Source organism: Schistocerca americana, chromosome 2, assembly GCF_021461395.2.
Source record: "Schistocerca americana isolate TAMUIC-IGC-003095 chromosome 2, iqSchAmer2.1, whole genome shotgun sequence".
In the NCBI taxonomy this organism is placed as follows: Eukaryota; Metazoa; Arthropoda; class Insecta; order Orthoptera; family Acrididae; genus Schistocerca; species Schistocerca americana.
The window spans coordinates 766,492,423-766,564,511 of record NC_060120.1 but is presented as its reverse complement, the minus strand read 5'-3'; positions in this window follow the sequence as shown (position 1 = coordinate 766,564,511).

The window sequence follows — 72,089 nt, the reverse complement described above, 5'->3', positions numbered from 1 at the left end:
TAAAATCTGAAAGCAGAAGCTTTTGCATGTTTGATGGTATTCCAAATTAGAAAGTAATGTCCTTAGTGATGTATGCAATGCATCATTGACACAGGGAATTTTTGCAGACAGGTTAAAACACGCAATTATTAAATGACTTCATAAGAAAATTATCAGGTTAGGCTTAAACAATTACTGTCCAGTTTCCCCAGTGACAGCTTTTTCTTAAATAGTCGAAAAAGTAATGTACTCAAGAGCGGTCGGACACTTAAGTGGAAAGGACTTACTTAGTTCATCGCAGTTTGTATTCCAGAATGGTTGCTCGACTGAGGAATTTATACAAACACTCTTGAAACAGTATGAGCCTTAGTTTATAATACAGGGTGTCCCAGTTGTCTTGTCCACCAAAAATATCCCTGGAACAATAACAGCTATTGGAATACGACTTTCACCGGTATCAATGTAGGGCTGGGGCACATGAATGTACATGTTTGGAAACATTCTAAAACGAAAGCATATGTGTTTTTTAACACAAACTTATGTTTTTTTAAATAGAACTCCTATATTTTTTCTTCAGCAGTCCATAGCATGACAAAGCACATACACAATGGCGTTGATTGCATCGCAATATTCCCATTACATCCCTATATATTAAGACGCGAATTTGACGTTTGAAACGCCCGACATGCGCTGCTAGCGCACGTCCTCAGGCTCAGGCGTGAACCCCATGCTGCCCGTAATCGCGATGTGATTGACATGCGTAATCACACTTCCATACTACATGGTGCCTATGGGCGCGAAGGATAGCGAAAATCCTTCCAATCAGAAGGCTGAACCTACCCATCGGGGTCTCCAAGCAATTCACGCTGTATGACTTTATTTTTATGATCCAGCTTTAAGTTCTTAGTTGATGGAATGGAACTTAAGCAGACGACAGTAAAGGTGAGCTGCCTATCAGGGTCAAATGGTTTGCAAAATTTCAATATCCATGGTGTAACACTTCCACGCCTGAACCGTGACAAAGGAAATCTCAGGAGAGAAATGAAAACTCGGATACGAGTATCAGCCGACGACGAACACCCCACCTGTCACTTATCTGGTTTTGACCAGTGTTCACCCCAGCTAATTGACTAACAGATCAACAGAGAGTTCGAAACTACCACAATAACGGATAACGCAAAGAAAGTAATAAGGCCCTGTGACTGCTGACTCAACTGTGGTGGCAGTGTTGACATTAATTGATTCAGATTTGATCCCTTTTAATTAAAAAGGGGTGCACATTGATTTTATATTCAGCTATTGAACACCAGATGCAAATGTTGAACATAAAATTAATTAAGAAAGTGACTTGGGATTTCAACTACTTGATTGAAAAGAGATGCAGTCGATTAGCACAAATTTATTTTAACTCACGACCTTCAATCATCACATTACATGATTCTCCTAACAGGCAGTGGGAATAAATTGCGTTCACATGGAGTAAAGCGTGATAAATCAAAAGTAATTCCTATCGACTGACACAGGCGTAATGCGAAGTGCGAGAAGAATTCTACAATACACGGCCCACGAAACTCTCGTGGAAACTTTGCCGGCGTGATCCAACAAATTAATCAGTGACCTAACTCAAGCCGGAGCGGGCGCAATATCACCGAATTCCGCGTGGCGGGGCGGCGTCGTTGTGCGGACGTGGGCCAGCCTCGTGGTGCTGCAAGGCTGCACTCGTCTATTCACTCCAAGCTATCTTGCTCAGTACAAAGCTGAATGAAAAGTTTCTATCGCCAAGCTCAAACGTTCCGTTTGCTAAGTCCTAAACCGCAGAGATGCGCACTCTCTCGCAGGCAAGCTGAGTAAAGAGCGCCATGTCCACACTCTAGGCAAGCTGGGAACAGAACACCTCTACGGAGACTTCTGCCAGTCTGCTCTTCGCCTCAGTTTCCCCTCAAGCAAAATCAGTTACGCCAATTGCAGCGCAAGCCACGTTAATTATGCGTTGCTTCCTAGCGCTGACCAATGCCTGCTCTGGGAAGTGAAAAAATTCCCACAAAATTTCCCTTCCCCTCAACTTCTGCTATTTTGCTCCTCCCAGGCTACCCATCAAGGTTAGCATCTGCATAAAACACAAATGTTTCCGAAATTCTGACTCCCAGGAGAGTACTTCAAATTCCTTGGTCCTGTGTTCCCATCAGAGGCCGGCGTATTTCATTCTGTCACTCTTCACCTGTTTACTTCAGACTCTGTGGACCGTGAATTCAGCATGAAGTTGCTACAGTCACGAACACGCATATTTCAGCCTCTGTTGACTGCTCCACCGTAGCTTTGCACGGCTTTCTCACTTGTTTCACCGAAAACAGAACGACAGACATTTATCAACAGGTGTACAAGTTCTCCGTATGTTTCCCGGTACACCAGCATGGAGTCGGGGTCAACCACCCACTCACTGTCACTCATCTTAAGGCTGCTGGAGGCCGCGCCCCGTTACCACTTTCTCAGAGTTTGAGCCACCCTAAGCTGCCTATTGTCGCTTCCCTTCGCCATTCCCCGGCTGCGTGCCGCCACCCAGCTGTGGTCAACTCTGAATATGTCCCTGGGATAAACTAGCCTCCAGTAAATCGATGCGTTTCCACAAAGTTTTCATGTCGCGTGAATTACCTTAAAACCATCATCCAACATTAATTATTCCAATACGTCCATACTATACGCTCTACAAGATGCATTGTGCCTTGTCAGTGGTTTTTGTTCAGCCCTACTGTTCGCTCAACGTGATCTTTAATGACTTCATGTAAGGGGCATAGTTCTTGCCATCTTACAATGGATGCGAAATGCTCTAAAACACTTGCGGATAAGGTTTTTGTCGATGCGGTGCTGATGTGGAACTAATTTACGTTACCTGCATAGACCTCTGTTTGCAGGACTACAGGCGTTCTGTACAACATGATACGTCACTCAGCTCGAGATTCGGACGTCCTAAACCTCAGCAACTGGTCGAGCTCGGCAGTGCCCCGTCAGACACGAAGCGGCGTGCTCTACACGTGTTTGGCGCGCGGAGCTGCCGGCGGCAGCCAAGCGTGCGACACCTCCGCGGCTGCGCTGCGGCGCGCACTGCGTGTGTGTTCCGCTCTCAGGCGGCCGCAGTGTAAATACGAGCCGTCGCTAAGCGTCTGGCCGGCGTTATTAACGAGCCGTGCGGGCCCCGCCGCGCCGCGCCGCGACACGTGAGGCGGCCGGCGGGCGCAGATGGCGTATGGCAGCGGCCAGAGCGCCGCAGGGCCGCGCCGAGAAAAGCGGAGCACGGCAGAGCCAGCCAGCCGTCTTGTTAGCAAGTCCGCGCCGCGCCGTGATGTATGGACCTGACGCCAACCTGAGAAATGGATCCTCCCGCCGCGACGTGTCTAGGGTCGCTCGCTCTCCTGTCTGTCAACTCGTGGGCCCTCGACGTAAAATAAATCGTACGGAATTTCTGCCACGAGAGTTCTTCTGCCGCCTAATTTAAAATATTTCTTCTTTCGACCGCAATTACACCTTTCATTTGGAACATATAAGCTGCTGGACTTAGGTGGCGTACAACAGCACTCTTGCACTGCTGGTCATTAAAACTGCAACAAACGTCAAATTGGCATGTTCAAAAATGGTTCAAATGCCTTTTTAGCACTATGGAACTTAACTTCTGAAGCCATTAGTCCCCTATAACTTAGAACTACTTAAACCTAACTAACCTAAGGACATCACACACATCCATGCCTGAGGCAGGATTCGAACCTGCGACCGTAGCGGTCGCGCGGTTCCAGACTGAAGCGCCTAGAACCGCTCGGCCACTCAGGCCGGCAAACTGGCATGTGGTGTGCTACTTGTTGGGATAAGAAAATGATAAAAACTTCAGCGCAATTTAAGATATTTACGCAGGGGTGACGGCATCTACATTCTCTATGCAAGGAAACTGAGCTGCAGTGCGTCATCTTTCGATTAAGCTTGTGAGAGCGAGATACTTGCTCGATACGTGAATCTTCGGTAGTTGTGTGTGTCTGTGTGTGTGTGTGTGTGTGTGTGTGTGTGAAATCTTATGGTACTTAACTGCTAAGGTCATCAGTCCCTAAGCTTACACACTACTTAACCTAAATTATCCTAGGGACAAACACGCACACACGTGCCCGAGGGAGGACTCGAACCTCCGTCGTTCGGTAGTTGTCTCCGGGGGACAGACGGAAGATGGGGAATGTAGAGGCGCGCATCCGTCCATAGCTCCTAAGGATAGTGCTCTTGGAGTTGTAAGAAGTAGCAGTGCTTTGGTCTGCAAGCTGAGTGAGTTCAGTGTTCACAGCAAGAATTCTATAGCTTGAGCCTTGTCCCACAGTTATGCAGGGTCAGCCATCGTTAATCGTATTTGGAATGTTAATCCTTAAGGGGTGGCCGGATGCCCTTCCTGCCGCAACCCCGTACCTCCTGGGACGGAATTAGTGTACCCCAACTGTCTGCGTCGAGTGTAATCCATGGAATAGTGCGAAAGTGTTCAGATGTCTGCCAGCCTTGTAACTGAGGCGGAACATGGGGACCAGCCTGGTATTCACCTAGCGGGATGTGGAAAACCACCTAAAAATCAGACCCAGGTTGGCCGGCACAGCGGCCCTCGTTGTTAATCCGCCTGGCGGATTCGATCTGGGGCCGGCGCGCCTACCCGAGTCCCAGGAAGCAGCGCGTTAGCGTTCTTCTTCTTTTTTTTATTCTTTGTTGATCTCATTTTTGCTCTGTTTTGTTCGTTGTATATGTTCGGTGCGGACGTCTCATGACATCCGAGCAAGTAGTTCGTTGAGCCGTTCACTCAGTTTTTTATTACAGATGGTAGCTAACCCTCTGACCCAACACGCTGAGTTACAGTGGCAGGTCTGCTCCACACAAGAATCCTCAGGTATATTTCCGATTTTGGTCTAATGCAGGAGAGGGCAGTTGATAGAGACTCAGTCCGCCATCAAGAAGTGTGAAATATCTCCGGGAAGGTTTGCCAGTCAGGGGCATAGCAGAGGGACTCACCTCTACAGCAGTGTATCTTGGAAGGAGCCATTGCGAGGGCAACACGACAGTTGGGCCGTATGTTTAAAGTTGCACTTGGAATCGCTATGGTTCCTACTATGATATTCGACCAACTTACTTAGAGCGTATTGCGTTAGTGTTCGAATGGTGAGCCTCCGCCTTACTACGTTCTTTCAGAAAGTTTTCGATTTGTTCTAGCCAACCTACCGGTCTGTATCATCCTGGTTTAGTATCTGATGTGTTGTGGTTTACGAAGAGCTCACAGAGGGTGCAGCACAATACAGGGTGAGTTAAAATGGCTTTACAACTTCAGAATGACATAGAAATGTGTTCAGAAAACTTACAGATCAGTAAATGTGCAGTTTTGTAACAGACAAACTCAAGTTTGTCACCAGGAGCGCAAGCGTACTGCACTGTTAAAATGGCTATTTTCACTGATGTGGAATGTGCTCACTTGAAAACTTTTTTGAATGCTCATATCGATGAAGCTTACCGAGATGAGATGGTTTACTAGCACGAACACGGTGCACCACCTTATTTCATCACAGGTCGGTGAACTGTCCATGAAAGGCCAATCGCCTGGCCACCTTTCTAATGTGCGCACTTCGTCTTGACCTTCCAGTCTTGTTGTTACCTCCTGACTGTTGTATATATTGTATATTACCCATCTTTCTCTGCGTCTTACCCCTATTTTTCTTATAACTTAGAAAATCTTACACCATTTGATATTGTCAAATGATTTTTCCATTAGATAAACGCTATGAATGTCTCTTGATTTTTCTTTAGTCTTACTTCCATTATCGACCGCAATGTCAGCATTACCTTTCTGAGCATTTATTCATGAACCCAAACTGATCGTCAACTAACAGATCCTCAATTTTCTTTTCCATTCTTCTGTATATTATTATTGTCAGCAACTTGGATTCATGAGCTGTTAAGATGACTGTGCGATAGTTTTCGCACTTTTCAGATCTTGCAATATTCTGAATTGTATTGATGAGGTTTTTCCGACGTATATGTATATCGTCAGCCTCATACATTCTACACACTAACGGGTATAGGCGTTTCGCTACCACTTCGTGGCCGAACGGTTCTAGACGCTACAGTCTGGAACCGCGCGACCGCTACGATCGCAGGTTCTAATCCTTCCTCGGGCATGGATGTGTGTGATGTCCTTAGGTTAGTTAGGTTTAAGTAGTTCTAAGTTCTAGGGGACTGATGACCACAGATGTTAAGTCCCATAGTGCTCAGAGCCATTTTTGTGCTACCACTTCCCCAATGATTTTAGATATTCTGATGGATGTTGTCTATCCCTTCTGCTTATTCGATCTTAAGTTTTCCAAAGCTCTTTTAAATTCTGATTCTAATGTTGGACACTCTATCACTTCCACATCGACTCCTGTTCCCTTTTCTATCATGTCATCAGACAAGTCGTCCCTCTCATAGAGGCCTTCAGTATACTCCTTCCACCCACACACACTCTTCATTTAACAGTTGATTTCCCATTGAGCTTTTAATGCTACCATCCTTACTCTTAATTTCACCGAAGTTTGATTTGGTTTTTTGTATGGTGAGTTCCTTCCAACAATAATTTCTCTTTCGATTTCTTAACATTTTTCATGCAGCCGTTTCACCTTAGTTTCCCTGCACTTTCTACAAATTTCAGTGCTAAATGACTTGTTGTATTTCATTATTCCTGAATCTCCGTGAACGTTTTTGTAATTCCTTCTTTCATCGATCTGCTGATGTATTTCTTCTGTTACACATCGATTCTTTGGAGTTACCTTCTCTGCATCTATATTTTTCTCTTATACCTCTGTTATTGCCCTTTTTAGGGATTTCCATTAGTTTTCAACTGAACTGCCTACTTCGTTATTCCTATCACAGTATCTACAGCCTCAGAGAAATTCAAGCGTATTTGTCCATTCCTTAGCACTTCTGTGTCCACTTCTTTGCACATCTAAGTGATATCATCCCACATCTTCCGGTCTTTTCCAAGTGTACCTCCTTCTCTTGCGATTCTTGAACAGTGTTGCTTTTACTAATGAAATTTATTGCAGAACTCAATCTTTCTCCTCTTTCATTCCTAGTACCAAGCCTATATTCTCCTATAAACCTTTCTTCTACTCCTTCCCGTACAATCGCAATCCAGTCTCGTTTTACGTACTGAATTACCTGTTCAGTATCTTCATATACTTACTCTGTGTCGTCACTGAACTGTACACAGTAACTCACCCTCTGTCCTATCTTCCTATTCCTAACGAAACCTACTCCCTATTTTCTGCTGCTATTAATATTACCCTCTACTCATCTGACCAGACATCCTTGTCTTCTTGCCAATTCGCTTCACTGACCTACTATATGTGGATCGAGCGTTAGCATTTCCCTTTTCAGATTTTCTAGCTTATCTACAACGTTCAAACATGTGACATTCCATGCTCTGACTCGTAGAACGTTATCCTTTCGTTAGTTGCTCAATCTTCTGCTCATGGTCACCTCCCCCTTGGCAATGTCCTCTCAGAAACCGGGATGTGGGACTGGTCCGGAATCTTCTTCCAAGGGCGAGATAATCATGACACATTTCGATCATGGAGCACTTGTACCGTGGATACACATTACTTGCCTTTAATGCAGTCGTTTCTATTGCCTTCTGAACCTTCCTTCCGTTGATCATTGCTGGTTCTTCCATCTATAGGGGCAGTTTCCCACACCAAGAGCAAGAGAGTGCCCAGAACCTGTGTCTGCTCCTCTGCTCTCTTTGACAAGGCCGTTGGATGAATGAGGGAGACTCATGCAGAAAGTCTTTGGCCGCTATCGCTGACGATGTTTATTAAAATTTTAAGCCCTGGTGTGATTCTAGCCCAGGACTGTGAATATTTTAATTACTAATGAAAGACGCTCCCCCCCCCCCCTCCGGGTTTTTTAGATCTCATTTTGATCTATATATTTCACTGAATTAGTTCGGGACGGATGTCCGATGACAACCGCTCAGGTTCTTTGTTGGATCGTTCACTCAGTATTTTATTACATAGGAAAGCTAACCATAAGTCCGAGCACGCTGAGCTACCGTGCCGGCTTTTTTTTTTTTTTTACGGCTTCACACCGGATCCGACGGGCAGTACCCCCAGACCAAACAGTTTAGCCGACCTGAAAGACTGAATTTACCCATACGTTGCACAAGCTACGCCTGATTGTCTGCAACGAGTGTAGGAAGAAATTGATTACCAGTGGGATGTTTGCTGCATCAACCAAAATGATAGTTCTCACTTTTATGTAAAACTTGAGGTTGTTTGCTATTAACGGACACATCTACCGATTCTGTAAGTAATCTCAATAAATTTTTATATTGTTCCAAAGTTGTAACGTGCTTTCCGACTCACCCTTTATAAGGCTCATGTAGAATATAGTATTATATCAAATAATATGTGTTCCATGGAGTTACACATAAGAAAGTGTGGTCATTTATCGAAAGTTACTGTTTAACTCTGATCCGAGTGCTGTCACTATTAGGCTACAGTAATGGTAAATCAGTACTTGTTTCCTGTGCCGTTGAAAAATTATTTCTAGTAAAGTTCTTTAATGTTGGTGGCTCATTCAGCTGCAGCTGCTGGGTAATAATTTAGAGATAGCCTTCAGGTTTAAAGTACTTTGTCTGTTGAATTTAGGAAGGGTTATCTTATTGTATGTGTGTGTTAACTGTATTTCTGCTTACATATATTTGGTGGGTTACAGATAGCTTTTTCGTTATAAATGTAATTTGTTGTGACGACATTGCCACTGGGTCTTTATTTTGTACATGAGAGCTAGCATGGCTGCAGTTTCTGGAAATGACTATTGTAAACCTGTAATTATTTTAAAAAAATAACATACCATCACTTACTGTAGAATTTATATAAATAGTTTAAGTAGTAAATAGTGAGTTTAGCTTTGGTTGTAGTTGTTTTAATTAAATTCATTTTATCAAGATTATTACTTTCTATTGTCCATCGTGGACGTGTCGTATAAAGTAACAGCTCAACTATGATTCCACGCTCTGAGTTTTTACATATTTTAGATAAATTTGTTTCAAGTATTACGGTTTTTATTAAAGTACAACATCTTACAGCTCCACCAACTATCTCCCTACCACTTCAGAAACATCACACAGCGGGTTTATCTTTCAGAAATTGCGTTTGAATGTTGGTTGTATGTAAGAAGATCATAATACGTCTCCTGGAAGAAAGATGAATCTCATCAGAACGTATTGATGATGGGTGGCTGAGACACTGTTATGCCCCAGTTCGCCAGTGACTATGATTCGTGTACTGTGGCATAGGGTTTTAATTGTATTATCTGTTATACAGTCCCTGTATGACGTGTTTGACACGCTGTTACCAGTATTTTTAAAAAAAATACTGCCAACAGCAACGCTTCCTTCCCTTGCATAAACAACTGTCAGCATCGCACCGCACCGAATCCTGAGTAATGTTGATAGACGTTTCATCTTACAAGAGGCATAAAATGATCTATTCTCAAACTCTCAGCACTAAAATGCGATTTCTGAAAGTGAAATATGCTGCACAGCATGTTTCAAATTCTTTACATTAAACGTCTATGAGTGATACAACATGTCATGGAGAACAACTTCCGATAGACAAAAAAATTTTCATGGGCACCTGTAACACTATATACATAGTAAAGACAGATTCCTGAAGGATTTCTATTCCAACTTTACGATTTAGAGTGGACATTGATCTTGCGACTTGATCCATTCATAATGTGTTTTAGTAAATTACATTTTTAGGCACTTCCTAACACCTGCATTCAAGAAATATAACTTAAGTGAAATAAGATTTTACAGATAATCGATGATTATCTTTAGTGTATACTTCAACCGAATTTGCAAATACACACTTATCCAGAAAACAGAAATTACGAAACAAGCAAACTATATATTACATGCATGGAAATTTCTGAGTGTTAACAACCCAGAAACAGTGATTATGCTTCCAATAACAAACTAAAAGAACAAAAAACAACTTGTATAATTATGAAAAATATACATTTTGCAACTTTATATCACTTCCAAATATTTAGGAGACAGAGGCACTTCACTTCCCAATTTTCGTAAAAAATATCTCAAACAGAAAATATTCAAATTTTAAATATGGAAACTGCCTCGTAATTTTGGATTCAGAAACACATTTAGTCCACGGAACTATTCACACCAGAATCCCTTTCATAATTTGTTAATCTTGATGTTGAATGTGAAATGGACGAAACTGCAAAACACTGGTTTGATGAACAGAATGAAGAGTACTCCCAAGTGAAATTAAGCAGACCATTATTACAAAAACCACAGAAATTCATATCCTCATAAATGAGCATAAATAACGACAGTAAACTTTATTCACTAAATATAAATTTTGTATTCTATTAATTTTTACAAAGTTATTAACTTGCCTCACAATTTTCATACAAAAAAACTAGTACGTTAACTCTACCCTAAACCTGGGGACTTTGCAAGGTCTTTGGCTGATCAGTGTCTTGTATGCTATGAAGTAGACGCATTTTAAGCCCACTTTGTGATCACATCATCACAATTGGATTTGAAAATGTATGTAAACTGTGAATACGAAATGGTATTGAAGTCAGAGATTAAATCATGTGTTAAAATGACATCATGGCCAAGACTATTTATTTAAAGATAAACATAAAATAGAAACCTGATACCAGAACACGATGTTACAAGCTTGCACAATAAAAACAAATCTGGGAGATTATCATCATGACTTCGATTTCATCAAGCTAAGTACAATTAAGTCAGCTTAACTCTAGTTTTGTCAAGTCCTAAAGTTTCACCACAACAGAATGAAGTGAGCTTAGACATTGTCCCATGACCAGGATTCAAATGTGCAGATATCAAGAAGTCCTGTTTCTGTTGCAGAAAATCTATTTAAAGTTTCTGTCTGCATATAATACAAAGAAAAAATGTTCAATATATATGCTTCCATGGACTGAAAAACAAGATGGATACCTGAGTCCCAAATCAACTGTTTTATAGTGACTAGGTTAAGTATACTTGTGACTTGTGTATCACAGTTTTTCTGCATTGTATTGTGACAGTGGAGACTATTATCCTTGAAAATATACTGTCATATAGGTATTTTACAAGACATAACTAGTAATTTTTTTCCAAAATGTCAAATGTGTCAGTATCTGTGGATGAAGTTGGTTCACATGACCAGAAATAATCGTAAAATAACGAAGTTAACGTGATTAATAACGAGTTCGGGTGAACATGTGACTGCCGTTAGCAGCAATGTGGAAAATCTAGCTGTGTATTTGGAAAGTATAGAAAAGAAGGTGAACAATTTACAAACCAGATTTGCGGGTGGAATAACTGACTTAGATGGAAAGATGAAAGCTGAAAGAGGTCCTGCAGAAACAAAATGTAATGTTAAACTTGGAACTGTTAGTCAGAAAACTGTGGGATATTTAATATAATTTTAATGATAAAATTTTTCAAGTACCTGAAGATTTTTCGGATCAAGTTCAGGCAATAGGGCAAGTAACAGACACAAATGTATCAAATTTGCATGAAAATGTCTTAATAAGTACAGCAATTACAAGAAGGGGCCTATTCCATAACATTCTTCAATACTAGGTATTCTAACTGGTTGATTAGGCCTGTGGAAAGCTTTCCTGGCGCTAAAGATTTTCAGTCTGTACATTTGATGCAGCATTGTAAAGACAACTTTATGTCTGGTATGAGTGATGTTCTCAAAATTATATTTGTGAAAAGATTCTTGGAAGGTGAGGATTTGTCTTGGGCAAACCAACTTGATTGCCATAGTTTAACTTTTGATATGTTTGAAATAAGTTTTGTGAAAAGGTTTACATCTGAAGCAGAGCAGGCTAGAATTAAGAGTCACTTTCTGCGTGTTCCTACATTCAGAGAAAGAAAAGAGTAGTATGAAGGAAATCAGTAGGACCAAAATGAAAAAGGTAGTGCATTTGAGTCGATCATTTTTTGAATTAACTGAGATAGATGCAATAAAGGAAAAGCTACCAAAAAGGATATTGTGGGATTTGGATTATGGACCTGATGATTCTATTGATAAATTCCTGATGTACGTGGACAAGTTGTACAGAGCATTCAAAAGAACAGATGGTTGTGAGAGACCTGACTAGGTAAATGGAAACTGTAATATTGCTAATAATAATAATAAGAAGAAGAAGAACCACGATACTATCTATCACAAAAGAGATGCAGATAATAATAATTACAGGAACTGTTATTCAGAAAGAGGACATGGAAAAGGTAAGCAAAACTATCATGATGACAGAAATAGAAATAGGGTGTTTAATGGCACAGGTAGCAGTTATCTAAGTGCAGTTAAATACAGCAACATGTCGGACATCAGGAGGAAAAACATGAATTTTTAAACTGAGAACCCCTCAGTTGGTGGCCTGCAGTGTAAGAGCAAGTAGAAAGCTTTCACAGGGGACCAATGTTACCGATGTGCACTTAGTTCAGAATTGTGATAGCAGTAAAAATGGAATAGTTAATAATATTTTTCAAATAAATAAAAGAAGTTTCTGCTGATTAATTTTGGAGTGGTTACTGGTAAGAACATTTGGAAAGCCAAAGTAATGATGAAACATTGTAAGTGACAAGCTTTGTTTAAAAAAAGCACATTTTTACGAGTTCTTTAATCAATATCTTGGGTGTGTCTTAGAAGGAAGTTATGGTGAGGATACTGAATCTGTAGATTTATTTGAGCACAGGGATAAGTGCATTAGAAAGTAAGGTAACTCATGTTATCCAAAGGGTAATATTTTAAGTGAAGAGTGAAGATGCTATGAAGTTAAGAGCTGATGTTGAAGATGATGAATATTTTAAGTATTTGATACATTTAAGGAGAAAAGGTGTGTTAAGAGAGATGGAAGATAAACTTTCAGACACTGCTGAGTTATCTGATGGACACAAAGATGTGCCTAATTCTGCTCAAGATTCTAGTAGTAATGGGGATCAGTGCTACACTGTTTAGAAAGGGGAAGACTGCAACAGAATTTTACAAAATCTTGGAACGACTCACAGCAGTAAATAAACAAAATAGTCTTGAGTGGCAGAGTATCTATAAGGCTGTATAATATAGATAATTTAAAGGAAAGTTTAAGCATGGAACCTCTGTTTGAAAATGATGGTCGTAAGTACACACAATTCTGAAGTAAGTATGAAACTACAGTAATTGATAAAGTGAGCAAGATTAATAATCATGATGATACTGAATGTGACTTGTTAGATGAACGTGTTGACCATAATACATCAAGTCCTTTCGTTAATATAGAACTTGGAGCATGGGAGGAAGGTGCCTAAGACACTCCAGAAGTCAAATTTTGAGTATATCAGAAACACTCAATGAAGAACATAGGAAAAACTTCAATTATCTTACATTTCCAGTGATTGTAGTAATGGTTTGAGGAGCATCACGGCAGTAAAAACCCATATTCAAAAGACTAGAATACATTTTTTAAATCTGCTATCATGTAAGTGTAAAAGGACAGCTTTTCAAAACGTATTTCCTCAGGAGGTAGTCATAACCATGATTACTTTGTGTCTTGTAAAAATAAAGACCCTCAAGTGTAATGTTTTCTTCCATATGTAAAGTCTTCAGCATTATACTGAAATTTTTCCCCTAAGTTTTTTCTGTGTCAGATAATTTTTATTGAAAATTTGTTTTGGAGCTTTGAGAGCACCTTTATATTTGAAGTCACTATTCTTTTAGTTATTTAAATACACTTTATAGCACTTTCATATGACAAAGTTCACTTAAATCATGTTTCTTATTAAAAGGGATTGTGACAACCAAAAACAATGTTTCAGAATTTAAGTTTTCCACTCAGCAAGTAATTTTGAATGTAGTTCTGTGGTTTTTCAGTCATTTTAAAAGCAGCTGATAATTTACTTACGTAGTTAGGGGAATGTGGATTTAGCAGTTGAAAAACACCCCAACTGTTCTAGAAAAAGAAAACCACAATTCCAGAAGAACCCAAAGAAAGAAGATACATCTGCAAATCCAGCAATGTCAACGAAGAATTAGATGCAAGAGGACGTCCAAGACTAACTACACTCAGGACCTCATGGGCCTGAACCAACTTACACCATCAACCTACACCATAACCGAAATCAACTAATACCACGAAACTTAGGTACTTAATACTGTATCAACACATCAAGAAAAATAGTAATATTTATTGTATATTAACACATATATCTTACATATGCGCCTAACCAAAACAGATTTTAAAACCATTTTCATCGAAGACTGAATACAGCCTTAGTTTTAGCAAATATGTGAAATTTTAAAGATACTACTGCACAAAATTGTTAGACTTCCATCCATAGTGGAATATGAATTGGGCTCTAAGGAGCTAGTGTAACACTATAGACATGTGAAGGTTATCCACTGCAGATGTTTAGAAAAAACTGTGACTGTTTATTGAAAATAAATACAGAAAATTGGAACGAGTCCCATTTTTGAAATATGCATTTACTCAGTAAACCACTTTTAGAAACTATTCTGCCTCATCTTCAAATAATGCGCAGAAGGTCGCATGACTATTCCAAGAGTGTAATGCTGGTTGCTGGCTCTGTGAAAAGAAGATGGAACTTTAATGCGTCGCCATGAGTATTGTTTATCTGGCCATTTCGATCCAGAAATGAGTTCTGAGCTTACTGCAGGCTGTATTTGTGGGTTTGTTGTTAATATCCATGGGTCAACTTCTATGGCGATGGACAGTTGATAATGTATCACTCACTTTTCACAGGATATGTATGTATATACACTGTAGTCAGGAAATTTTTCACCCTCCAGCAAGTGTTTTATAACCGTTGCTTGTCGCAAAGATCTTCATACAAAAATACAAGATAGTCCTTCTTTGCTCAAAGACATAATCTGGTTTTGTTTTCACATGATAAAGTCGATGTATGAGCAAACACATTATCAGAACTGGAGTATGTAAAGAAACGAAATAAGTAAATAAATGGCTACAGGAACAAACTTTAAATGATCTGGTGTTTTATTTGCATTGTTACAAGAACACATAATACAGTCATTTTTTAGGCAAATACTTGAATAAAAACTGGCATTGACATGAATGCCCAGAGGTAAAGTAATGTAAAGTTACAGTACTTCGAGAGAATGGGATCTGTTCATATGACCATTGGAAAAGAAGATGAAGAAAACTTCAAATGAACGGCTGACTTATCCCTTTTCTGACATTAACATGATCTGGAACATTAGTAAAGATAGCTTCTGCTTATTGCAGCTAAAGATAATGCATATATAAGTACTGATTTACTTTACAAGTCGATGGCTTCCACACTTAGACTTGTAATACATGATTTAGTTTGTGGTAGGATATTTAGCTTGGCGTCAATGGAGTTAGGTTGTAATGAGAGGGACAGAACGAGAGCGGGGTATCTTTGGGAGGGGCGGGGGGTTGGGGATTGGATGACTGTAAACCTGTCTTGAACTAGTAAGTCTTCGAAAAACTGAAGAAGAAATTTGTTTGTCAGTTCTGTCTGGACATTGAATAGGAAATCTGGTGTTTTAGTTGTGTTGATAAAGATTTCAGTATCATCAAGAAGGTCAAGTACCATGCCTTTTCAGCAAGATGAAGTATCTGGAGGTTCTGTTCTATGTTATTTTGGAAATGATTGTATTGGGTAAGATGTGTGGTAAAGCTGTATTTTTTAAGGTTCATGTGCTCTTCAAAACTTGTTGTAAAGCATGTGCCAGGAAGTAGTACACTTAATTCCGACTTGACAGTTGTTGCATTCTGGTTTCTTGGTGCTAAAATTTTAATGACCAGCAGTCCATACTGTTTTAAACACTGTTAATCTTGTAAGCTTTCCATAAAAATTTATCTAGAAATCAAAATACTCTTTTATCAAAAACTTTCTCTTTGTGAAGTATTGAATTTGGAATAATGAATTAAATCCAATTAATTGCCGAAAGTAGCTGACCATATACTCAATAAAAATTATTTAACTGAAACTAGATTCTGAAGTACATTATGAAAGTTGTGTGACATTAAGTGCAAGTTCTGATTTTAAATGTACACAAAAATCAAATATTACTCTACACAGACAAAATTACTGCTTGAGATTACCTACACTGTTCACTGTAAATTAATCTACTTATTACAACACTTGATAATTATGAGTATGAAGTGTTTCCTCATAAGAATGCAGAGAGAGATCTGCCCTAAAATGAAAACAACTTACCTCATACTGAGCATGTTGTTTTGTGTCTTGTGTGCTGACTTTCTCGAAAGCAAATAGAAAGCAGCAAATGCAGTAGCTAAAAACAAAAAAGAATTAAATTAAACGAACTACTCACTACATTTTTTTTCTCAGGAAAAATCTGTGGCTATGTGTGGCGTAAGATGTAAAGCACACAATACAAAATACTCAGAACATGATCTGGAAGATGGAAGAGGGTTTTACTTTACTGTACAACAGAAGAAGGTACTAACAATTACGAAACTCTCTCGAGATTACTGTCAAAAAGGACTGTACAACAGAAGAAGGTACTAACAATTACGAAACTCTCTCGATACAAAAGTTACAGACTTCCAACCATCTGCGTTATTTGTGATGTAATGAAAGCAAAGAGATTAAAGTAACACTAATCAAGAATGTTATTAGGTATCTGAGGAACAAAAATTTCCTTCAATTAACATTTCTGACAGATAAATCTTTCATTCTTGTGTATGAATCGGTTGACTTGAAAACTCCCTGTAAAAAATCCTCTCCATGAATAGAAACAACAACATATGTTTACAAACAAGACTTCATCTCCACAACTAAATTTTTCTAGATAATTTCTCTCAAAAAATACAAATGTCATATTTGTTTCTCTAAAACGTCAACTGCGAGCTACTACAGCTCTGCACAAGTGACTAGCGACCAAGCGCACCACATATAAAGTTCAACATGGAATCAAGGATCTTATTACTACTCACGCAACGCGCTTATTCCTCTTTGTCCCAGAAAGGTATAGGTGAATTATTTACAGTGACAGAAAACACGAAAATCTTACAGTCTCTGTTTAGCCTCGCTTCCTTCTCTTGCCAATGCCACAAGTTACTGGCTAGATCTAGCCGACACCGGTGGCACAGTCCGCGACTGGCGCGGGTGTAGCAGCTCTTAACACCCCCGGCGTAAACACGACTCGTTAGCTGGCCGCAGCGCCGCCGCCCCATAAATCGAGCCCGGCGTCGCCGTACAAATGGCGTGTATCATTTGACGTGACACCCAGCGAATTGCTTCATCAGTTACGCGCCGGTTATACGCGCCCGGGGGCGGACGCCTCGCCGCCCGCGCGGATGCTTTCCTAATAAACGGCTTTCCACATTGATGGGAAAGGCGGGCAGAAGCGAGCGGCGCCACCCCGCGCCGACAGATGGCGTCTCGCTCGCTGCCCGCCCGCTCTCGCAATAAAAGCGGCGCGCGCCGACCAGCGGCTCGCCGTAACAACGCCCATTGTCGCAGGCCACTCGCCTAACACTGGCTGGGCCGGCCTCGGCAGAGGGCGGTGTACCATTACCGTCCCCGACAACCCAGAGGCGCGCCTATCAATTCTAATATCGCTGACGCGCCCGCACTTGTCGCGTGCAGAATTTTTCTGCTGACTATTTCGTACATTTGGCCTCTGGGCCATTTACGAGAAGCGACGGTCGCCCGCGTTTCCCTCTATGTGTATGTGTGTGTGTTGGTGTGAAGCGTTTCCCTCCCGAGCCGGCAAAATTGAGTTGTTCCCTCTAGGCGGCGGGCCGCGCCGCTCTTCACACGGGTCGTGAGAGAGGGCTGTCGGGCAGTGCTGCTGCGCGCCATATGGCTGTGCAGTTCAGCGTTGGTGTCTCGCCAAATGCGTGCAACCTTCAAAACCCAAATCTCGCCGCTCCGCACAAAAAGCAAGCTCCCAACATACAGCATGCACCTTGAGGAATAAAAAATAATTTATCACAGACTGATTCGAATAAAACATTACATACGTTTCCAATTTGAGACGTGCGCATACCCGTTTTCTGGCGCACACATCGGCTACCGGGGTTAACTGAAGAAGTGGTACAGTCCTACGGCTTTGACCAATGACGTCATAGTTTACTCACAGATGTTACTCTCTTCATTTTCGAGCCACAGATAATAAATTAGTCATCTTCTGTGGCGAGGCGTCATCATTGTAAATTGATATAAATGAAACTGTTTTTAAAAGACAAGACTAGAAATTGTGTACGACTTTTGTCGCATGTATTAATTTAAATCGGATTTAATTGCGATTCATTCTGTACTTATTTTCATTCTTTGTGAGTTTGACATGTTTTGGAAGAATTGTTTTTCATTCTGGAAATGTTTACTTTTTTATTTTCGTTTGTAGGAATGGATTTATCTCTTCCAGTAAATGTGGAAGTCTTGAAGCAGGGTTCGCCAGTTGCAGTACCGAATACAAATTTTACAGTTATCGCTTTTTTTCTCCTTCGCTGGCACTAGTATTACTCCATATTTTTCAGCCGATACTAGTACTATCTAAGGCGAAAAGACCGACATAAGAAAAATTTGTATCCCGTACTGAAGAGTAGGATCCTGGTATTAGCAAAGACTAAAAAAGCGACATACGTAACGTTGGCATCCTGTACCTCAGGTGAACTACGAAGGTCAATTGTTCTTCAGTTGACTTTTATAGGCCAACTGAAGTACGGGATAGTACCGAGGGCGAAACGTAATTTCGTATCCCATACTTCAGTTGGCCTATATAGGTTAACTGAAGTATGTGGTACAAATGTTATGTATGTCGCTTTTTCTCGCGTTCGCGTAGTTCAGCAGAGGTACAAGATTCCAATGTTACGTACTTCGTTATTTTCATCTTCGCTACAATTAGTATCCTGTTCTTCAGCTGACGTATATAGATAGGCCAACAAAAATATGGGATACAAATTTTACGTATGTCGGTCTTTCCGCCTTCGCTAGTACTAGTATCAACTGAAGAACAGGATGCTATAGGATGCCTGTAGTAGCGGAGACGAAAAAAGCAACACCTGTAAAATTTGTATCCCGTCCTTCATTTGATCTACATAGGTCAACTGAAGAATAGGATAGCAGTAGTAGCGAAGCGAAAAACTCGACATACGTTACATTTTTATCCCATTCAGTAGTTAACCTATACAGATTAATACAACTCCTGTATGTCAGCTCAAGTATTCCACGCTAAAGTTATTTCTCTCATTGTTTCTTTTTCCTTTCTTTTTTGCTCTAGTATCCAATTCTTCAGTTGAGCTATGTAGGTTAACTGAAGAATAGAATCCTAGGACTCAAAGAAGCGATGTGCTTAACATTACATCGGCGCGGAGTGGCCGCGCGGTTAGAGGCGCTATGTCACGAATCACGTTGCCCCTCCCGCCGGAGGTTCGAGTCCTTCCTCGGGCATGGCTGTGTGTGTTGTCCTTCTCGTAAGTTAGTTTAAGTAGTGTGTAAGACCGATGACCTCAGCAGTTTGGTTCCAATGGCTCTGAGCACTATGGGACTTAACATCTATGGTCATCAGTCCACTAGAACTTAGAACTACTTAAACCTAACTAACCTAAGGACATCACACAACACCCAGTCATCACGAGGCAGAGAAAATCCTTGACCCCGCCGGGAATCGAACCCGGGAACCCGGGCGTGGGAAGCGAAAACGCTACCGCACGCAGTTTGGTCCCTTAGTAATTCACACACGCACGCACACACAAACACACAAATACTCACTTAACGCTATGTTCAAAATACGGATGTAAGTGCTCTATGTCTACCATCTGCTTTCTCTGTACTGCATTGCTTTGTTTATCGACATTCGGCCTTGCAGTTAAATCCGTGCAATACATCATTTCTGGTAACTTGTGACGGTACTGGCCAAAGCCGTTGGGTTGTATGCCATTCTTCAGTAATCTCGACTATCCATGGCTGCGACCCTGCTCTGCATGTCTTAGTAACGGGAGGTGGGGGGGGCCGTACGGGTCGTGCTTCGACGTAAGGTTCTGTGTGGCTGGTTTGGGGACGCAGTTGAGTTGACTGCCTGGAGGAATTCTGTGTTGTTACAGAGCCGCGCTGGCCGCGGTACTTCTTCCTGGCGGTGCACAGCCGAGTACGGAGAAAACAGCGGCCTGGCCTCGTTTTCGTTGCTATCAGTCAGTGATTAGATCAGCCTATTGTCGCAAGACATCCGCCTAACACTGGCTGGGCCGACCTCGGCGGCGGCCGGTGTACCATTACCGTCCCCGACAACCCAGAGGCACGCCTATCAATTCTAATATCGCTGACGCGCCTGCACTTGTCGCGTCCAGAATTTTTCTGCTGACTATTTCGTACATTCAGCCGCTGGGCCATTTACGAGAAGCGCTAACGACAGTATGGAATTATCGTATTATCTAAAAATGGTGCAGATGTTAATAGCAAGCGTTGGCTTTGGCATTATATGAAGGTTACTGCCTGTTCCTCAAAGTTTCTTGCTTTCCGGTTTCGTAATGTGCGTCTCGTACTATCTGACTGTGGCGTGTGGCCGCTTAAGGTATAAAATATTTGTCTACTGTACTTGTTGGAACCACGCACTGCGAATCGTCGTGCGGCTGTGCTAGAAATTCATCAGGTTTTTATGCTCATTTGTGTGATGTGTCCACCGGTACCAACTTGTACTCAATTACATTTAAATCTGCCCGCCCGGTTGGCCGTGCGGTCTAACGAACTGCTTTCCGGGCGGGAAGGAGCGCCGGTCCCCGGCACGAAACCGCCCGGCGAATTTGTGACGAGGTCCGTGAGCCGGCCAGTCTGTGGATGGTTTTTAGGCGGTTTTCCATGTGCCTCAGCGGATGCGGGCTGGTTCCCCCTATTCCGCCTCAGCTACACTATGTCGGCGATTGCTGCGCAAACAATTTCTCCACGTAGGGGTACATCACCATTACTCCACCATGCAAACATAGGGGTTACACTCGTCTGGTGTGAGACGTTCCCTGGGGGTTCCACCGAGGGCCCAACCGCACAATAGCTCTTGGTTCGGTGTGGGGTGGCGGAAGGGTGAAGTGGACGGCGGTAGTCGTCGTGGGGTTGCGGACCACTGCGGTTGCGGCGGCGACGGAGCCTCTCCGTCGTTTCTAGGTCCCCGGTTAACATAACATAAGATGTTTAAATCTTCTTTAAAGTGCACAATTACCGCGATCTTTATACCTTACTGTTGGTCTGTTGTTTGGTGTGCAGCATGTGTCCTTTTTCTTGGTGTGTTGTTCTGTTGTTTAATGTCCGTCAGTAGTACGTTAGTGGGGAGCTGTCATTTCTTGTTTCAGGCTGGTATTTGCGGCATTTGCGCGTAGGACGTGTTGATGTTGTAATGTCCGCTGGTAGTGCCGTACTGCGCAGCTGTTGTATCCTATTCTAGAGGCTCCGCTCCCTTGGTACTAGGACTGGTTGCGTGTGAGACGTGTTGTAATGTCCAATACTGCTGTCGGTACTCGCGCGTTTCCGCGTACGATGTAGATTTTTCCTTTTCTGTTTGATGCTTCTACAGAGCAGCTCTTACGATCTGTGTCAGGTATGTCGATCACTGGTACGTGTTTATCAAAATTTCACTCGTAAAATCTGCTTCATTTGGTTTTCTTATTTCTTACGGGCTATTATGTGACACACAAGCTTATATGGGTGGCAAGCGTATTAATGAAGCTTATTACGTTGCAGGTAATACATAGAAACATTATCATTAGTCGATTGTACATGGATTATATTGTATTCTTTCTATACCCAGTTAGTCCTATTCATGCTCACGAGACATTTTTATGTGGATGAAGGCACTGCATCGATAGTATATTTGTGCACTGATTTTTGCAGCTGAGTTAATTAATACGTCTTATTACAATTTCGTGAGTGCTCGTTTTACCTTTTCCATCTTGATTATGTTGGTACTTGTGCTGTTAATTGTTCATGTTTATCACTTCTGTTTGCTGTTGGTGTAACCTTTTAGCCGTTCTCATGTGTAACTTTGTATACTTGTTCGCCGTTAAAACTGTAGCAACAAAGTTTTACTTGTTGACTGACTAGAAGTTCTTGTAGGTGAAACCCATGTAATTCATCTATCAAATTATTACGAAATGTTTCGCTATATCATTTCTAATTCTGCTATCAGCGTTTTGCGAATTTTTATTATTTGTTAGTTGTTTGTAATTATACAACATTGCTTTTCGGATTTCGTTATCCTTAATTGTGATAGCTTTGACTGATTTTTCTAATGCTGATTGAAGTGCAAATTATACAAATCCGTAATCTGACTGACTATTGTTAACATATCCACCCAAATATCTACATTAGAAGGTATTCTTTTTAATCTCGCCTCACACTTTGCACAATGTTTAAAGCGTTACGGACATAGAGCAGTCAGAATGTCACTCAAACAAACACTCAGAAAAGATTTTAACCATTTAACTGCTAGCGACGTATATACCGGTGTATAGTCGTCGAGCACCAGAGCTAACGACCGAGGACGGAAAAAAATATAAACACCACTTGAAACGCATGCCCGAATACAAATGCAGACGCTAAGCCTGCAGGTTCCACTATCATAGCTGGTCACGAACGGCACATGTAGTGCCCTCAGTATGCTGCATCTGGCAGCTGTAGTCAGAACAGCGTTTTGTGTAGTTGTGAGTGTACTTCGTCGGAGCTAGGTGAAGTGGAACGTGGGGAAATTGTCGGTGCTCGTACGGTGTGTGCTTCCGTGACCAAGAAAGCCGAAGCATTTGGTGTTTCAGGAGCCACCGGTATCGAAAATTTACATCGCATGTAATGAAAGCGGAAAAAAATCACCCGATAAGTCACAACGGAGACGAAATTTTGCGTCGAGTGCTCGTGACAGATGGTCACGGAAGAGGAGTGTTCGAAAACTGAGAGACACTGCAGAACTGAATGTCATACTTGCGAACCATGTCAGCACCAAAACAAAACAAAGGGAGCTCCATAAGCCGTGAATTTCAGTGCGACCTGGAATTGGAAAACCATTCATTAGTGACGCAAATGCAACTAGCAGGAAAACGTGGTGGCGAAGCCATAAAACGTGGACTGTGGAGTGATTGAAGAACGTCATTTCGTCGAACGAGGCTTGTTTCACACAGTTTCCGACTTTTCTTCGAGTTTAAGTCGCAATAGTGAAATATCCACGAGGTTTGGTGATGATTTAGGGAGCTATTTCTTTGTATTCCATGGTCCCCATGGTTATTCTGCATGTTAGCATTATTGCCAAGAATTATGTGACTATTTTGCCTGATAAGGTCCGACCCATTGAACAGTGCTTGTTACCCAAGACGACAAGGTCCATATTCATACACCTCGCATCGTCCTGGACTGCTTGTGTGGACACGATGATGAATTGTCGCATCTCACTTGATTACCACGGTCACCAGATATCGGTATTATTGACCCTTTATGGTTTACTTTGGAGAGAAGGGAGAATGATCGCTATCCACCTCTATCATTGTTAGCTGAACTTGCCAATACTTCACATGAAGAATGGTACAATATTCCCTTGGAAACCCTATAAGATGTGCATTTCTCCATTCCGAGATGACTGGAAGCAGTTTTGAGCGGCCTTCGGTTTTCCTGTATCCTATTACGCATGGAAATGCATTGCCTTCGTGGTGTTTCCATTATATATATATATATATATATATATATATATATATATATATATATATATATATATATGATAGGAAATGACTTTGCCAGAACTGCTAGCGTCAGGTATCTACGTTTCGAGGTCTTCGAAGGAAAGGCACGCTATGAAACACATGCTTTATGTGAACAGTTGGTACACAACTCCATCTCTCTTCCACCATTTGTATGAAAGAACAAATGCAGTAAATACAGTTCGTGTGAACACGAAAGAGCGCCAACGCTCGAAGCCTAACTGCAAAGAAGAGAAATGGAGTTTAGGCCAACAGACACTATAATGGCTTTGAAGTGGCATGACAAAAGAGACGGTATGTCACGACATGCCATACAGTTGCAATGAAGTCATCTTTGAAAATGGGCCACCAAACTAGTACGAAAAATTCAATGCAAAATGTGTATTGGATAACAACAGGTCTGTGGGTGCAGTGGACAAATATGACATTCTACTTAGCTCAACCGAATGTGTGCACGCGGTGGAATGGTAAAAGAAAGAAAAGAAAAAGTGCTCAGTTTCCAGCATGTACCTGATTCAATCCTGGCTTTCAACAGAAACACATGGTGTTTCAAAATTAATATATGGGTTTTAAGGCTTTGTATCACACATTACATTCACCTTACAATTATAAATAGTACACGATATGAAAGAGAAACACAAACAGTTTTTCTTACAATTATTCAGTGTGAACGCTGATCACACACCGAGTCGTCACGCGAGTTGTACCGAAACCTTGAAGTCAGGAGTAACTGTTGCAATAGCATTGTTTCTGAAGTGTGACATATCAGCTGGTATCGGAGGCAGATACACATGATCGCTTCAGATCGTGTGTGAACGTGGAGATCATGCATAAAATGCTGTATCAACCGGCCCCTTGCAGCCAGTCCACCCACCGGTCAGATAAACGTCGTTTAACCAGTCACGTACTGAGTTATGACAGTGAGGCGCGCACCATCTAGCTCACAAATAAAGATATGCTGTTCGGCTTCTTCCCATCGAGGCACGGGCCATACCTGTAGCACATCAAGATAAGAAACATCAGTTACAGAAGAATTCACCGAAAAAGAAAGGCCCATAAATTTTTCCGCGGCGATATTTCTTGGGGCTAAGCGTGAAAGACACGCACTCTTTCAACACGTTCTTCAGTCATTCTTTGTCATCCCATATTCTTCCCGTGTCCGCAGCTCGTGGTCTCGCGGTAGCATTCTCGTTTCCCGATCTCGGGGTCCCGGTTTCGATTCCCGGCGGGGTCACTGATTTTCAACTGCACGAGATGACTGGGTGTTGTTGAGTCGTCTTCATCATCATTCATCCACATTACGGTCGGAGGAAGGCAATGGCAAATCACCTCCACTAGGACCTTTGTCTAGTACGACGGTGTGGGTCTCCCGCATCGTTCCGCTACGCTCTGTCAAGGAGTATGGAACTTCCTCATCATCATTCTTCCCGTTGCGCACATCTATACATACAAGACTGTTTAAGGTTCTTTTTCATTTGGTGTATTATTTACAATTGTAAGATGAACGTAATAAATGCTACAACGCCTTAAAACCGGTATGTTCGTTTTGAAACAACCCGTACTTTTATGGTGTGTGCGCCGTGCTGCTATCAGAGCTATGTGTATACTCACAGACAAGTTGCATAAAAGCACTACAAGGACTCGTAAACATACAGTGTTAGATAAAACACTACTAACTAGATTTGCGATCATTGATGTTAGATGGAAATGAGTGCATATACATGAATGTAGCGGTAATATGACGGCATGCTGGCAAGTAATGTTTCTAAATTTTTATTGTGAACACCCTTAAAGAGTTTCAAATAAAGCAAACGTTTTCAGCATTCTACGTCTTTATTCCTCATGTGTACCTATTTATTTCTCAACATAATCACCCTGGCGACGTACACATTTCTCCCACTGGCCGGCCGGAGTGCCCGAGCGGTTCTAGACGCTACAGTCTGGAGTCGAGCGACCGCTACGGTCGCAGGTTTGAATCCTGCATCGGGCATGGATGTGTGTGATGCCCTTAGGTTAGTTAGGTTTAAGTAGTTCTAAGTTCTAGGGGACTGATGACCATAGATGTTAAGTCCCATAGTGCTCAGAGCCATTTGAACCATTTTTTTTAATTTTGTCGTGGTACATGAAAATAAGTGACATCGATTAGCAACGTGAAATAGAAGCATTTTTTACAAGATCTTAAATATTTCAATTCTAACAAATACAGGAAAATTACAAAGGCGTTTCGAACAACAGCATGAAATATTTTTAATTTCGCTCCATGTCACTATTTGAACGCCAATATAAAATGACTTTTTTATATGAATATTTATATATGTGTTCGAGAGAGAGAGAGAGAGAGAGAGAGAGAGATTGATTTTTCATTGAGATTCTTACTTTAAGTCGTAACTTGTACCTGAATTTTGGTTGCTGCCTCCTTGAATGATCAGCTTCTGCACCAGTTAGTGACTTATTACAATTTGGAGGAGGTTGTTGTTCTTTTAGGTTTAAAATACGACTCTGTTAGTTACTCGGCCGTATTGCGGATAGCTTTGAGCCTAAGTTTTCGTAGCTTTTGATACCTAAGGGACCACTGTTGTAAGTAAATAACATCAAGCAGTAATCTGCTTTTCGTGAGAAAAGGAGATTTCTTAGCACACAAACTTCCTTCAAACTACACCTTCTGCTCCATCAAAATTGGTCAGTGGAGTTCACCACCATACTATTCTACAAGAACATAAACCAATTACTGTAATTAAGAAATTATGAGAGGTTGTTAATTATTGAATGAAAACTGTAGAGAATGCATTTCTTTTCCTGTATTGTACTGAACTTAGTAATTTTACAATTCTGTCGATCGATAGACGGCAACGACAATGAAGTTCACCTTGACTGTAGACTAAACTTAATTGGTAGGTTGTGCCACAAAACCGTCAACAAACATTCTCTCGTGGTGGGTGATCGGTAGACATAAGACCCTGCACACACTGAAGATCGTACGGTTACATTAGTTGCTTGTGAAGTATTCTCCACCCTGAACTTAGCTATGCAGCGCATACCAGGGCCACTTGTCTTGCGGTGATACCTGGCGCTCTTTCGACAACCTGTAGAACGTGCTCTTCCTAGCCAGGTATACGAGCAACACGCCGTCTTCCTCGATCTATAGTCTGTGGTGTTACGGATCCTGTCTCGGCATATCGACGATGCACGGAAAGAAAGTTTGGATGACTCGGCTGTATTTGGTCTGCAACAGCCGACTGATACAGCGGTGCAGCATTGTACCTATTACCATCTACGTGGTCGTACATAAAAGTCATGTCTGTCTACTGACGAAATGAATATCCGATTTTTGAATGGAGCACTGGCTGTAGTACATGTACACAATGGACTCGTTGAAGAGAGACAAAAGACGAATGATAATAAGTTTTTAAAAATGCGCATGCACAGTTACAGCCGAAAGAAACTTCTTTTTATGTAGGTTACCGGTTTCGCTCTGTTTTAGATGGTAGACGGTGGCGGTAAACGGAGCATGCACTACAACTCCATGAACTCTAACTGCAGTTAGCTAAGAATGGCTACCACAAATGTATCTCTAGAATGAATAAATATACCAAGGTGAGGTTTTTCCAAGTCACAGCGCAGAATATAGCGAATTTCCTGACATACCTGTCATTTTTATCACTTAAGTCGCTGAATTACGACACCGACTTTGTTTCGCTCTAACGGAAGTATATAGCTTTTTTGTGACGTTTGAAAGAATCTTCTCAGAAAACTTCAGTGACATAACACATATGCGCGGCTCTCTCCGTCAGAGGTTCGAATCCTGCCTCGGGGATGGGTGTGTGTGATGTCCTTAGGTTAGTTAGGTTTAAGTAGTTCTAAGTTCTAGGGGAGTGATGACCACAGATGTTAAGTCCCATAGTGCTCAGAGCCATTTGAATCATTTTTTTTTCTCCCACTGAGAGGACTGTTTGTTGATGTAGTCACTGCATGATGTTTGACTTCGACAGTATCCGAATCTCACCTCTGCTTTCACCGTTTCGTCACCATTAAAATGAAATCTTTGAAGGTGTTCTTTAAGTTTCGTAAACAGATAAAAATCCTGCCTCGGGGATGGGTGTGTGTGATGTCCTTAGGTTAGGTTTAAGTAGTTCGAAGTTCTAGGGGACTGATGACCTTAGAAGATAAGTCCCATAGTGCTCAGAGCCATTTCAACCATTTTTGTATCGAATGGGCACTAAAATTTCGTTTTTAAAACCATTTTGTTTGTAACGGGAAACAAACCGTTGCTTTCCACCGACACTGGGATTCGCATGAAAAATATGACGAGCAGTTTTTGTTTTCCCTGACACCAGCTACGTATTGCAGGAACGAAACCGCAAGCACATAGAGAACACACACGGCACATATATGTAAGTCCACGGTATTGGTGATAAGTTGAGAAAACCGTCCCGAAACACATGTGCTACAAAACGTCACTGTTCCCTGCGCATGTACCCCGACATCAATATGGGATATGATCACCATGCACAAGTACGCAGGCCGCACAACGGGTTGGCATACTATGGATCAGGTGGTCGAGCACCTGCTGAGGAATAGCTTCCCATTCTTGCACCAGTGCCTGCAGGAGCTCCTGAAGTGTAGTAGGGGTTTGAAGACGTGCAGCGATACGACCGAGAGCATCCCAGACTTGCTAGATAGGGTTTAGGTCTGGAGAACAGGCAGGCCACCCCATTCGCCTGATATCTTCTGTTTCAAGGTACTCCTCCACGATGACAGCTCGGTGGCGCCGTGCTGTATCATCCATCAGGAGGAAGGTGGGACCCACTGCACCCCTGAAAAGGCGGATATACTGGTGCAAAATGACGCTCCCGATACACTTGACCTGTTGCAGGAGTGTACGTGCACCAATCATAATCCCACCCCACATCATCAAACCACGACCTCCATACAGGTGCCTTTCAAGGACATTAAAGGTTTGGTATCTGGTTCCTGGTTCACGCCAGATTAAAACCCGGCGAGAATCACTGTTCAGACTATACCTGGACTCGTCCGTGAACATAGCCTGGGACCACTGTTCCAGTGACAATGTACTGTGTTCTTGCCACCAGGCTTTACGGGGTCTTTTGAGACCAGGGGTCAGTGGAATGCACCTTGCAGGTCTCCGCGCGAATAAACCATGTCTGTTCAGTCGTCTGAAGTCTGTGTGTCTGGAGACAACTGTTCCAGTGGCTGCGGTAAGGTCCCGAGCAAGGCTACCTACAGTACTGGATTGGATTAGATTGTTTCGGGGAAGAGACCAACCAGAGACCAAACAGCTAGGTCATCAGTCTCATCCGAGTGCGGAAGGAAGTCGGCCGTGCCCTTTCAGCGGAACGATCCCGGCATTAGCCTGGAGCGATTTAGGGAAATCACGGAAAACCTAAATCAGGATGGCCGGACGCGAGATTGAACTGTCGTTCTCCCGAATGCGAGTCCAGTGTGCCAACCACTGCGCCACCTCGCTCGGTGCTACAGTACTCCGTGGCCTCTGTGGGCACTGATGGTGAGATATCGGTCTTCTTGGGGTGTTGTACACTGTGGACGTCCCGTACTGTAGCGCCTGGACACGTTTCCAGTCTTTCGGAATCGTTTCCGTAATCTAGAGATCACACTTTGTGGCACACGGAGGGCCCGTGCTACGACCTGCTGTGTTTGACCAGCCTCCAGTCGTCCTAGTATTCTACCCCTCATAACGTCATCAATACGTGTTCTTCGAGCGATTTTAAACACACAGCGTATGTGGACTGCTCCCAGCGCCACCGTGAGACGACTGCAGGCCAAATGCACCGCATGGTCATACCCCGATGTGTTTTAACCCCGCAAACTGCCCACCAAAGGGTTGTTTCACCATGTATCGTCATTATCCCTAATTTATGAGCATATATATATATATATATATATATATCGTCATGCGGATGCGGTATAGAGGGGCATGGAGTCAGCACACCGTTCTCTCGGCCGTTGTCGACTTTGACCTTCGAACGGCTACCTCCTCTATGCACCGTATATATACGACAAAAAATTACTGTAAATTCATTTGCCAGTCGCCATTCTTCTACAAACTGTCAGAACTCATTGTTCAACAGGTTTCGTCATTAGCGTGAAACACTAAACCGCCACCGTTTCTTTAAAGACGTTCGTGGTTTTCATATACGTCTTGTACAGCTACAGTAATGTAATACAATGAAGTGAAGAAGATATGTAGTAATATTTAAGACTGTCTTTTTATCGTTGCTGTGAACACGGGTTCATAAAATTAGTCACAGGTTTTCAACTTGCGAAGCATAACTAACGAAGAGGACGCGTTATGGGAAGCAGATGTAGTGCGCACGCCGCAGCTGCCGGCCGTGCTCCGAAAAAACGACGAGCGGACTTATCGCGGGTACCACTCAGCGCCCGCCCGCCATGCTGCACGACGTGGCCGCCTATAAACCACTGCCGTACTTAAAAACGGGGCGAAGGAGTGGGACGTTTCTGCTGTCTGTACCAGATTTGATAACGGGCCCCCTACCGTATGTGCTATTCGACGCTCTTCGCGTTTGCCTTTATTTGAACCAGAAAGAAAAATGCTCCTATCACAGCACAAATGGCTCTGAGCACTATGGGACTTAACTGCTGTGGTCATCAGTTCCCTAGAACTTAGAACTACTTAAACCTAACTAACCTAAGGACATCACACACATCCATGCCCGAGGCAGGATTCAAATCTGCGACCGCAGCGGTCGCGCGGTTCCAGACTGTAGCGCCTAGAACCGCACGGCCACGCCGGCCGGCATCATAGCACAAAAACAGCGATTGTGTCCTAGGCGGTGTTACGGGTGTAAAAGGAGGGAAGAAGGATTTCGACTTATCTGGCTGCTTAAAAAATTTTAAACCTAAACAACTTGAAGTATTCACGCTTTTGTACTTGTTAGCATTAGTACCCATGTTATACTCGTGTCATATAATGCCCCGTTTTAAGTAAAGTAACATGATATATGATGTCGTCCCTCCTGGAATAAATCCAACGCCAGAAATTTAGTCACTTCCCCGACCCCCCCTCCCCACCACCGCCACCCTCCTCCCCAGGAAAACGCTATTACGTGTATGCTCTTCAGCTGTATAATATTGTATATTGTTTACTATGGCTGTTGAATCTTCTGAATTTTGGACACAGGACCAGGGAATTCGGCCTACAAATTTCAAGCAACATGTGTGCCAACACCTTGAAGCTAAGAGAGCTCACAGCGCTGGGGAACTAGGGTTAACCCGTAAGAAAGTGCGGATACGTCAAGATGTTACGATTTAAATGTGTTTTAAGTTGCCAGATAAGTCGAAAAGCTATTTTCCTTCTTTTACATCCATAACTCTGCCCCACGACAAAGTCACCTTTCTTGTGTTACGATGGGAGCATTTGTATATGGTTTCCAAGTTTTACTCTGTCCTAAGTTTAGTATCAGACCACCACAGCCTGGCAACAGATGTAGATTTTCGCTGAATCGGGCAACGACTGATGAGGTACATGTTTCTTTTTTCGAACCATTTTGCTTGAATCGTCGAATCGTATAAAGCTTTCACAAAACAATATGACGAAAATCAGTTACATATATTTGTCTAACGTCTCACAAAATTTGAACCGACTTCCACAAGCCCGAAACATATTAGTGGCGCGCGTAAGTAAACTCAAAAAAACTTGTTTTTGCACGTAAAATCCGAATGAAGCTAAACTTTTAAAAGCCAGTGCTTAATTTTATGGTAAGAATGCATTTTTTATATGAATCAATTTAAACAGTTTTCGCACATTCTGGTCACGTAAGAATGATTTTTTTCTTGATACATTTAGCTCCATCGTATCTCGACAACTGATAAAGATTACTGGATGAAACAAATTTCGTCTTGAGTTTATCCGTTTATCCACCTTAGTGCAAAATTTGAACCGATTCGTACAAGTTTAAAGTATAGAAGTGGCGTGCTTCGTAAACCTCGCACAAAAATTTGTATTTTGCACCTAGCTGCATATAAAATCCGAACTGTGCATGTGTAAGTGGTGCCATTATCTCTTCATTGATTTCATCCCAATTAACATCTTTTACAAAAGCAATTAACCGATTCGCACGATCTGCTTGGACTCCATCTGCGGTTCGTCGTTCAAACTCTGCTAAATATACAGTAACGAAGCAATGTGCGAATGGCTATATAAATGGCTGTTGGTCCACAGTATAACAAAAACGTTTTACTACATGTTTCTAGCTCAAATAAGAACCGGTCACCAAGACCCCGCCCCCCTCCTCCAAACCGGCATCCGGCCTGGGGCTTTTTGAAACATATTTGTTACTGGGTTTCCACTCTATGATCTCGATATATTCAGCTGACATATTCCAGTCTATTATTTTTAGACGACTAGCTCGGAGAGTGTTGTTATAAATTACACCTTTAATCGTCTTGTTGCAGCTCAGTGGTCTGATTATCTCTGTATGTATGCCAGTGGGTTGAAAATTCCATATGAGGTATATACTGGATGTGCATTTCTGTGCCCTTAGATCCAAGCCAGGAAATCCTTTGAACTGCGTAAATGTGCTTTTACTTTTAATGCGGAGACACTGGCACTTTTGGAAACATTCATTGTATCTTGAACTCCCTTCTGAAGGATTTAATTGTGTCTGAATACTAAAGCGTTCTTAAAGTACTGAACACGATAAAATAACAAACGCATATCTTGGATGCGATTTTTGGACTATGTTCGCGATAAGTGGAGGGGGCAGAGAGTCCTTTTACTATGGGTACGTCATACGCTATGATGAGGAGATCGACGTATTAGCGAAGCAAGGTACCTATTGATATAGATGCGAAATTGACGTACACATACCTGCGCGTGGTCAAGAGCCACGTAAGACGTCATTGGCAAGAGATGTGGAATGTGTTCCAACACGCAAAAGGTGGTTACTATGCGGTGTTGCAACCTAGAATTCCTACAAAATCGTGGTATACGAGGACACAGTCATATGGATCGATCAGCTGTTTTCACCATCACTGGGCTCCGCTTCGACCACGCCTTTTCTTCCCAATCTGCATCGAATCAACATTTACTGTTCTTCTGCCCATGAAAGTGATTGTGAGCCACAATCTGATTTCAAGGTCATATTGTTTTGGTGTGCCAAATGTGGCTGCAAATGTTCGGGTTTTCTTACGACATTGCTTACTATAGAATAACACCTATCTCATTCACCTTTTTCTCTTTTGTTTAGTAAAGAACTTCGCCTTTTAAAGTGAGTGTTCAGAGCATTGGGAAATACATTCAACTCCTAAAGGCACGAATGTTTCATTTTTATTGGGGAAATTTCGGAAACGACATGAATTTATGAATTAAAACCGTCAAATTTACATCTAAATCTGTTTGTTAACGATGTATAAAGGACAAAATTAAGACAGTTTGAGCTCGTATAAATATCGATACATGTATTCCGTTCATGTAGTTCAGCAGTTCAGTCTACTCTAGAGGCCAAAATAAATAAAAAAATGAAAGAAAAGGCGTAGGGAATCCATACACAGAGCCGGAGGCGGAAGTACGTAAACTACAGATTTTCGTACATATAAAGTTCCTGCAATAATGCCTGATGCTGCACCGCCTTTTTCTTTTCTTCCACATTTTGATACCGTGCTAAGTGTCCTTAAGACATGCAGTCATATTCAATATTTCGTTATAAAATCACCACGCTGCTAAAAGTTTCTGATTTATTATTCTGATTCAAGTTTCGAGCTAGTGGTCATCATCTAGCAGCGGTCGTCATCTAGCAGAACCTGGATACGGAACGTAAACAAGAGCTTAAGAATAATGCGAAAATACATAAGACAATTACCATTACCATTACGAACCATTGAAACCATTAAGCACTTACTTTTAAATTATTCATGGTAAATACTACAAGCTTACAGTTTTCAATAGTGATCCACGATACTTATCGCCGAGTTAATATGTGTACCGATAAGAATCATAAACAAATGAATATATGTTACATACGTACCTAAACAACTACATTTACACTGTCGTAAAATAAGTTGCATATGGTGTGACATCGTCAAGTTTGGAACTAAATAAGAGACCTACGTTCATTCTGTTTACAGTTCAGAGAGGGTATCTCGAACTTCCAATGTATGAGGTAAGTTGATATACAGTCTATACCATTCAGTACATTTACTCCATGTTATATTACAGTTTTCATGTACTTTCTCACAGTACAGAAAAAAATTATTATGATATTATCATACGAGGACCTAAACTGAAAGTGGTGTAAGTTGATTGCTTGGTGTTTGCGAATGATCTAACCATTTTTGCCAATAATATTAACTCATGTATTATAGAAATTGATCAGCTCACGGTAAACTCAGAAAGTAGTGTGACAGGTCGGCCGAAGTGGCCGTGCGGTTAAAGGCACTGCAGCCTGGAACCGCAAGACCGCTACGGTCGCAGGTTCGAATCCTGCCTCGGGCATGGATGTTTGTGATGTCCTTAGGTTAGTTAGGTTTAACTAGTTCTAAGTTCTACGGGACTTATGACCTCAGCAGTTGAGTTCCATAGTGCTCAGAGCCATTTTGTTACAGACGTCCTTTGAAGAAACAAAATATATGACAATTATTATCGGGGGACCAGAGTGGATGATTTTAAACTAAGGAATACATTTCATTTTGTATTACGATTTATTATTGCAGCTATGGCTGCAATTCATTTATTCTTCCTTCATCAAACAGGAAACTTCATCAGGCCAAAAGCAAAACGATTGGGATGGTTTTAAAAATGTGATAAAGATATGAAGTAGATCTGTAGCCCGGACAAGAAAATCATGGATACGAATGAATTTAGAAAAATGGTGAAAAAATTCTGGGTATTTAAGCTGGGAAAAGAGCTCAAAAGACGAAGGTTCCCTCTGTAAGAAGACCAGAATGAGTCACTGAGTGACAGGTTCAAGAGATGCTGATAGCACATCAACACCGGCAGCAAACAAGAATTAACATTGGAAAATGATAATGGTCGTTAACTCGTAGTCCACAATGGTTTAATTCGAATGTTAAGAAAATATCTTATAAAACTGTATGTCAAAAAATGTAAAAAAAAGAAAATTAGTTGTGAAAACTGTTAATGCGTCTAATAAAGAAACTGTGGAATGATTATATTGCATATCAGACTCTAGTGACTTGTGTTACAAATATTTGAATGAATTACATTCAAAGATGTAGTATCTACCTCATGGTCAATGCTTCAGTACATATGTGCTAATGAAACAGCTATGAGTTGCGAAATGCAGTAATTATACCAGGAATAAACCATTAGTTGATAGTATATCCATGCGTAATTTCAAATTATCTCAAAGAGAATAGGCAACACGATCCCGTTTACTAGCACGACGTGTGTAGGGAATGGTAAGAGAAAACTAATTAATGTTAACAAAAACTCGATGTTGTTTCACTAGGTTGTCTATTGAATTTTAGTAACTTGATGGTGCGAATGTCGTACGAGGCTGAAAAATTCTGTACAAATTAATGTGTTGTGCACCTGAACTTATTAACTAATTCGTGTAGATTTTCGGTAAAATGCAACTCAGTAGTTACCGTTACCAGGCTGTCTCACATTCGAACACAGTTTTGTCAGGTGGAATGGGTGGTAAACAGTTCTAAATGGCATCTGAGTCTATTCGCAGTTTTGAACATGTAACAAAATGCGACAGAATGTACTTCTGGGTGTGAATGCCACTGAGCCCTCGGTGATGTTCTTAACGACGGGAAAAACTCACAAATAGAACTGCTCTATGTAGTATCGTAGATGAGAACGACGATCAAAAAATTTCCGTCTGAGGCCGTTGCTGTAGAGTGTATGCAACCCAGCGCGACCCTGATGTGGGTATCTAAGCACCGACATGTACGCAAGGGATTAGTGTGGCATCTGTGTCCTTCTGACGTGCGTGTACTAAACATGGAAACGTGAAGTATGGTATGGCGACGTTATTACCAAATGCGTCCAAATAGCACAACGTGATGTTACTCTTTTCTTGGCTGCCGAAGGACAAACACAGGTAAACATTCATCGGTTATTGAAGCATGTGTATGGCGCAGCGTGTCATCGAAAACCACCGTTGCGGAATGGTGAGAGACAAGCGATATTGTTGCTTCATGACAACGCACTTCCCCGCGTCGGAAATGCCGTAGCGCAGAAGTTCGCCAACCCAAGTGGAAGACACTCCTGATCTTCCCACATGCGATTGTCACGCCTTCGGTCCCTTGAAAAGGCTCTTGAAGGGTCGGCTACTTCTGTCGGACGAAGATGATTAGCACGCAGTCACGGACTTCTTCACACATCCGGACACCTTTTTTTAATAAACGGATATCTTCAGACTGGAGTTTCGGTGGGGTGATATAATCAATGCTCACAGCGATTTTCCCCGATTGACATATCGATTCTGGATACTACGACCTTGCTAAGTCTAGACTTACGAAACAGGCAAACACGCATGTGGAATTTGTGATATACTTACGGATTCATCCCCTTCTATACGCACAGATAAAAGCATGTGAAAAGCACACACGTAATCCATTGCTTCTAACTGGAGAATTTAGATTTTATAGTCTCCATTTGCAGTATAACAAAAGCTGGTGATGATGTAGCCTTATATACAGTTCTAACAATAGCTTAGCATTGTCTGTAATTTTCTGATTGTTTTTCTGATGATAAAACATCTTAGATATGAATACGTCTTCTCGCCCAAATATATACATATAAATGCAGATTAAACTTTCTCGTTTCAAGCGTACAACAATGGATGAAAAGAATAACAGATCCTAAGCGAAGCCGTAGGATCAGTTGACAGTAATAAGGGTAGTGCAATGCTGCCTTGTTCCGGCCGGTATAGGTTTTTAAATGATCGTTTACATTATGAACTGAAGGCTTCAGTGACGTACGTTGAAATTTGGAAACGTGGCGCCTTTTGGTACGTCGGGTCACCAAGCCGATCACTTTCACCTAATTAACGAGCTGAAAATAAATAAGATATTGGATTAGTGTAGCATGGTGCTGATTACACTATTTCAAATAAAATATAAGACATTTTTAAGGATTTAACTATTATTTTATTAGTAATTAGGGTAGCAAAAAACACAGAACCATCTCATCTGTAAACCCTAACAAGGATAAAAAATGAGTTGGACACCGCTTTTTCGCATTTTAAAACAATGGAAGAACGAAAATTCCACAGATAACTGAATATGCTCAAGAGGTAAACTTTCTACAGGCCAATTAAGTCTTTGAAATATAGTTTTAGTAATTTCTTGTAGTAATAACAAAGTTTTAAAATCGTCGAGGATGTCGGTCCTTCTCTGCAAATCCATTCTTCAATGCAACACTTTTATCCCTACGAAGTACGATGTCGATCGGGACTCTGTCTGTAGGAGTCTGCGTTTTGGCTGTTCGGGAAATGTTCCATCGCGTCATTTTGAAAATGCCTTCCTCGCAATGGTCTCTTAATTCGGGGAAAGACGAAGTACTCACTGGCTAATATGTTACGATAATTCGGAGGGTGAGGTAAAGTTTAATAGGCCTAAGGGAGCATGAGTAGCTTTGACCTGTGTAGAATGAAATGTCTCTGAGCACTATGGGACTTAACTTCTGAGGTCATCAGTCCCCTAGAACTTAGAACTACTTAACACACATCCATGCCCGAGGCTCCAGTCTGTAGCGCCTAGAACCACTCGGCCACTCAGGCCGGCTGTGTAGAATGACCTGGTACTTGAGTATAGAGCAAAAACATGTTCTTGAACTCTTTTATGCAACGCTACATTCTGATAATGAACACCTAGCATCATCTTGACCATTGATGGTTGAATCCGTGCCTTTTTCCAAGTGTTAACGTGTTTCCATCACTTTCTTCGTTGTGGGAGACCCAGCACTCCTTCATCGTGACTGGGTGGCTAAACAGTGAAGTGGTCTTGACTGGCCTGACACACCTGCCTCAGGTACGTTGCCCGTTTGAATGGGTGTAAGCTGTCACGGATTCCAGTGGACGTTGACTTCTGTCTTGTTCAGAACGTAGCGCAAGATGCTGAAAACTTATCCATGAGTGATTTTTACTAGACTGTCATTCGCCGGTTTTTGAACATCAGTTAATCCACGTGTGTTGTGATTCCAGATGCTTCAGAGAGAAATTGACTTCCATTCCTCTCTACGTCACTCAAACCTTTACCACAATGGAAAGTTGTGTGCTGGCATACCAATGTATCACATTAAAATATACTATTATGAGAGTCGGGACCGCCGCAACCTTTAATAAAAATTCTACTAAAGGAACGCGACAAACATTTTTCATTGTTAAATGATTATATTCGTTAACAGTGTACATGCCTAGAGCGAGACTATTCTCCTGTCATTTCGCTAAGCATAAATGAATTAATATTAATTTATGTATGAGTTAGGGAACTAATCAATTTGCATATGAGTTTGTACTGAAATGCAGCAACATGAATCAAAATCAGCTCTCAGCGTCGATGTAATCGATGTTATCGTCGAAAGAAATCGTGGTATTTACACATACCGATCTCAGATTGATGCTCTCACCTAGTCGAAAAAACATGAAAACTAATAATAAAATAAGAGGCGACCAATAAGTTTTCATTCCAAGACCGTACAGTCCTGAATCGGTTTACCAATCAGCCAAACTCACTGTGAGCATCAAGCCAGTCATCCCACCGACACACCAGATTGAAAATTCGCGTTTGTTAAAACACCGTGTTCTGCTGCGTGAAGAAGACCGTAGCTGCTACTGAACGTCCTCGTCCTGTCGGAATCGTCAACCATCCAAGGGACTGAACACATGATAATTGCATGGCGAGAGATAAGTACTATACACAGTGTGTCCAGTTCCGTTAGGACTGTTGCTATGAAAAATAAAAGTCATGACTCACGTTCACAAAATCGGGTATTTATTCAAAATAGACGCCCCCATAATCACAACACAGCTGAAATCATTTTCAAAGTCCTTTAAAACAATCATCGTAGTGCTGTTTTTGGAGTTGCATTAAGTAATGCAGAACAATTTTCTTGACTGTCTTTAACTGCGTCGTAACAGTGTCCTCTCATTGCTGACTTCAGTTTGGTAAAGAACCATAAGTCGACTGGGGCCAAATTCGACGAACACGGTGGATGGTCCAGGACTTTGATCCATTTGCTGGCCAAAAACTTGTGCACAGTCTTCGCTTTGTGGGCTGGAATGTCGTCATGCTGGAGCAACCAAGAACCAGTCCTCTCGGTATTCGGGTCGAATTCGACGAATTCTCGCCCACAAACGCTGGAGGTCTCAAAAAACTTGATGTTGCCTCACTGCTCCACTGTCATTTTCCGTCGTGTGTCAGTAATGTTAACGTACTGCTACCTTCATCAATGCCGCAACTCGCCACGAGATAGCATTCCAGTTTGCAATTTCACACAATCAGTCCTAACGTATTTGGAACACACTGTGTAGGGCGGGTGCTCGAGCGTCTCCTAGGTGATTTGACGTAACTTCTGCGATACGAAATTTGCTATAAGGAGTCGAGCGTTATCATGAATCAGCAGCACCCTTCATAGTTTCCACAACGGTGGTTTGGTGGTTTTACACGGACATGCTGCCCCATACACATTCTTTATCCTCAAAAGGATGTTTACCGATGTTTGTCCTTCGGCAGCCAAGAAGGACTTTGGTACTGTTCCGACGCGTCTGGTAATAACGCCACCATAGTTTACGTCTCCGCATTTACGGCATGCATGTCGGAAAGATACAAACGGCACAGTAAACCGTTTCCTTCATGTCCGTAGATACATACCCACATTGGAATCGCACAACGTTGCGTATACGCTGCAGCAATGTCCCCCAAACTGAAACATTTTGATTACCCTTATAATGAAGTAGGATATTCAAAACATAATACGTTCTATCATCATGTATTACTTTCTGATCATGTGGGTGCATTATCGGTTATTCGCGAAAGTGAAGCAGTAAATGATGATGAGATCAATACACCACTCTGTCCACTGGGCGGATAAAATCTCCAAGCCGGCCAGGAACGGATCCCGGGCCCGTTGCATAAACATTATCACACAGTACCGTATCATATCATTTTCTGTGAGATATTCGACAAGGATACAGTCCACAATTTACGACGCACTAGATCATTTTTCCAGCCTACAAGTTGACTCACTTTATTAAAATACCACCAAGCTCCTTTCTTCCATGCCTGTCAGAACAATTCGCAGTCCTAATTTGGCCTCGATTATAAATTGACGCACAACTGGAATAAAGTTTCCGAAATTCACGCTGCCCGTTTTACTGTAGCGTTACACTCTCGCACGGCCATTTACATTCCCTTGTTTTTAACAAAGTAGTTTTTCTGCTTTAATAAATGTTTCACTGATATGATTAATATCCCTAATGGAGCCAGAGAATTACATTAAATACAAAGTTTTTGTATAGCATAATGCAGCCGCCGCCAGCTTGTCTCCATTCCTTAGTAGAGGTGTGAAGCAGCTGTTTCCCTGGAAGATGACGTATTCGCTCACTCTCATCATCAGAATGAAGAAGGCATCGGGATTCATTAGACCATGCAACGCTCTGCCACTGCGCCAACGTCCAGTGTCGATGGTCACGTGACCATTTCAATCGTAGCTGCCGATGTCGAGACGTTAACGTTGTCACACGCATGGCTCGTCGGCTGCGGAGGCCTATTGTTAGGAATTTCGATGCGATGTGTGTCCAGACACACTTGTACTCTGCCCAGCATTAAAGTCTGCTGTTAGTTCCGCCACAATTCGTCGCCTGTCCTGTTTTACCAGCCTGCCGAGCTTACAAAGTACGACATCTGTAATGAGGTGTGGCCGCCCAACCCCACGACGACTGGACGTGTCTTCATTTTGGTTTCGTCAAGTGTTGAAGATACCACATCACTCCTCGAACACCAGACAAGTCGGCTTCTGGGCCATCACAACCTGCCCTCGGTTAAACTCAGATGGATAGCGCGCCTTCCCCATTCTTCACACGGACAGCATGTTCAGTGATACTATATGGGCCGTGAGTACGTCTGACTGGCAGATATTCCTTGCCAGGTGACTCTGCTGTCGCCTTGGAGGGTTTATATATAGTAGGTCGGTGGTCATAACGTTCGGGCTGATCAGTGTATGTTATCGACCCTTCAAGAACAATATGTAATACCGTAACATTTGCACTCGTTAGCTCATTATACTATTGAAACATTATGCGAACTAAGCAGATTGATTCTTTTTAACGCATTTTCTATACTTTACACAGATAACGAACAATAAATAAGTTACATCTCGTTCGCAAAGGAAAATATGTGATAACATAGACATATCTGACGATGTCAGTGTGGTCGACAGTGAGCAGGTAAAAAAGCTTGTCGTTCAGAAATCAGCACAGATATTTCGAGGCATTTGCCATTAGTATATTTGTAATCAACACAACCAGTAAATAGATAAGGTCGATTCATTTACTAAGACAGTCTCGCCCGTTGAACTCACTCCTTTCCTGCAGCTTCATTAATTAGCTGTTATTTCAGTTTATGAAAGCTTGTTCCATTCCGATAAGAAGATTACATACCTTCCGTCGTTGTGCGAATTTGTAATTTAACTGACATTTCTTTTCATATCATTGTTTTGGAGCACATTTCATGATGCACTACGCCATAGCAGTCAATATAATTTTCAATCTCGCCATTTTCGTGACCATATCGTGTCATTATAACTGAGACTCTGCTCACACAGCTGTAGGATGTACACGTTTAACAGCAAGTACATGCTGTGTAGCCAGTAAGAATCTCATGTTTTCTTTTGTCTTCGCAAAGGCCTTTCAGGGTTTAAGCAGTGCTGTATAAAATAAAAACTCGAGATTAGTAAGACAAACCACCGTGTTTTCTTACAGCCGTCAGCATGAATTTAGTGAGGATTTACACAGAAGCGGCAAAGAAACTGGCATAGGCATGCGTATTCAAATACAGAGATATGTAAACAGGCAGACAAGGCGCAGCATTCGACAACGCGTATATAAGACAAAAAGCGTCTGGCGCAGTTGTTAGATCGGTTACTGCTGCTACAATGGCAGGTTATCAAGATTTAAGTGAGTCTGAACGTTGTATGATAATCCGCGCACGAGCGATGGGAAATAGCACCTCCGAGGTAGCGACACAGTGGGGATTTTCCCGTACGAACATTTCACGAGTGTACCGTGAATATCAGGAATCCGGTAAAACATCAAATTTCTGACATCGGTGCGGCCGATAAAAGATCCTACAAGAACGTGACCAACGACAACTGAAGAGAATCGTTCAACGTGACAGAAGTGCAACCCTTACGCAAATTGCTGCAGATGGCGATGCTGGGCCAAGAAGTGTCAGTGTGCGAACCATTCAACGAAACATCATCGATATTAGCTTTCGAACCCGAAGGCTCACTCGAGTGCCCTTGATCACTGCACGACACAAAGCTTTACGCCTATCCTGGTCCTGTCAACACCGACATTGAACTGTTGATGACTGGAAACATTTTGGAGGTCGGGCGAGTCTCGTTCCAAATTGTGCCGAGCGGATGGACTTGTACGGCTACGGAGACAACCTCATGGATCCGTGGACCCTGCATATCAGCATGGGACTGTTCAAGCTGGTGGAGGCTCTGTAATGGTGTGGAGCGTGTGTAGTTCGAGAGATATGGGACCCCTCCTGATACCTCTAGATACGACTATGACAGGTGAAATGTACGTAATCATACTGTCTAATCACCTGAATCGGTTCATGTCCATTATGCATTCCGACCGTCTTGGGAAATTCCAGCAGGAGAAAGTGACACCCCACACCATTACAGGGCCTCTACTAGCTTGAACAGTCCCCTGCTGACATGCAGGGTCCATGGATTCATGAGGTTGTCTCCACAGCCGTACACGTCCTTCCACTCTAATAGAAATTAGCGATTTTATGAGCAACTTGGCCGGCCGAAGTGGCCGTGCGGTTCTAGGCGCTGTAGTCTGGAACCGCGAGACTGCTACGGTCGCAGGTTCGAATCCTGCCTCGGGCATGGATGTGTGTGATGTCCTTAGGTTAGTTAGGTTTAACTAGTTCTACGTTCTAGGGGACTAATGACCTCAGAAGTTGAGTCCCATGGTGCTCAGAGCCATTTGAACCATTTTGAGCAACTTAATGGTGTAGCAATGGATAACCCATTAGATCCTGCGATTGCTAACAATCGGCTCTGGACAAAGCAAATAAGAAACTATCTCGTTGGTATCGGTTTGTAGATGAGACATTTGTGGTTTGGTCCTATGGCAGAAAGGCTTTGGACGAATTCTTTGATCATCTAAATAAAATTAACCCAATAATCCGGTTCGCTGTGCAAATGGAATATGATAACAGAACATCTTTCTTGGATGTTTTAGTTATGAGACGGTCCGATGAAAATTTGGAATATAAAGTTTTTTCGGAAAGTAACATACGGAAGGATATCTGCATAAAAGTTCCAGTCACCATCCACAGCAAAAGAGAGGTGTCATTAAAAGTCTTGTCGATAGAGCAGAATAGATGGGAACATGGGAACACCTGGACGCTGAAATAAAACATCTGAAGTAGGCCTTCGAGAAAAATGCTACTCAGGAAAAGAGATAAAGAGAATTTTGCGGCCAAGGAGCAGAAGACCGAAGGACAAGGACGAACCAGAACGACGGAAAAATGCGTTTTCTCTCCCTTTTACTAAAAAAATAATGGATCAGATCGGCAAGATATTACACAAACATGACATCAGATCGGTCTTTAGACCAACAAAGAAAATAAGTCAAATATTTCGACCTGTGAGGGATAAAAGCCCTCCTCTGTCGACATGTGGTGTATTCAAAATTCCGTGACCATGTGGTAAAGTTTATATTGGAACTACCAAGAGGAGCGTAAATACACGGCTAAAAGAGCACAAAAGTCTTTACCGACTAGGAAAAATAGAGAAATCAGCTGTAGCAGAGCAAGCTCTTCTGTCAGGGCGCCACGAAGTGAAATTTTCTGAAACAGAAATCTTATCTACAACCTCAAATTATTATCCATGATTATGTAGAGAAGCCCTCAGACTTAGGCATGGAGTATAAAAGAGGAACTATAGCTAGAAACAAGTGTAAGTCAACTAGGACCAGAGCTTGGCGTCGTGCGGTTGCCTGGAGGCAACAGATGGGACTGTACCAAATACGGACCTAGAAACAAGCAAACTGCCGTCCCTTCATTCGTGTCACACAATTCAGCAGAGATACTTCCATATCACAGACTAAATGACGATGCATGTGTGCAAAGTGCCATAGACTGTTACGTAGTGTGATGCCATGACTAATAACAAGATATAATTTTTTCCCTTTCTATCACTACCTTGTACTTTTCGACATAATTCTGATGACGTAGAATTTTTAATTTGGTTACGTAGTGTAGAACATGAAGTGTGACTATGTTTACTTTTCTGTTTTCCTTACGAATTCCTTATGTAAAGAATTTGATGTTTTTCTGATGATCTTTCAAATAGTTTTATTAAATGTATTGTGTGAAACGGAATGCAATAGGCAGAAGTATTGCTAAGAACTGTGGAGCGAAAGTGGTATCGATAGCTGTCAGGTCGAACAGTGTGTGGCAGGCAGTCGCGCATTGTATGTATTTGTGTTTTAATGGTGTTCGTTTTGCGCGATAATAATACCGGACTTTCGTTTGTTAGACACGGTTTGAAACTTGACTTTATGTCAGACATTCTAAACGGACGTTGCATCACGCTAACGCTGTTGGGTTTTGCAGAACTATACTTGTAGCAGTAACAACGCACTCGTGGGAAGACAATATTGTCGTTGGTTTAGAATTGAGCTGCATTATGTAAACTGTGAATTTAATATTGCTAATTTTTTTTGACAACGAAATATGACATATGCTGAAACACTAACCGTCAATGTGGAAATTGTGAACTGTGTTGCTACGTAAGTGACTGTTTTCGCGGGAACAGTGTTATCGGGAACTATGAATATTAACAGCAGATAGACTGTCTAAATTCGCAACCGGAAAATTATAGTAAATGGAATATTAATTTAAACATGATGTGTGGACTGTGCCAAACTATCATGTGTTGCACTAATACGATTTTCAAGTGTTGTATAAACAGTTACTTTGTTGCGGCCTACGAGACGTTGATGCAACGCAGCGTATACCACCGCCAGCCAAAACAGGATGTAAGGATAGAGGGTATATATTAATGCCAAGGACACGACTGGAGGAATTTTTTAGGATTCACATCAGCAGCCGGCCGCGGTGGTCTAGCGGTTCTAGGCGCGCAGCCCGGAACCGCGCGACTGCTACGGTCGCAGGTTCGAATCCTGCCTCGGGCATGGGTGTGTGTGATGTCCTTAGGTTAGTTAGGTTTAAGTAGTTCTAAGTTCTAGGGGACTGATGACCACAGTAGTTAAGTCCCATAGTGCTCAGAGCCATATCAGCAACTTCAAACTGCTTCTATCGCTGTCGCCACATCACGCCGACCCAGAACAGATAAGAATGAAAACAATTCCTTCCTTCCAGAAACTCACAATTGCAACCAATCTAACTTCTTTCTGCTTTGTAACAGACTATCTCTCTATGTTTCTCTTCGTAAATAAAAGTAGTGTATTGTAAAGACTGTTCACCTTGAGTGTTTGTTGATCCCACCACTAACAGTAGTTTCTGCCATCACTTATTTGTGTTTGCTTTTCAGTGTATTTGTACTAGTCGTTACATACGTTGTGTGTGGCTTTTGGAAGTGTGTGCTCCGACGTGTATATACAGTAGTTCAGGCAGGAGAATATATGTGTTGTACTGTGAAATGTGGTCAGACGTGTAAGTTGAGGCATCCGCCATTAAAGTTATTTACACCGACCAATTACAAACAAGTAGCTTGCTCGCCATTGGTTCAAACTGACGTATTAGAGGGAACTTTGAATCAAACAGCTGTCAAAGTATGCTACCTTTGTTTACAAGCCACTTAACGTCATCTTTCCATTCGTTCATGAAATTGAAAATTTGAAATCTGTGGTAAGGACTATGGGACCAAACTGCTGAAGTCATCGGTCCCTAGGCTTACGCTCTACTTAATCTAACGTAAACTAGCTAATGCTAAGGACAACACACACACCCATACCCGAGGTAGGACTCGAACCTCCGACGGGGGGAGGCGCGCGAACCGTGACAAGACGCCTTAGACATTAATTGATTTTCAGATGCAAGTTTATCTGGGTCTAAGTGTTACTGTAAGCAAAATTATAGTACACTGTGTCTTTATTTATGAAATTAGCTTCAGAGTGTTTTCTCTTTTCACTGTCAAAGGATTTTACTATCAGAATTTTAACAGGAGTGAGAAACTTCTCATGTAGAGGTTGGCTTTTGAAGATTCCGCAAGTAAAACTGGTTCTTGAGGTTTATACAGTATTAATTTACTTCATTCAGTTTTTCTTTAAACATTTTCTGATTACAAATTCACAGTCATAGTAAATCTCCAGGAACCGTTTCCTTCACAGTAGCCAGACAAATCAAGGACGACATGTATGAATGGGCCATCTTTCATACCAGAATCTTACTCAGAACGGAAGAGCTTGAAGCGGATATCTTCCGTCGAGATAGTGAAAATGTACAGATACTTGTAGACACACGGAATCATCAACTGAATTCAGCACCAAAACACCGAAATTAATGAAATAGCCATACACCTGGACACACATTCACTCCACTCTCACACTAACACATCTCAAAATAGTAATAAAACACATAGATATAACACACCCACAGCAGAGACACCGAAATTAAAGCCCCAACATGACAACAACAAAATATCGACCTTACATAAAGACCCTTCAATCTCAGGGGATCCGTCATGGACAGTCGACATCAGCTGAAATTCTCCAGTAGCTGTGTAACTAAAATGTTACTTTTTTTATTTTGACGACAATCACTTTCGGCATTCCACTACAGCATCTTCAGGCCCCGTGCGAATCTCTCAAAATAACCGATAATACACCGTTTCACAAGCCACGTTGCTACCAACTCTTCGATGATGCAAAGATACACTACTGGCCATTAAGATTGCTGCACCACGAAGATGACGTGCTACAGACGCAAAATTTAACCGACGGTAAGAAGATTCTGTGATATGCAAATGATCAGCTTTTCAGAGCATTCGCACAAGGTTGGCGCCGGTGGCGACACCTACAACGTGCTGACATGAAGAAAGTTTCCAACCGATTTCTCATATACAAAGAGCAGTTGACCGGCGTTTCCTGGTGAAATGTTGTGATGCCACGTGTAAGGAGGAGAAATGCGTGCCATCACATTTCCGACTTTGATAAAGGTCGGATTGTAGCCTATCGCGATTGCGGTTTATCATATCGCGACATAGCTGCTCGCGTTGGTCGAGATCCAATGACTGTTAGCAGAATATGGAATCGGTGGGTTCAGGAGGGTAATACGGAACGCCGTGCTGGATCCCAACGGCCTCGTGTCACTAGCAGTCGAGATGACAGGCGTCTTATCCGCATGGCTGTAACGGATTGTGCAGCCACGTCTCGATCCCTGAGTCCTCAGATGGGGACGTTTGCAAGACAATAACCATCTGCACGAACAGTTCGACGACGTTTGCAAACAGCATGGACTATCAGCTCGGAGACCATAGCTGCGGTTACCCTTGACGCTGCATCACAGACAGGAGCGCCTGCGATGATGTACTCAACAACTAACCTGGGTGCACGAATGGTAAAACGTCATTTTTTCGGATGAATCCAGGTTCTGTTTACCGCATCATGATGGTCACATCCGTGTTTGGCGACATCGCGGTGAACGTACATTGAAAGCGTGTATTCGTCATCGCCATACTGGCGTTATCACCCGGAGTGACGGTATGGGGTGCCATTGGTTACACGTCTCGGTCACCTCTTGTTCGCATTAACGGCACTTTGAACAGTGGACGTTACATTTCAGATGTGTTACGACCCGTGGCTCTACCCTTCATTCGATCCCTGCGAAACCCTCCATTTCAGCACGATAACGCACGACTGCATGTTGTAGGTCCTGTACGGGCCGTTTTGGATACAGAAAATGTCCGACTGCTGCCCTGCCCAGCACATTCTCCAGATCTCTCACCAATTGAAAACGTGTGGTCAATGCTAGCAAAGCAACTGGCTCGTCAGAATACGCAAGTCACTACTTTTGATGAACTGTGGTATCGTGTTGAAGCTGCATGTGCAGCTGTACGCCATCAAAGCTCTGTTTGACTCAATGCCCAGGCGTATCAAGGCCGTTATTACGGCCAGAGGTGGTTGTTCTGGACTGATTTTTCAGGATCTATGCACCCAAATTGCGTGAAAATGTAATCACATGTCAGTTCTAGTATAAAATATTTGGCCACTGAATACCCGTTTATCATCTGCATTTCTTCTTGGTGTAGCAATTTTAATGGTCAGTAGTGTAATATTTTGGGCCAGTGCTTTTGATGAACTGTGGTATCGTGTTGAAGCTGCATGTGCAGCTGTACCTGTACACGCCATCAAAGCTCTGTTTGACTCAATGCCCAGGCGTATCAAGGCCGTTATTGCGGCCAGAGGTGGTTGTTCTGGACTGATTTATCAGGATCTATGCACCCAAATTGCGTGAAAATGTAATCACATGTCAGTTCTAGTATAAAATATTTGGCCACTGAATACCCGTTTATCATCTTCATTTCTTCTTGGTGTAGCAATTTTAATGGTCAGTAGTGTAATATTTTGGGCCAGTGCTGTAGAGCCACTCGTAATGAAAGGGAAAACGAGGTGGTCACCTATTCATGTGACTTATTAGCTGTTGTATCAGTAAACGCACGAGTACACCTAGAAAACAAAACTACACAACCTCTCATATCTACAAGTAATTGGTGTAGCCAAAACAACTCAAAAGAGCTGTAAATAATATAGTATATGTATTACTCGTGGGGGTACTGAAACTGAACCCAGTTATTAAACTAGCTAAAATTAATATAAAGAGGAAACAAATAACACGATATTTAGGAACAGGTATTGACGAAAGACTTACTTTCAATGTGCATACAATACTGGCAACTGACAAGGCGACGAAACTGATACACAAACTTGATAGGCTAAATACCAGACATTACAGACTACCTTTGAAACCGCTACGAACGTATCTCACAGCTCTCTTGGAAGCCTTAGTATGCGTTACAGCAAGTGCGTGGGCGCACCTCATGTGTGTAGCGACCTATAGAAACACATTGAGCTGAGGTCGGAGGGGCTTACTACTCAGAATGTTGGGTGCTTTTGGCACCACATCAGCAGACTTGTGTGTGGTTCTGGGGACTTGCCCTGATGACGTCACTATCCCATACAGCGCAGTGACATACTGACTAAAGAGAGGCAGAGAAGGCAAGGTCAGAGAAATCACAGGAAAAAACGTCAATTAAACAGCTGGCGCCTTGATATATGACGACGGCAGTGGGACACTACCGACAAAGGCCGCCACGTTTTCTCCTTCTTCCCCAACACATGGAAATGACCCTTCTTCCCCAACATATGGAAACGACTGAAGCTGAAGTATGCGCATCTAAGCCGTGGCATGGTTCACATTCAGACTTGCCACGGCGTGTACCCAGCATATTTGAACTGCGTGGGCCTTAAACAAAGCGCTAGCTGCAGATGTGGGGCATATGGATCTTCTGAATAAATGACACCTGTAACAGAATATAATTAAGTAATAGAAACGTTACGGGACCCAGACAAATGGCGTGCTCTAGGTAAAATCGCTGATAAGATTTCAGGAACACTGCATGATATCTACAGACAAGAATATCCATACGGCAAATCTCGAACAGACGTACAATAAATACGACAACAGGGTCCTTACGAGGACACAGACTCATACACAATTACAGACACTGAAGTAGATGCAGACACGGAAAATGACACAAACACAACGACAACAACAGCAGACACAGACTCATCACATAAGGTGTGTAACACCTAAATTAGATTAATAAGATAATTATAATAAAACCGGACATATCTCTCGGTTTATTCATGTATCTAAACTGCACTTTTAATATGATAAAGTAAAGTAAAATGTTAGTATAATCAACGAGGCAATCACTACATTTAAGGAATGAGCCATACAGGGAGGCGAAGCTCGAAGTTTAAATTCCGAGGCTTCATGTAACACAAACATACAACATAGCAACACACATACAACATGTACGAGTAGATATAGTAACACAAATAGTGCAGTGAGTGTGTCCTACATAGGCACTTAAAAGATATATCAAGTAGTACCAATTCTTAGCAGAGAAACGCTGAGTCACTCCTGATGAATTTCATTTAGTAACGTAAGAAGACATAATTCTGTACGCCACTCACGTGGGAGAGGCTTTATGTTTCTGCCCAGGTCCTCCCACCTGAAATAGAAACAACACGAACCATAATTTATATGTTCTATTTGTTTTAATAGCAAAAAGAAAAGTTGCAGATCGCTCCTTTCGTATATTAATTAATGATATTTATTATTTAACCCTTCGTTTCCTACAACTAATTTAATTTTATTTGTAACTCATTGTTTTTACTCTTGTTTTGTTGCGCAAAACAAATTTCACCAGTAACGAGGAATAATGTAATATTACATGTAAAGATGTATAATGTACGGCCTGCTTTTTAAAATATCAGGCAGCAGGTTTTTAAATATATAATAAATGAAATGAAGTGTTATAATTATAACGAATATTTTCGTGTAGAATTATGCACGTGATTCATGTTTTAGCGTGCATAGTTCCTTCTTCTGCTATTTTTCCTGTTTCTAGAAGGGATCGGCATTGGTATTTTTTAAACGAAATTTATTGGCTGGTAGCCAAACCATACTTACATAAAACAGACAGGTACTGATAGAAAAATAGCGTTGGATTGTTTGCTTGCACGCATGCACACACTGTAGACAGAATATACATACTTTCAGATAGACCAATAAGGAATAATCCGTGCAAAATCAGATGTTATGAGCCACTTTTGTGCAGTTCATTGTCAGTGATATGCTGGACTTAGATTCAGATACCTGCTGCAACAGTGAATCTGTATATTGCGTGTAAAAATTTATGATCCTGCGTTGTCAACAAAGCCATCGCACAGGTCGGCAGTGACCAATGATCAACTTTACAAGTTCTTGTAAACTCATTGTAGTACTTCCATGTAGTCTGTGGTACCCAAAGAAAATTTATCTGCGTCCTCGTCTCGTGGTTAAATAAGGTGTGACTATTAGAGGGGTGAGGTGCCTAGGCTCGGAATTTGCATGAGATTTCATGGAATTGGGGGCAAACAGTTGAATTGCCGAGTATATCTTGCCTTTGTGCCGCGACGTTACTGTGAAATACCTCTATGCAATATTACTTCATTTTCCCGCCGTATTTCATGGTTACTTTAGTGAGATCATCATTTCATCATCATGGACACACAGGTAGTCCAATGTGGTGTCACCTGAAAAGATTGGCAGCGCGGCGGCCGAACTTCCCCAGTTGGGGACTCCATTTCCCCAGTTGGGGACTCCCGGCCATCAATAGTATATGACAATTTCATTTTTTTCACTAGAGCTGTATGCTTGGTAAGGCAGCCTTATGCCCTCCTCCATGCAGGGATGGTGTGTTGCTGGAAACATCTCCTGGCGTCTTATGTTGGGAGAATCCCATTAGATCCTTCCTTTAGGCATGTGGAAAGTTTTCATGGAAGTCAGGTAGCGACGCGCTCCGTGCCTTTTGAAAACCTGGCTAGTGCCTGCAGCACATGTGGTCATTGAATGCCACGGCTACCCTACAGTCCCCAGAGAGTAATTGACATTTTTGCCTTTTTGTATGAACACTGAAACGTCCCCTTAGAAAAATTATAAATGACTGTGCTTAAACTGACACACAATATTTTTTAGCGCTACGAAATCTGACTTTCAAAAATCCCTACAAAAGACTGGCCCTGACTGACAATAACCTATACCTTTCACGAATCACTTACCGCACAAAAATCTTCGTTACTCAAACTACTGATACAGCGTGCACCAATACTGCCAGCTGAATAAAAGATTCTAACTACTGAAAGCACTAACTATTGATAGGCATAGTTAGCAAATGAAAGATTTTGATAGAGAACAAACAATGTATTTACCTTAATAGTGTTGAAAAGTCATTATATATACACTCCTGGAAATTGAAATAAGAACACCGTGAATTCATTGTCCCAGGAAGGGGAAACTTTATTGACACATTCCTGGGGTCAGATACATCACATGATCACACTGACAGAACCACAGGCACATAAACACAGGCAACAGAGCATGCACAATGTCGGCACTAGTACAGTGTATATCCACCTTTCGCAGCAATGCAGGCTGCTATTCTCCCATGGAGACGATCGTAGAGATGCTGGATGCAGTCCTGTGGAACGGCTTGCCATGCCATTTCCACCTGGCGCCTCAGTTGGACCAGCGATCGTGCTGGACGTGCAGACCGCGTGAGAAGACGCTTCATCCAGCCCCAAACATGCTCAATAGGGGACAGATCCGGAGATCTTGCTGGCCAGGGTAGTTGACTTACACCTTCTAGAGCACGTTGGGTGGCACGGGATACATGCGGACGTGCATTGTCCTGTTGGAACAGCAAGTTCCCTTGCCGGTCTAGGAATGGTAGAACGATGGGTTCGATGACGGTTTGGATGTACCGTGCACTATTCAGTGTCCCCTCGACGATCACCAGTGGTGTACGGCCATGTAGGAGATCGCTCCCCACACCATGATGCCGGGTGTTGGCCCTGTGTGCCTCGGTCGTATGCAGTCCTGATTGTGGCGCTCACCTGCACGGCGCCAAACACGCATACGACCATCATTGGCACCAAGGCAGAAGCGACTCTCATCGCTGAAGACGACACGTCTCCATTCGTCCCTCCATTCACGCCTGTCGCGACACCACTGGAGGCGGGCTGCACGATGTTGGGGTGTGAGCGGAAGACGGCCTAACGGTGTGCGGGACCGTAGCCCAGCTTCATGGAGACGGTTGCGAATGGTTCTCGCCGATACCCCAGGAGCAACAGTGTCCCTAATTTGCTGGGAAGTGGCGGTGCGGTCCCCTACGGCACTGCGTAGGATCCGACGGTCTTGGCGTGCATCCGTGCGTCGCTGCGGTCCGGTCCCAGGTCGACGGGCACGTGCACCTTCCGCCGACCACTGGCGACAACATCGATGTACTGTGGAGACCTCACGCCCCACGTGTTGAGCAATTCGGCGGTACGTCCACCCGGCCTCCCGCATGCCCACTATACGCCCTCGCTCAAAGTCCGTCAACTGCACATACGGTTCACGTCCACGCTGTCGCGGCATGCTACCAGTGTTAAAGACTGCGATGGAGCTCCGTATGCCACGGCAAACTGGCTGACACTGACGGCGGCGGTGCACAAATGCTGCGCAGCTAGCGCCATTCGACGGCCAACACCGCGGTTCCTGGTGTGTCCGCTGTGCCGTGCGTGTGATCATTGCTTGTACAGCCCTCTCGCAGTGTCCGGAGCAAGTATGGTGGGTCTGACACACCGGTGTCAATGTGTTCTTTTTTCCATTTCCAGGAATATATATATATATATATATATATATATATATATATATATATATATATATATATATATATCAGTTCATGACATCCAGTCTTACAAATTTTCTGTCTCTGATGGACACACGTCCAGATCATCCGCTCTCAAAACTCCGCCATCTCTCTCCCCACAACCACCACTGCTGGCGGCTCACCTCCAATTGCGCAACGCTACGCGCTGTTAACAGCCAACTGCCCAACACTACAATAGCAAATTCCAACAATGCAAACCAGCCACAGACTGCCCACAGCACAGTCAGTGATTTTCATATAGAGCGCTACATGGCGTTACCAACGTAAAAACCTAAACAGCTTACTTACAACACGAAAGACCAAAACACATAGCAGCATCTAACCAATGTGAGAGAGTCATTTGTAATCGCTCTGAAGAATTTGGTTCAGCCAATACAACTCAGTCGTTCTAGACAGTGTTCATGGTGTGTAAGGCTTGTCAGTCATGAAGACTTTGCTTCGGCCCAGTCTCGACTTAATGTCTAGAAATGTGCGTCTTGTATGTAAGAGAACGAAGTTGAACAACATGTTGAATAATAAACTGGTTGACTTCACTGTGTAGCCGTTGTTTCTGTGCACATTGGCCACCTTCACTCATAATTTACTTATTATTTTGTGAAAGCAACAAGCAGTGCACTAGCTTGTCTGGCTAGTTTTATTTGTTGCATGACAGCAACCAGCAGTGCACTCGCCCTTCTTTTAATACTACGATTTATTATATTAACTAGGGAGATTTGAATTCATTTATCCTAGAATTATAATTTGGTCGTGGGCTGGCGTTAGTCTAATTCACAATATTACCACCGGACTGGATATTTTCAGTGTGTTCTTTCCTCCCATTCGCTTTGCCAGTCATCTATCATACGTCCGTGTAGGACGTATCAGTAACCAGTACTTGGAATTGCAGTGCATTTGGTATGCCCTGTGCTAGCAACTTCTTTGCCTATGCGGTCGACAGCTTCACTCCCAGTGATTCCACAGTGTGATTTCTCCAACGCGAAATTAACAGAATGGATTGCTTCCGACATTTGATTCAAATACTTTGATAATCCTGCCTACGATGGCGTTTTCATTTAAACTGATGCTAAAAGTTTTAAGTCCTGTTAAAGAAGACATACAGTAGGAAACACAGGGATGCTGTCATCAACGAGCAAAAACCAAGTACTTGTGTCGCAGCAAGCTCCGTGGTCATGATGCTTGCCTCTGATGGTAATCTGAACAGCTCAGACTTCCGTACACGTGGTTTACGAAAAAAAGAGCAGGACTCGAAGCGCTCTACCAAATACTGAACTTGAACCCCTTTTTTTAGCTTATTCGCTTTTTCAATTTGTTTCTCTTTTTGTTAATTTTTCTGGTTATTTCCTTTCTTTTTATTTTCTTTTTCTTTAGTTCTTCTTATGGGAACATGAGCTGGAAATATAATATTTATTTGCAGAAAAAATAGTCGCGAAATGAGCAGATAACGTCAGAAAATGCAAAAGGGGAAAACTGACCGTTCCTTTTAGGCAGACTGAGGGCTGGGCACCTCTGCCTTGATGGCAGGATGGGAGGCGAAGTGGGCAGAGGTCGATCACATAAGCCCTGGTCATGGCATCCCCAACACCAAAAAGCAACCGGAAGTCGACAAGAAAGGACGGTCAAGGAAGGAGATACTTAACTTTAATAATAAAAATTCATCGTGTGGCACTGCAGTGGTAGGAAGGGGAGAGGGGAAACGCAAAACAAAGACAGTGCGGTAGCAGGTGATGCCTGCGGCTTGAAGTAACGTCGTGGGGCAGTTCGACAGCAGGCAAAACCACCCAGGCATATTCGAGTTGAATGGGGGATCGTGCGGATGTCCACGTAGTTAATTGACGAAATCAGAGCTTTCTCTAGGAGGATCCAAAGACCAAGCCTCGTTTTGATCCTGCCTCCATGAAGGTAGACGACCGTCCACCCTTTGAACCCGATTAGCGCGTGAGTCTTGGTTGCAGGGATATACACGTCCTCCAAAATAACGAAAGCGTAATGTTCGATCAGGAATTGAGGGATGGAGAAGAAACAGGCGATCACTTGCTACCCCGGTGTCCAGCCTTCACGAACAGTGACACTGATCAGGCTGTGGGTATCATCGTCGACTGAGAGACAGGTGGAGCATAAACGAGTGTCCATCAGAACAATCGTAGGCAAACGTTGGTTCGCAGGCGACATGATACCATGTCACGCATACTGATGTCGGGAGGTACAGCTGATGAAAGTTGCACCACACTGCAAAAAAAAAAAAAAAAAGGCTCTGAGCACTATGGGACTTAACATCTATGGTCATCAGTCCCCTAGAACTTAGAACTACTTAAACCTAACCAATCTAAGGATATCACACAACACCCAGTCATCACGAGGTAGAGAAAATCCCTGACCCCGCCGGGAATCGAACCCGGGAACGCGGGCGCGGGAAGCGAGAACGCTACCGCACGACAACGAGCTGCGGACGCAGCACACTGCAGTCTACCTCATTAACGGATACTTGATCTCAACGTTGAAAGGCACACTGCACAGTAACTGTACGTAGAAATCCTTCCGGCATGACGGATGTGTCCATGGGCGGTAGTATTTACATAGCTAATGTAGTCGAAGGAGACAGGCAGATAACGCAAACAGAGGTGTAATGGCTCCTACCGACAAAGGCGGGGAGATGGTGGCTGGCGTGTGAATGTCCACGAGTTATCGCGTGAGTGAGTTGCCTGTTACCAACCATTGTGTCCATGGTGTTCAGATTATAACGCCGCCACGTGACACCAACCTTGCCTACTAGGAGAGAATGAATGTATCATATTTGGCTTTAAAATGTTAACAGACGTCAGAAAATAGCCCAGCGCGGCCTGAAGGCTGCGACCAACCACCAGCAATATTGGAAGGACCTGTGCTATATGCAGCAGCCTGGAAACTACATGAACATTGAGATATTCCAACATAGCAATGAATCGAGTCAATTGCCGAACTGTTACGTTCCTGACTTGCAGGCCATGCTGGACGTTGACCATTGCAGTGCGAAAAGTGGCGGACGTAAAGTCGATTCGAGGTAGCGAAACCTCTGAATGCAAGGTGGAGGTGTCAATTCTCCTCACGTGAGTCAATAGGGCAAATGGCATCGCCTTATGTTTGGCAGCGCTCAAAGAACTGGCAATCAGCTCCTTGTGCTTGGAGATCAGACCAAGTATGCACACCGTCTCCTCCTATAATCGTACCAGCAGCAACAGGTCACTGCATAGGCACAACAGTGGAATGTTTATTGCTGCAGGGTGAATCCTGACAAGTGCATTGTAAGACTGAATAAGCAGCTCTAGGCCGAGAGTGTAGAGGAGCATCGTTAGCAGGCATTCCTGACGTAAGAAACCGGTACCGGTCTGGTGAAATGAACGTTAGCCTGGACAAGGACATAGAGACAGCACAGGATACTGTGCCATGACAGTGAATAGGTAACCAATTCAGCAGGCAGATAGCACTTAGCCACTGGAGTAATCACATCTTAATATTCGCCAGTGGCCATCCCTGCCCTGGTGAGTCCACCCAGCGTCATTTGTTCAGTGGATATTATACTCGAAAGGAACCGACTGCTATGTATCGGCAAAATACGTATAAATATCATGTAGTCAGCACTGAGTAAGGTATGGGGGCGGTAAAGGATAAGCATCTGGCCCTGTGATGGCTTGTGAAGAGGGATGATAATGTCTTCAATGAATGCTGGTGGGGCCACGGTGACCATCGTCAACAGTTCTTGGAACATCACAGTCAACCTTGGCGCCACCAAATCCTGCAAATCCGAGTAAAATTCCACAGGGAGACTACCTACACCAGGAGACTTGTTTGGAGCGCCCTTCGCTCTCGCATCCTGGACGTCATCACAATTGAAGTTCTCTGACAGGGTTTCCACGTCGACACCTGAGATTGTATGAGTGATGTGGAACAAAACTGGCTCCAAATTTGAACTTAACGTTCACCATACTGATAAATCAGGTGGAAGTGTACCACAAAGACAGCCACAACGTCCGTCTGATTGGTGGCCCGATGTCCCTCGCGAGTGACTAGTTTCAAGATCAGCTGTGGCTGCTAGTGCTTCCTGGCAGTTGGAAGGTGCTGCATTGAAAGGTCTTCCTGCCATGCCGTACCTTGACGGTGAGTCCTAATGACCACTCCTTGCAACCTGGCAGGTTGTGAGCCTTGATCCTGTTGCAGTCCATCTGAAATGCTCGTTGCAGATACAGGTCATGGAGTACAGCGAAGTAGTCTGTTGTATGGTGGTTCCATGCAGATATGTCCCTGCAAAATTTGATCGATACTCGCCATATTGTGGGCTTGGTGCACTCCAGCCACCAAGCCAGTCTAATGTATATGCTGAATGCCGGCGTTCACACAGCATTCAAAAACTTCACACAAGAAACCAGCAGTCGGGGTTGGTAAGGCATGTGATGTTTAATTCCATTGTACGTGACTGCCCCACACCACTTGTCGTAGAAGCAGGATGGTGCTGACGTAAGCCGGCCGTGGTGGCCAAGCGGTTAAAGGCGCTACGGTCTGGAACCGCGCGGCCGCTACGGTTGCGGGTTCGAATCCTGCCTCGGGCATGGATGTGTGTGATGTCCTTAGGTTGGTTAGGTTTAACTAGTTCTAAGTTCTAGGGGACTGATGACCTTAGAAGTTAAGTCCCATAGTGCTCAGAGCCATTTGAACCATTTTGCTGACGTAAGCAAAGTGGTCTGAGAATGCCAAGGGCGTTCTGCATCTTGGATAGTACCGACGTGCCCCTGGGAGACATAAACCCTAGCCAGGCGACTTGCAGAGTGGCCCGTCTGACAGCCATGTCGAATTCCCCAAGTGTCACAAAGGGAAAACTCGCAGACAACGAAACACAGTTCCTGGTTATAGCGCTTGGCATCGAGTCTTGAGACCATTGTAAACATGAATGGCTTCAATAGAGCGAAACACCAGTCCAAGTTGCAAATATTTTATTTTTCATTCGATGACTAGCTTCAGGTCGATACCCATTTCCAACTCAACAAAGTCGAAAATGGCATTTCTGAAGATGTCAACAAAATGTATAATGTACATACACAGTAAATACAGACAACAACTGTACTTAGTTACCTGTATGCACTGCGAATGTACATTACAAATTTTGTTGACATCTTCGGAAATGCCATTTTCGACTTTGTTATGTTGTATGAAAATGGATCTCGGCCCAAAACTAGTCATCGAATGAAAAATAAAATATTTGGAACTTAGACTGGTTTTCCATTCTATCAATTGCCAACCCAAGTTAATCCAGCATGCTCGAAGATCGTATGAATGGCTTCGTTCATATGTTCATACCACCTGAAAAAAGGGAAAAATGAAAAATTCCTTTCACAATCACTAAATTAGCATCTAGTTTAAATTAGATCTTGATTGAATTATCGTTGTGATTTATAACAATTAGGCTAGCCACGCGGAGTGGCCGCACGGTTTAAGGCGCCATGTCACGGATTAAGCGGCGCCTCCCGCCGGAGGTTTGAGTCCCCCCTCGGGCATGGGTGTGCGTGCTGTTTTTAGCATAAGTTAGTTTAAGTAGTGTGTAAGTCTAGGTACCGAAGACCTCAGCTGTTTGGTCCCGTAGTAATTCACACACATTCACACACACACACACACACACACACACACACACACACACACACAATAGGCTACATGAATACTTCAATAAAGAGAAAATAACACATGTTATTTTCCGATTCACAAAGCCCCACGAAGACTGGTTCACATAGCCCCAATGCCTTATCATTTTTAAAATGTAATCATTTGTTGAAATTTGCAACAGATATCGCTAGTTGTTCCGTTGACCGACTTGATAGATCCTACACAAGCGGTAGCGGAAATATTTATAAGTAGCACTCATGTGTTCCAACACTGGATCTTATTTCAAACTGACTTAATGTTGCATGGAAGATTTATGTAAACAGTACTGCCTTACCTCTTCTATTTCCTTCCGGATGATTACTGTCTGAGTTAAATATATTTGGTAAACGCTACTTGCAGCTTGTGCACGACTTGTCTAGCAAAGATTCTCTAACATAATAGCGTCCTAGCTGCGCTCACAAAGTATGCAGTAGAATATTTTCCTACTTCTAACCGTATAGCTCCACGTTACCCTACACGCTGCGGAACTCGCTCAAAAGGAAAATTTTCAATCGCTCCTTGTATAATATTAAAACTGCCTCTTAACTTTTAATCGTTAGTAGTTATTCCTGCAGATGCATGCAGATATACTAAGCGGATTAAGTTTTTGTCAGCAAAGTAACTATTACTGGAGATTTCGGCGGATATATTGGCGCAGAACTCTACCAGTAAGCGTCGTAAATCTGTGTACGCCCAGGGAGCGGCCACGGGCAGCCGAGCCCTAGAGCAGCGCGAGTTTCGTCGCCTCCGCCGGTAGCCGTGCCGGAGGCCCAGAGGAGCTTCCGGCCGGCAGCGGGCGCCCTCCACGCCGGTAAATGAGTTTGGATTTATTGCGGGGGCGCAGCTAATTTGGAGGGCGACGCGGTCCGGCGGCAGCAGCGCCGGTGGTCCGCATCTGCAGGCTGGCGGCGCAGCGACACCAGCCGATGCTGTAAACGGCCGTAATAAGGACCACGTGTGGGAGCCGCGAGCCGCCAGGGCTGCACACGCCGCGCCGCCGCGCCTGGCGGCACTGTCGTCACCCGGGTCGCCGCAGTGCCCTTTTACTCGCCCCTTCGACGTATAGAGCCGCTAATTAAAAATGGTCTGAATGGCGATACTCTCCTCAGTGTAGTCTCTTGAAGGTCGTTTTCCCTTTCATTTTTCATGTTTTCTCTGTACACTACTTGAACTGTATTTTCTTTTCTAAAAAATGACTTTTGCGTTATGTTGTAACTTTCATACACTGGTTCCCGTTTGTTACCTCTAATATTTAAAAGTGTCTTTGCAATGCTTCATTTGCTCTTGTCTGTAATTCGATTACTTCTTGCTAGAGGGCCGGGTCTGTTTTGGTGTCCACCTCGTGGCTGCCTTGGCCTCTTAGCCGTTTGGTCTCACGGCAGCGGCTGTATTGATGCAGTTCTTGGCCCTCGCGGCTGCCACTGATTTCTATGGAATATTTTATTTGGCTGACAAACATATTACCTTTTCACATTTTTAGTTATTATTCTTGTGACATTTTTTATTTGACGAGAGCAATTTTGCTCAGACGGTTTTCACCCGTGGCGTGATTATATGTACACACTGTTTGTACAATTTATGGAAGTAATCCTAATAAGTATTTTGTGTTTCAAGCCATGTTATTATATTTTCTAGGTAATCCTATGTAATTTATTTTATTCTGATGAAGATTGTCTCATTGCAATCGAAACCATGGTCAATTTGACAATAATGTGGTGCAACCGAGGTGGCTATACATACATCCTGTAAGTAAATAACATACGGTTGCTGGATCTCAGCCAATAAAAATGTTTAAAAATTTAATATTTAAATTTTATCTTTTAGACTACGAAACCACTTGTTTCTGAATTGCCTAGGTTATGTAATTTCTTATTCAGACTATATTGAGCTTAATGGCATTCAGTTAGGTATAGTGACCAGTCACCTGACAAGGCAAAGTGAGCAAGTGGAGACATTATCCAAAAGTAGGTCTGCTGTGTTATTTCGAGGACGGAGTAAATTATTTCCAGAATTCAGATGACATCATCAGTCATGCATTGTTATCCGATTACCCTCCCTCCCCTTCCCCAGCCCCTTTGGTGTAGGGCAACTTCCCTGTATAAAAAAGGGGGAAAGTAAAAAGCTGGTGAGAAATAAAAAATTCTCTGAGAAATTAAAAAATAGCCCAGTTATGGTCGTGGGTTTAGCTCCACTCCTATGACGTCACTGTGGAAGTAGGGTTCCTGTCCAAAGAAAAAAATTGGTAGACAATCCATGATGGTGCAGTATCATGTTGGTGGAAGTAGGTCACTCGTGCTAGGTATAAAATCCAAGATAGCTGCTGGGGTTTCTCTTGACGTCCCTCACCTGAGAAGAAGGATGTTGGTTTGCCCTGGCTATGGTCACGTCAAAGCACGAAAGCTATGAGGGGTCTTCAAAAGAAAAAGTACAAGTATTTTTTCAAAGTAAACACCAGTGGCCTGAGCACAATTGCCCCACTTTTTCACGAGCCAGAATTCCTATGGTTGTGACAGGAGCCAGTCCTCTACTGTATCCTTCAACTCGACGTCCAAGTTGAAGCACTCCACTGTGAGATGTTTTTTAGCGGACCAAACGCATGGAAGTCGCAGGACGATGTGTCTGGGGTGTAGGTCTGGTGCTCAAGTAGCTCCCACTTGAACTTGGCCTTTACTCTTTGTGTGACCTTTGCGACGCGTGGACATGCGTTATCGTGAAGAAGAGTCACGCCCTCCGTCACCAGTCCATGCCGTTTGCTACTCATGGACTTGCATAGGCTACGGAGTGCCTCACAGTACACGTCACTGTTACGGTTTTCTCCCTTACTCACAGACTTCAACGAGTATCGGACCTCGGACGTTGAAGAGCACGATGAGCATCACCTTGCCTCTTGAAGACACAGCTTGGAATTTTTAGGGGGAGATGGCGACACTGCATTAGCGTCGCTAGATGTCTCACTACGTTACCCCAAAGCGACATATGCAAATTTCAACCGATTTGTTTGTTACGACATTTCGGACCTTTCCATTTGAACGCCCCTTTTCATGTGAACACTCCTTATAAACGGGCTGACACATCTTCATCGCATCGCTGCCATGACTTACGTCAGCTGTGGAGGACCACAGTGCTCTAGAGTCACCTCTTTTAAGGGTAGCTAATATTTTGTCTGTTGAGATTATATAACGGGACGACCAAAAAGTTTTCGTTCGAAGGCCGTACAGTCCAGAAATGACATGCCGATCATTCAAAAACGTCGTGAGCGTTAAAACAATCATCAACCGACGAACCGTGCTGAAGATACCCTTTTGGTAAAACAGTGTGTCCGGCTTCGTGAATAGTTCCGTAACCCTGCTGCACATCCCCGTCCGACAGATATGGTCGACTATCTGTGGCCATTATGGTCGTTTTTATGGGGCCGAAGGAGTGATAATCGCATGGGAACTGACCAGGACTGTAGGGTGGGTGTCAGAGGTGGCGTAACTTTTGCTCTATGAAATTTGCGTTATCATGAAGCTGCAGCACCCTTTGTCGCCCACCATTCGGCAGACATGCTGCCCCATACACACTCTTCTTTCTCCGATAGATGTCGATCGGTGTTTGTCCTTCGGCAACCAAGAGAGGTACAGCAGTACGTTGGTCCTTTGGACACATTTGGTTATAACGTCACCATCGTTCGCATTTCAGCATTCACCGCACGCACGTCGGAAAGACACGAATGCCACAGTAATCCCTTGCCTACTGGTCCGTATCTGTACAAAGTATTGGGAAAGTCCCATAACAGACTTAAAGTACATGTAGAGTGTAGTGAGTACATAATATTTAGAACAGAAAGCCACATCCGCAAACATAGCGTTTCCGCGCTACAGGCGTTTGAAAACATGTTTGTCAGGTAGGTACGCATCAGGGTAGTCATGATGGAGGAGTACTTACGACGGATCAGCTGATGTCAGTTGATATCTGTTCTAACTCGCTGACCTGATTCGATCCTTATTTATGTTTTTCTGAGTGGTTAGAGAGACATGTTTGAGTAGACGTTTGCAGAATAGGCAGACATGAACCATCTGTATGGCGAAGCTCGTGGTAAAGAATTAGAAAATTGCAGCGAAATGCAGGAAGATCTGCAGCGGGTAGGCACTTGGTGCAGGGAGTGGCAACTGATCCTTAACACAGACAAATGTAATATAATGCGAATACACAGAAAGAAGGATCCTTTATTGTATGATTATATGATAACGGAACAAACGCTGGTAGCAGTTACTTCCGTAAAATATCTGGGAGTATGCGTACGGAACGATTTGAAGTGGAATGATCATATAAAATTAATTGTTGGTAATGCGGGTGCCAGGTAGAGATTCATTGGGAGAGTCCTTAGGACGTGTAATCCATCAACAAAGAAGGTGGCTTACAAAACACTCGTCCGACCTATACTTGATCATTGCTCATCAGTGTGGGATCCGTACCAGGTCGGGTTGACAGAGGAGATAGAGAAGATCCAAAGAAGAGCGGCATGTTTCGTCATAGGGTTATTTGGTAAGTGTGATAGCGTTACGGAGATGTTTAGCAAACTCAAGTGGCAGACTCTGCAAGAGAGGCACTCTGCATCGCGGTGTAGCTTGCTGGCAAGGTTTCGAGAGGGTGCGTTTTTGGATGAAGTATCAAATATATTGCTTCCCCCTACTTATACCTCCCGAGGAGATCACGAGTGCAAAATTAGAGAGATTCGAGCGCGCACGAAGGCTTTCCGGCGGTTGTAGTTCCCGCGAACCATACGCGACTGGAACAGGAAAGGGAGGAAATGATAGTGGCACATAAAGTGGCTTGCGGAGTTTAAATGTAGATGTAGATGTAGAAAGGAAAAGCTGCTCGTCGCCTTTATCAGAATCGTTATGCACAACTTCCGACTCCATCGCATACCTTTTTCACCGCAATCACGCAACAGCTTCACCGGCAGCAGACGCGACTGTGGTGCTCCAAGGATAAGCCGCACATTCAAATTCGAAAAGGCTTTATTGAATCACGTTAAAGAGAATCCGTGAAGGAGTACACGATCAATTGCGCGTGCAATTGATGTTGCTCCCGGGACTACCCGGTAAGGTACATGCTAAATTACTTGTAAAAGCGGTCGCCTCATCAATAAGTTTTCAAATGGTTGAAGTACGGTAACGTACGTTTCAGGACATCGGTTCCTATTTCAGATATAATGTACTCACCCCCCTCTTCAAGTCCTAGAAGTTTGTTACGGAAATATCCGAACACACTGTATACCTCCATGCCGGCAGGAGTGGCCGAGCGGTTCTAGGCGCAACAGTCTGGAAACGCGTGAGCGCTACGGTCGCAGGTTCGAATCCTTCCTCGGGCATGGATGTGTGTGATGTCATTAGGTTAGGTAGTTTTAAGTAGTTCTAAATTCTAGGGGACTGATGACCACAGCAGTTAAGTCCCATAGTGCTCAGAGCCATTTTTCTTTTTGTGTACCTCCACGGGGTCAGCCGCGGGTGGTAGCCGCGCGGTCTAGGGGCGCCTTGCCACGGTTCGCGCGGCGCCGCCGTCAGAGGTCCGAGTCTTACCTCGGGCATGGGTGTGTGTGTGTTGTCCTTAGCGTACGTTAGATTAAGTAGTGTGTAAGCCTAGGAACCCATAGTGGAATGGGGTCAGGCTATGTTGAATACACACTGCAGCAACACCCTAAAACGGAAACATTTTGATCACCCGTTATATTTGAAATAAATAGTCTGCGATCCTTATTGGTCTTTGACTGTCTTTGTTTGTGACGAAAGTGTGGATTTAGAAAATATGAAGTAAGATGAACGTTGATACTGCGCTACCAGGACAATTATCGCTTGAGGACGCGCATGTGTAGTAGTGGATGTGAAACTGTCTGAAAAAAAAAAAAATTATCACGCTCTCTTATTTGATCACTGACAACGTATGACAGGGAGCGTGCCGCGCAAAAGGCGTCTGTACCCACCCAATGTTCGGGGCGGTCTCAGTGAATGAGAAAGGCTACGGAATGCCACCGAAGACAAATTTCTCTTCAAACGCAGTCTTCACTGTTTGCATATATGATGACTTCTTTCCGTGTTTAATTAGTATGCGTAGTTCAAATAGTCCCCTCGATTGGAACTCCGGCCTTGTGGAGGGAAGGAGGAGCTTAAATTGAGGTACAAAATGAAAGAAGAGCAAGAATAAGTAATGGCTTTACTATCAGTATGACTGCAAGGAAAGAATATCGTCTGGGTAGAACTGGCAGAGGTATGACATAGGTGTTATCTATCACCTACGCTCTTCTACGAGTTAGAAAATCATTAATGGATATGGGCTTAGAAGTACGTGGTCTGTACGAAATGATGCTGGAGATCACAGTCGATATGTTTCTCAATTGCAGTCAAATAAAGGCACCGGTCGCACATTTCAATTGTCACGATCGTTTTAGGTCCCCAAGACCATTTTCCGGTGGCTATATGTCTACCGGAGTGAGAATACACAGCCAAACTGTCAGGAAAACTGCATTGGGAGCCGAAGTCAGTCGCGGCAATAATAAAAAATTACAACTATAAGCGCAACTGGTGCTTTTATTTGATTACTGATCAATACCACAGTTTCACTGTGTGATCCATATGCTGAACGAGTAATTTTTATGGTTATGCTAACTACGGATGCAAAAGAGACCAAAGAAATGGTACACGAGACAGAAACTACCAAAATATATGGTGGAATGAATTTTAACAAGAAAAGCAAAATAATGACAATAGAAAGGTATAAAAAGAGGGAAACAGTGCTGAACGCAGACAAAATGGAATAAGTCCAAGACGTTAAATACCTAGAAAGTAGAACGTGTAGCACTTGGATGTCCTGCACAGAGATTGAATCGAAAACGTACCTGACAAAGTCGGCGTACTCTGAAAAGAGGAACATTTTTTGTGTCGGTACGGAAATTGAATTTAGGAAAATGTTGATGAGGTGTTTCGTCTCGAGTTTCCTACTGGGCGCTGACGAAACTTGAACCATGAATAAGGAAGACAGGGAGCGATTAGAGATTAAAGAAAATGAAATGGGTAGACAGAGTGAAAAAAGACGAGACGAGATACTGAAAAAAGTGGGAGACAATTGGCGATTACTGAATATAATTGAACGGAAAAGAAAATTGATATGGTATGAACTGATGAGACATTAGGGAACCAGACAAAAAAATTAGAAATTTATTGGTGGAGGTATGTACTGTCTATGCAACTAAATGAAGGCAGTTTGTTTGTTGCCATACGCGTTTCGCTTCATTTATTTGGGAAGCATCATCAGTGGCCTGAAATACATGTTTCTTTTTATACATACAATAAACGTACTATGTGACGAATATAATATGCTGATATATTACATTTTGTCGTGTTTCTGTCTTGCTTTTTAGGTTATAAGCAACTTTTGTAGCACAAGTTTAGTATTGTGAATGTATAGTTCGGTGTTACGATTTCCAGCGCTGTTAACACGTGTGTGTTCCTGGAAATGTGTGTATTGTTCTTCATAATCCAACTGGCCAATTTCTGGCGTTGTCTCATACACACTTGTCACATCACATGTTTCACTTTCACTTCCATTTTGTGATCAACGTATGCGTGTTTTCGGTGTGTCGGCCGAGGTGGCCGAGCGGTTCTAGGTGCTACAGTCCGGAACCACGCGGCTCCTACGGTCGCAGGTTCGAATCCGTTTATCTTTTGTTTCTGTTGAGTTTGATTTTTTCATTTGTTGTGTGTGTGTGTGTGTGTGTGTGTGTGTGTGTGTGTGTTCGTGCACGCGTGCGTGCGTGTGTGTATTCTGCTATTTTTTATTTTTTTTACAATAAAAAATATGAGTGTGAGTGTGTGTTTGTGTAATTTGCTGTGTGCAAATATATTATTATTCTTTTCTTCTTTGTATATAAGTCTGTGTATGTGTGTGTGGGTGGGAGGGTGGGTGGGTGTGTGTGTTTGCGGGTGTGTGTGTAATTTGCTGTGTCCAAATTTTTTTTTCACACGCACACGCACAACAAATGAAAAAATTAAACACAACAGAAACAAAAGACAGACAAACACACAACATGTAAATCAGTGCTATGTTTATTTGGCAAAGCCTGCGAGGAACAAGTGAGATGGGAGTGACTGTCGTCTCAGCGGGCCATGTGTCTCTATCTTGGCAGTCACCAATATCATCTGTGTTATCAGCAAGTTAGGCCGCGCGGGGTAGCCGTGCGTTCTCAGTCGTCTTGTTGCGGTTCGCGCGGCTGCCCCCGTCGGAGGCTCGAGTCGTCCCTCGGGCATGGGCGTGTGTGTGTTGTCCATAGCATAAGTTAGTTTAAGTTAGATGAAGTAGCGCAGAAGCCTAGGGACCGATGACCTCAGCAGTTAGGTCCGATAGCCCTTACCACAAATTTCCAAAAAAATTATGGTACAAGTTATTGTAAATTAAAGCAACAATAGTGATGCATGACACATGCCACGCCATTACTTGACGAATGCATTGCACCTGATAACTGTTCCCGAGGACCAAAACTACAGTATGCACTTGAAAAGAAACTAATGAAAAAGAAACAAATAACAACGACTGTTCCACTTGGTCACTGGCAGTTTTCAGCACGGCTCCTCATAGATCCGGTACACGTTCAAAAATCCCAAATTTGATCCGAATGGACTGACAACCATTCACAATGCGATCCATGAGTTCATCGACACTATCAGTAGGACTGGAACACACCAAAGCTTTTAAATATCCTTGCACCAAAAACCCAACGGGGTTCAAGTGAGGAGACCTGAGGCCATGGTACTGGTTAGCCAAGACCGACGCACTTGCTGTCGAAACTCTGTTTACCAGTTCTTAGATACCTGGAGTGAAAATAAGATCGAACACGTGCAGTTCATCGTGTCGTAATTTACGCCGCACCTGCTGTGTTTCGAAATAAACGTAGCCTTAGACATTAAGTATTGTAACGTAAGCATTATTGGACCTGTACGTACACTGCATCAGGGAAACCGTTGCTTTCCGAACCTACGTTTATTAGAATTATCTGCTTGTTTTATTGTTCTCAACTCGCCCATTTCGTTTGTACCTAAAACAGTCAAGCACTCTGAACAAGTTATCAGTAATTCGAACTTTCAAAAACGAAAGGGGCTGCTGCTGATGCGATGCAACATGCCGTTTTTCTTCTCCATGAAGCGTTACTAACAGCAGTTAAAGGTTCATTAAGATCCTTAGTAAATCCTACGAGTGGTCGAACCATCACGCCGCAGCAGCACTGTCCACCTTCATCCCATAAGTGGGCTACCTCACTGTGTACTTAGGAGGCCTGTCGAGGCACGTAAACAGCACTCAGTGGCAAGTGTGGGAGAGATGGCGGCGCCTACAATGCCCCAACCTACAATTAGCGGCCACCACAATCCTTCCGTCCCTCCGTGGCGTGCTGCGTCCCCGTTACACAGCCTCTGATTTTTCACTGCTGTCCCTGTATCCAGCTGGTGGGCATCTCCACTGAGGTGACAAAAGTCATGGGATACGTCCTAATACCGTGTCGGAGTTCCTTTTACCTGCGAGACATGGACTCAACATGTCGTTTGAAGTGACCTGCAGAAATGTTGATCGATGCTACCTCTTTAGTCGTTTACTGTTGCAAACGTATTGCCGGTACAGGATTTTGCGCTCAAACTGGCCTCATGATTATGTTCCATAAATGTTCGATGGATCACCCGAATCATTCGCTCGAATTGTCCAGAATGTTCTTCAAACCAATCGCAAACAGTTGTGGCCTGGTGACTTGGTACATTGTCATCCACATTTCATCGTTATTTGGGAACCTGAAGTCCATGAATTGCTGAAAATTGACTCCAAATAGCCGAACATGAACATTTCCATCAATGATCGGTTCGTTTGGAAGTGAGAAGCCAGTCCATTCCACGCAAACACAGCCCGTACCGTTATGGACCCACCACCAGCTTGCACAGTGACTTGTTGACTACTTGAGTCCATGGCTTCGTGGAGTTTGCGCCACACTCGACACCTACCACCAGCTCTTGCCAACTAAAATCCGGACTCATCTGACCAGGCCCTGTTTTCCAGTAGTCTAGGGTCGTCTACTGCCATAGCCCATTAATCCCAAATTTCGGAACACTGTCTTAACGGATACGTTCGTCGTGTCCCACATAAATTCTGTGGTTATTTCTCGCTGTGTTGCTTGTCTGTTCGTACTGACAACTCTACACATACGCCACTATTCTATGCCGTTAAGTCAATGCTGTCGGCCACTGCATTGTTCCTGGTGAGAGTTAATGCCTGAAATTTTGTAATCTCGGCACACTCTTGACACTGTGGATCTCGGAATATTGATTTCCCTGACGATTTCCGAAATGGAATGTCCCATGCGTCTACCTCCAACTACACTCCGCTTTCAAATTATGATAATTCCCTCGTGCAGCCATAATCACTTCGGAAACCTGCGTGCAAATAACAGCTCCGTCATTGCGCTGCCCTTTTATATCTCATGTACGCGTAACTACCGCCATCTTTATATGTGCATATGGCTATCCCAAGATTATTGTCATCTTAGTGTATTTTACGCTGGCATCTCGCGAGAATAAGATACGCTGAGACAACGAGTTTCACAGAACAGTGTAGTCATCAACGGTCTTTTTGTAGTTGTCAAGGAAATACTGTCCCAACAAATAGTGCGTCTGTGTAATAGCACAATACAACTGCAAATATTCACAATGAGTTCTGTAGGAAATCAAACAATTTTCACTTCGTGAAACACGAAAATTGTCCAACAGAATAAAACGTAAAATATGAAATGTAGGTCGACATACTAGTTACGAAAAACCAATGGCAAGGCGCGTGTTGGTGTACGAACGTTCACAGACAGAGCAAATAATGACTGCAGATTATAAATGCGTTTAGAAATCGTTTTGGAAAGGCCCCACCTCGGAAAGCAACCCTATCTGATTGGGAGAAACGTCTTTTGTTTCAGGCAGTCTCAAAGACAGGCCGTAAGACGTAAGAAACTTCGACTGCTTTCGAGAAGAAAGTAGTTATTATATGGCAAGTTGATCCTAAGAACAGACGAGTGTTTTAATTGACAATATGCTCTGAACCCGTGTCTTTTAGGCATCAGAAGTAAACATTATCACAACAGAAAGAAACGTAGTACAGCATTAAACGTAATATGCTTGGTATGAAAAGAATGTAGACCGTAAGCAATAAAAGAAGAAACTGAAACTAATATAACTCTTCGTTCACATTATTGCAGAGAAAGACATAACGAGACCTCGAAGATAAGTTGCGCTGCCAGTGACGACGTTTGCGAATCAAAAGTATTGTTTTTTGACAAACTTCGATTCACTAGTGCCAGTACGCTGAGTCGACGGAAGTCATGGGATAGCGATAAACACATTTAGAGATGGCGGCAGTTACGCGTACACTAGGTATAAAAGGCCAGTGCTTTGACGGAGTTGTCATTTCTACTCAGGTAATTCATGTGAAAGGTTTCCGCCGTGAATATACACTCCTGGAAATGGAAAAAAGAACACATTAACACCGTTGTGTCAGACCCACCATACTTGCTCCGGACACTGCGAGAGGGCTGTACAAGCAATGATCACACGCACGGCACAGCGGACACACCAGGAACCGCGGTGTTGGCCGTCGAATGGCGCTAGCTGCGCAGCATTTGTGCACCGCCGCCGTCAGTGTCAGCCAGTTTGCCGTGGCATACGGAGCTCCATCGCAGTCTTTAACACTGGTAGCATGCCGCGACAGCGTGGACGTGAACCGTATGTGCAGTTGACGGACTTTGAGCGAGGGCGTATAGTGGGCATGCGGGAGGCCGGGTGGACGTACCGCCGAATTGCTCAACACGTGGGGCGTGAGGTCTCCACAGTACATCGATGTTGTCGCCAGTGGTCGGCGGAAGGTGCACGTGCCCGTCGACCTGGGACCGGACCGCAGCGACGCACGGATGCACGCCAAGACCGTAGGATCCTACGCAGTGCCGTAGGGGACCGCACCGCCACTTCCCAGCAAATTAGGGACACTGTTGCTCCTGGGGTATCGGCGAGGACCGTTCGCAACCGTCTCCATGAAGCTGGGCTACGGTCCCGCACACCGTTAGGCCGTCTTTCGCTCACGCCCCAACATCGTGCAGCCCGCCTCCAGTGGTGTCGCGACAGGTGTGAATGGAGGGACGAATGGAGACGTGTCGTCTTCAGCGATGAGAGTCGCTTCTGCCTTGGTGCCAATGATGGTCGTATGCGTGTTTGGCGCCGTGCAGGTGAGCGCCACAATCAGGACTGCATACGACCGAGGCACACAGGGCCAACACCCGGCATCATGGTGTGGGGAGCGATCTCCTACACTGGCCGTACACCACTGGTGATCGTCGAGGGGACACTGAATAGTGCACGGTACATCCAAACCGTCATCGAACCCATCGTTCTACCATTCCTAGACCGGCAAGCGAACTTGCTGTTCCAACAGGACAATGCACGTCCGCATGTATCCCGTACCACCCAACGTGCTCTAGAAGGTGTAAGTCAACTACCCTGGCCAGCAAGATCTCCGGATCTGTCCCCCATTGAGCATGTTTGGGACTGGATGAAGCGTCGTCTCACGCGGTCTGCACGTCCAGCACGAACGCTGGTCCAACTGAGGCGCCAAGTGGAAATGGCATGGCAAGCCGTTCCACAGGAGTACATCCAGCATCTCTACGATCGTCTCCATGGGAGAATAGCAGCCTGCATTGCTGCGAAAGGTGGATATACACTGTACTAGTGCCGACATTGTGCATGCTCTGTTGCCTGTGTCTATGTGCCTGTGGTTCTGTCAGTGTGATCATGTGATGTATCTGACCCCAGGAATGTGTCAATAAAGTTTCCCCTTCCTGAGACAATGAATTCACGGTGTTCTTATTTCAATTTCCAGGAGTGTAGCTACAAGACGGGAATCAACA